This window comes from Humulus lupulus, chromosome 9 (genome assembly GCF_963169125.1).
Source record: "Humulus lupulus chromosome 9, drHumLupu1.1, whole genome shotgun sequence".
NCBI classification, from domain to species: Eukaryota; Viridiplantae; Streptophyta; class Magnoliopsida; order Rosales; family Cannabaceae; genus Humulus; species Humulus lupulus.
The window spans coordinates 75,340,551-75,412,639 of record NC_084801.1 but is presented as its reverse complement, the minus strand read 5'-3'; positions in this window follow the sequence as shown (position 1 = coordinate 75,412,639).

The window sequence follows — 72,089 nt, the reverse complement described above, 5'->3', positions numbered from 1 at the left end:
AAATATCTGGACTCCGTTCTGAGTATTCTTTTACTCACATAGTAGACAGGATGTTGGACCCAACCTTCTTCGCAGGGGCTTGGATAAAATTGGAGACAACCATGTATAGGAGCAGGGGCTTTCCTTCTATGGGCTTGGATAAAATTGGAGGATTAGCCATGTGCACCTTTAGCTGCTGGAATACCTACTCACATTCTTCCGTCCACTCGAACCTTTGGCCTCCTCGGAGGGTGTTGAAGAAAGGGATACACTTATCAATCAACCTCGAGATAAAATGGCTTATGGTAGCTATCCTTGTCATCAGGATTTGCACATCCTTATGCTTCCTCAGGGATGGCTTTTTGGTTAGGGCTCTGATCTTTTCGGGATTTGCCTTTGTTTTCTGGGCACTGACTATGAAGCCTAGGAAGTTCCTAGAGGCAACTCCAAAGGTGAACTTTTGGGGATTCAACTTCATCCCAAATCGGTGGTGGACCGAGAATACTTCCGCCAGTTCTTTCACATGGTCAGAGGCTGTCCTAGACTTCACCAGCATGCCATCCACGTATACTTCCATGTTCCTACCAAGCTAGTTTTTGGACATCCAATTCACCAGTCTTTGATACGTTGCACCAAATTCTTGAGACCAAAGGGCATCACTTTATAGCATTAGAAAACTTTGCCTTTTTGGAAACTAATGTTCTCTTGGTTAGTGACATGCATCGAAATCTGCTTGTACCTTGAGTACGTATCCATAAAGGACAAGAGCTCGTACCCGGAGGTGGCCTCGACCATTTGATTGATATTAGGAAATGGATAACAATCCTTGGGAATGCCTTGTTAAGGTCGGAGAAGACTATAGATGACCTCCAGATGCCATTTGGCTTAGGCACCAAGACCGAGTTTGACAACCATTTGGGGTATTGGGCTTCTTTGATGAAACGGTTGGTGAGAAGCATGTTGACTTCTGCCTTTATGGCCTCTGCCCAAGTCATGTCATTTGTCCTCCATTTCTGTTGTATTGGGGCAATGTTAGGATCAATATTCAAGGCGTGGCATATTATGTTTGGGTCAATGCCCATCATGTGTGAGTGTAACCAGGCGAAGGCATCCTGGTTCTCCGGAAGGAAACCCACCAGGGGTTCTCGGACTTCCGCCTTGAGATTTTTCCAACCTTGGTTTTCCTGTCAGGACTGGAGGTGTCAAACCTTGGTTTTCTGCCTTGAGATTTTTCCAACCTTGGTTTTCCTATCGAGCCTCCTCCATGGGCTCGATAGCACTTTCTTCATGGACTCTAGGGTCCAACTCATTGGACTCCCTTTTCTCTGTGACACGTTGGACCTCCATTTCCTCAGGAGAAGGCTGCTCGGGGGTTGCTGCCTCCTAAATCACCATCATTGGATGTTTGAGTGACACATTGTAGCACTGGTAGGCCTACTTTTAATCTCCGCAGACTGTGCCTATTCCCGCCTTGGAGGGGAACTGTAACGCCCTACTTCCTTAGAGCCGTTACTAAGTGAGTTTTTAAGACAAAACAGTGCAATGAACTCGCTAACCGAGGTTTTGAAACAAAAGTGTGACTAATAAAAGTTAAGGCTGTAATCTTTGAAAATACGTTGACTTAATAAAACCTCTAGTATTAAACAATTGGGATCCCAAATTAAGGTTTGAAAACTATTTACATCTTGAAATAAGTTTACAGTTGATCAGTTCTAAAAATCATAGATTATTACAGCCATTTTCAAATAAACCCCCAACCAAAGCAGTCGGGCAGGCCAAACATGTACGCGTCGCATCACGCTCTCCGTACTCATGGTTGGTTGACTCAGTCATTGCCCTTACCTGCAACACGGAGCACCCGTGAGCTGAAGCCCAGCAAGAAAACTCATGCAGAACATAACATATGCAATTTATACAGTTTATCATAACAGATAATCCACATATAAACAAGTCAACCATTAGACTAAGCAAACACGGCCATGCCGCCCCCGAAGCCTTACCGAAGCCTGGGGTCTCGGTCCTCACCGTAGGGATATCACCCGTATCCCCTGGGTCCTACCCTGACCATAAGCATCCCATGTGCTAGGTGTTACTTCCGGCCCCGCTGCCGTTCTCAGCCTTGCCGCCCTCGGCCATAGCCGTTCAATTCACTATAATCATATATAGCATAAATCAAACAACATTCAAACAAATATCAATTCATTTAAATCTGCACCCTAACATGTAATGCAATATAGGGCCGTGCCCTGCAATCATCTCATCATGCAACATGCAATATAGGGCCGTGCCCCGCAATCACACTATGGGCCCATGCCTCATCCTACGGGTGTTATAGTTTTCTTACTTGTATTCCGAGCCTCCTGATGCACTAAAGCCGCGAGCACGGTCCTCTAGCATGAGCCTCTCCAATAACCTAGTCACAACACACAAGAAATATCCCTCAACACTAATCAAATAAAAAACCGCTTCCCGGGACCAATCCCACACTCTCGGGACTCCCAAATCCCTACAACAATCCATCGGAAATATCCCCCGAACCCCCGGAGCAAAAGCTCAAAAGTGCAACTTTTGGTGCCCTGAAAATGGCCTAGCGCCGCGGCGCTGCCCTATAGCGCCGTGGCGCCCAACAAGACAGAAAGCCACCCTCGCCTGGACACAGCCTCGCGCCGCGGCGCCCAAGAACAGGGCCGCGGCGCCCCATCGCGAACCCAGAAAAACTGGGTTTTTCCCCTGCATTTCATCATCCAAAACACTCCCAAACTCACACCTAAGCCCCAAAATCAATTCAAAACCCCACATAGACCATTTAACAACTCAGAAACATCATCAAAGAAATCCAAACACACAATCAAATCCCCAAAACCCACATCTTTGATTTTCAACTTTAGAAAATATAAAACCCAAAAACCAAACTTAAACCATGCTTAAATTCCTCAAACCATAACAGAAACAAGCCTTAAATGTGTATAAAATCCTTACCTCAAAAGTTGAATCCAACCCTAAGCTTCCTTCATCTCCTAAGTCTCCAATTCAGCTCCTCCACTCATCTTCTTCTTCTTCATGCCCTAGCTCTTCCTTCTCTTTTCTCTTCTCTTCAAACTCTATCAAGACCAACAATGACTAAGTCCAAACCGTGTACCCCTATAACACAGCTCAAATTTGTCTATTACCCTTGCCAAATGACCACTTTACCCCTCCTTGCTTATCCTTTCCTAACTAAACCTCAAGGGCTTACTTGTCATTTCCTATCCATTACAATTCTACCATTTTACCATCAAAACCTGTTACTCTCTATGGTTACTAACAGTCACACAAGTTACCAAATTACCAGTCACCAAAATCTCTCAAGGACTAAGTTACAAAATCCCCGAATTACCCCTAGGCTCCTCCCGAGCCGGGTATAAAATCCCGTTGTGACATTTGAGTTAACTAGCTCTCTAGGACCGTCTCGGCACGTGCATCACAATAATAACACCACACCCACGTGGTACAAATCTCATAAAACAATATCACATATCAATACAGCAATGCCCAAACATGGCCAAAATTACAGTTATGCCCTTCTAACACGAACCGGGCCTACATGCATACTAATATACAGAGTCATGCATCTCAGATAATCAAATAGTCATATAACATGCTTTAAATCATAACCATGCATTAAACTCATAACAGCATACATAAATTCCATTATGCCCTCCAGGCACACTAATCAAGGCCCTTAAGCCTTATTAGCGATTTTGGGTCGTTACAGGAACTTCATGCACACGTGGCGTATTGAGGTGACGGCTTCGAACTCCACCAAGGTTGGATGTCCCAGAATGGCAATATAAGCAGAGGAGCAGTCTACAACCACAAACGTGCAATATTTGAAGGCCTGGCGTGGCACTTCTCTAAGTGTCACTAGCAGCTTAACCTGCCCCATTGGGAAGAGGACTTCCCTCGAGAACCCATAAAGGTTGGAGGTGCAAGGGGACATGCCACTAGCAATCAGACTAATCTTCTCAAGGGCTTACTTGAAAAGGATGTTCATAGAACTCTTGTTGTCCACCAGGATCTAAGCCACCATTTTGTTGGAGATCTGGCTCTCGACCACTAAATGATCGTGTTGGGTAAAATGCACCCTCCGAGTAGCGTCCTTGGAGAATGTGACAACTTGATCTGTCATTCGGGACATTTCTGCTAGGAGGTGGACCAGTGCCAACACTTCATTGCCGTGGTTTAGGGCCTGCACATAACGATTTTTTGAGCTCCTAGACGTGCCCTTAGGTGGGGTCCTCCGGAGATAGTCCCTACTCTCCTGTTCACTGGGGGAGGTCCATGGGCTATCTGATGCTGCCGGGTCATGGGCACTTGGGCCAGGGGCTGAGGAACCACCTGCTGAGGTGGAAATCCTACGACCAGAGCCTTAGCTAGGTGTGCGCCGACCCTAGCATATTGGTGGAGGTGCCCCAGTTTGATGAGACTTTCAATCTCATCTCTAAGTTTCCTGCACTCGTTGGTGTGATTCCCCACATAATTGTGGAATAAAAAAAACATAGTGGAATCTCTTTTCTCTCGATCCCTTTGCACAGGTTTCTAGTAGTGGACCTACTGCTCACTGGCCAAGAAAATATTCTCCCAAGTATCCACTAGGTCTATCTACTCAGAGTATTGTGGAGCGTACTTCTCATCGGGAGCTGCTCCAAATATCTTGGGCTTCATGTCCTTGCCTTTTCCCCTGCGTTTGCTTCCGCTGGGAGTCTCGCTGGGTGTCGTGGACTGGGCTAGAGTTGTACTTCTAGCATTGAATGTAGGTTAAAAAGTACTGTAACTAGTGGGAGCTACTCCATAGCTTGTTGGGGTGACACTAAAACCAGCATTTGGCATGGTGCTGAAGCTAGCTGGTTGAACAGTAGGGCTGAAATATGGAGCGCTCATAACACTCGTTTGGGCTAGAGTGTATGGTGAGTACTGGGTTACCAGAGCCATGACGTTTGGGAACAATGGAGCGGGGAAAGGGACTGGTCCTCCGAATGCTCCAATATGGGCATCCTCCTAGTTCATGTACTCTTAGGCTTGACGTATGAAGTCGTCGAGCTTGTGGCATCATCTTCACTGGAGGTCATCCTATAGTGGGGAACCTAATTGGATGCTAGCTTGTAGGGCCATCGGCTATAGGCCATCATCGACCTTCTTGGTCCTGGCTGCTTCTTCCTTAAAGCGTTTGATGTAGGCTTTAAGGGTCTCAAGCGGTCCTTGATTTTTGTTGGCCAAAGCATTGACCTCAAAATTCACCTTCCGTGCAGATATGAATTGTCTTCGGAAGGAGGAGGAGAATTGGTTCAAGGTGTGAATGGATCCTGGTTTGTGCGTCTTGAACCATTCATCTGTTGATCTTATCAAGGTCAACAGGAAGATACGAAATTTGGCATCCTCAGAGACGTGGTGGACTAATATCAATCTATTAAACTTTGAGAGATGGTCGGTGGGATTCGTGCCTCCACTGTATGAATTTATGTTTGGCATTTTGAAGCCTAAAGGTAGTGGGGCTTCAACATTGTGGGGAGAACAAGGCTCCCAATATTCATCCTCTGAGTATGAGCCATGACCTTGTCTCCAGGTCATCTTCAGCATTATCCTTTCCAAAATCTCCAATTCTGCGCGGAGAGGGTCGCAATTTTGATTAGCACTGTATGTTAGGTGTTCTCTCGTATGAGCATTAAGATCATCTTGGAGGTGTGGTTCTTATTGTCTCCCAAGATTGTCCTTGAGAGTTGCCCTGCCCTTGTGGGTGTTCAAGTCATCTTGCAAGTCAGGTTGTGCTTTGTGGCAATCACAGTCTTCGGGATATCCTACTTCTATTTCCCCTTGGGGTCAATATATTCGTTATTGATCAAGACACTGATTCCATGTCCTCGGTGACCATTGGATAGGTTTTCTGTGAGGCTGGCGAGGTGTCGACGGGACACCACCTCTAAGCCTAACGCGATCAATCGCAGCATACTTAGGCATAACGCCCTGGGCTTCGTGGACGCTAGCGGCTTTGCGGTGGTATTGGGTTCTACACCCTTGGCTATCATTGGCCCATCTCGGAACCTGAACAAGATTGGTAGCCCGACGAGTTCTCTTTTACCCATGCACCAGATTTTCACTGACTTCGCCTTTACCATGATCCTGTGGTGCAGGTGAAGCTCCAGCTCCAGCTGGGTGCGCAGGGGACGCCAGCTGGCGGATCTTACGCCCTATCAGTGGGGTGCTTGGGAAGCACACCCACTGGCTCATCAGGCGGCGCTCCAGCTGGGTGCATAGGTGGCATGCCACCTGGTTTCCTAAGTGGTACCTCGCCATGAGGGTCCACTCACATTCCTTGGGCTGCCAATGTAGCCCTCATGGCATTAACCATCTTCTGTAGGGCAGCAATATCCCCCTTCTGGGCATCGATTTTCTGTTGTTGGGTGGGGACTTGGTCTCTGAAATCCACCACGTCTGGTAGTTTCTTCGCGTTCATGGGCTGAGGATATTAATCCTTGTAAAAATTGCCATCTTCGCCGTCGTAGTCGACGTTTTTGTCGTAATCCTCCTGGGCCACCTTCGGATACTTTGGTCGAGGTGGTCGGCTAGGTTCTCCTCCCTCAGCTCCAATAGGAGGAATAGCGTTGTCTGGAGCATTTCTTCTGTTGGTCACCATGATTGAATCTTTGAAGCATTCTTCATAACTCTCAATGAAAGCACCAAAATGTTGAATGCATTTTTTGCTATCAACTAATAAAACAAGAACTTAAAGAAATGCATGTAAATGACACATATTTTATGTGGTTCAGGTTATAAAACAAGTCTAGTCCACGAGGCTTTAATATTAGAGTTCTTGAAGCTTGAGATGACAAGCTTTAATTGAGGTTTTCTCAGGCAGTGTATATGTTGCTCTGAGTACAAAAGTGAGATCAAATGTCTAAAGGCCAAAAGTTCCTTATAATGGACGCCCTAGCCCTATTTATAGTGGCTGGGGAAATTAATTCCCATAATGGAGATTTATTACAGATATTCCCAATCATTAGGGAGTTTAATGCTAATTAACAACTTCGGGTACCCTAATTAAGGGGTGGGCTCAGACATATCACACGGGGCCCAATTCGTAGGTTGCAGCCCACTTCTTTACAGGAGACACACCCCTTGACACTGAAAGTGTTGGATTAGCTTATACAGTTACTTTATTTATTTTCATGTATATCTAATATTAAAAAAATTAACATGAGATAGCCTAAAACATGTTTCTAAAATTGAATTCAAAGAGAAACAAAGAATAGAATACTTACAGTATACGCAGCGGAATTTAAGAGTCCTTTCTTCCGTTTCTCTAACTCATGTATCCTCTCTGTCGCTGAGTATTACCAAGAAACTGAACCGATCTTCTATTTTCTTCACATTCTTCCAATGTATCCTTAGAACCACCTATATTAGTGTGGGCAATTCTCAACACATGAGATAGATATAGAGAGAAGAAGAGAAAATAACAAAGAGGCTTAGAAAAGGACTTGTGTTTAGAGAGAATCTAAAATTATCAGAAAATCTGACTTGTGACTTATGTTTTGACTTCTCTCTAAGCACTCCTTTTATAGACTCAATTAGGCTATATAATTTAATTAAAAAATAAATAAAATAATGGCCATTTTAAAGCCCTAGGTCGAAAATATCATGGGCTATAGGCTCGTGAAATTTCCCATTTGATTATAAGCCCATTGGACTTAAAATCAAGGCATGTATTATTTTCTATTGATTTAATTAATTAAATAATTATTTAAATCCTTTATCAAATTAATTATTTATAATTTGAACCTTGATTTAAACTTATTTATTAATTTAGATACCAATTTATCTTAATTAAATTAATAAATTTGCCATAATTTCTCTTTTCTTCTCAAAATTACACAACTTTGTGAAACTATCCAAAATTGACCTAGTCAACTTTGATAATTCTAATTGATGATTAAATAAATTAATTGAGACTATCTAGATGATTTTATCCAAGGTACAATGGGGACCATGGGCCTATGAAATCAAGCTCCAATAAGTTATCATAAATCTAACAAATAAATTTACTAACTTAATAATTCCTCGTGACTCCACTATAGACTCAGAATTGAACTCTTGAATTCATAGAACGCTCTATAAAAAATATAGATACGCTATTAATTATCCATTGTTACAACCATAATTGTCACTCAATCCTCTATAGACGGTCTACAATGAGAAAGGACTAAAATACCGTTTTACCCCTCATTGTATTTTATCCTTAAAACACTTAGTTCCTTGTAAATGATATTTCAGTAAACTAATTTAATTACTGAAATGAGATCTCTATCATTTAACACCTTGAACCAAACTAAAAGGAAACCATCGTTTCACTTCTTCATTAGAAGCTATAGATGTTCATATCTATGATTAACACTCCCACTCAATTATACTACCGAGTTCCCAAGATGTAAGTATGGGCTAGTCCGTAGGGTAAGCTAGTAACGAACAAGTCAAAGAACTCAAATAATAAAATCAGTTAGAATATTAACCACTCAGAATTGAGATTGAATTGACCTATGGTCAACTATATGATATGACTAGAATAGATAATAACGGTATGTTTACTTATCTTATCAACTGTCAATATCGGTCCTGTCCGATGTAACAAATACATCCGATCTTATCTACTTTGTTAATGTTCTGGAAAGAACATAACACTCTAATGTGTAAGTAGATCATATCGTAGATTGGCAAGTCAGTGTAAATCCGATGCATTGACTAATCTTAGGACTAACTTATTTTGAACATATAATCATATTTATATTCCACTGTGATTATGTCACTATAAATAAGATTAGCTATATGCTCGGGATTTAATAGAAGTTTATATTAAAAAAATAATCATGAAAAAAAAACTTGTGAGCAAAGTGATTGACCAAGTCAAAAAATGATTTTTATTCTTTTATTGATAATAAAATGAGATTACAAAGAATTTGGGTTTTAATTAGGGCATAAAACCCCAACAGAAAGAACTCGACTACACGTTTCTCATGTTAGGTGGCGCATTGGACATGCCAATTTTCGAGTGTACGAGTTCGAAACCATTACTCGAGGTACAAAAAGATGTTAGATGGCTGCTTGTGGTACAAAGCTGCTATGACTGACATCTGGCGTTCCCTCCAGGTCGCGAGGACAAACTTCTAGGCCTGAAGGACTAACTGATCAATAAGACGGGAGGACCAAAACTGCTATCCTTGGGACTTGGCTTAACTTGAAGACATCCATGCTTGGAATTGGATAATAACGCGTTGGGAGGAATCTATGCTCCGAGGAGCTCTAGGCGAGCTTTACAAGACTTCATTCGCTCCCGATGAGCCAAATGTATTCTCTAATGATTGTCGCGTGTCCAATGAGGAAATCACAGACAACATCCTTAATTTTTTTTTATAAAATTTAAAGTGAAAGGCACTACATCTATATTGATAATTTGATATTGTGAGTAGTATTTATATATACTGTAATTTTTTTAATAATCATTTTTTAACTTTTTTTTAGTTATCAATCTATACACACCTACAATATTTTTTGTTTCTTTCTTTCATGGATTTATACTTTTTTGGATCATGTCTTTTGCTTAATTATTTGTTTGGATCCTGTATTTAGATAAATTATTTTTTGGACACTGTATTTTGATAAAAATTTCAAATAGACCCCAAAACTCAATTTTGATGAAAAAAAGCTAAATATAACAACACAACTATTTGACAAAATAGTTATGTTTAAATCTGACTTGTTAGTTTAGTAAATTATTTGTGATTTTAGTTCAAAAAACTTTGATCAAAATCAAGTTTATATGTCTATTTGAATCATTATTAAAAACATGGGATCTAAAAAGTAATTTGTCAAAACACAAGGTCCAAATAAATAATGTGACAAAACACATGGTCTAGAAAGTATAAACTCTTCTTTCTTTCACTTTTAATAATATCATCTCCTTTTTTTTAATGTCTTCTTTTATGATTATTATTATTATTATTATCATTAATATTTTGTTTTTTTATATTTAGTTATATTTTTTGAAAAATTAATAATAAAAGAAGACATCAAGTAAAAAAAAAAGACAATCTATCAAAAAAGTAAATGAAATTTGTTATCCAAAAAACAGGCACGAATGACGTGGCAAGTGATTCCCGGACACGTGGCTGACACTTGGCGGAATTCTGCTAGGGTATCGACCAGATAAGATATTACAAGCAAAAGGCAGCTGAAGCTTACCTGCGACCAGTATGGTCGCAGGTTTCGCATGCCTCATGATATTTTTATAAAGATCTTTATCAATCTCGAAATTGACTCCCATGATTTCCTGAGTATCCGATTATTTAGGAAAGAATATCTGTAACAAATTAATGTAATCCCCCTTGAGCCTATAAATAGAGAAAGATAGATCAAGGAAGGGACTTTTGGCTTTCGAATTATTGGAGACTAGAGTAATTCTTTTTGATATATTGTCTTGTTCTTCAGAGGTTGGTGAAACTCATTGAACCCTAGTTCATTGATCACTCCTTTGAATCTTATATCAATAACAATTCAAGTGGACGTAGGTTATTACCAGATTCTGGGGCTGAACCACTATACACTTTGGTGTTCCTTATTGTTTTCGTCCTCATATTCTTTACAACGTGTTTGCAACATTAAGCAAATTTGACTCCGTGTCAGTTGGCCAAAATCAGGCTCAACATTCTGGTGCTTTCATTGAGAGCTTGCTACATTATCGTTACAAGATCAATGGCGAAAACTACCAGGAAAACTGGACAGGCGGCCGGCGATGCACCATCTAACCCGCCTCCTCCTCCTCCCAACGTGGCTGAGGATGAGCCACATTTGGAATTTGATGAGGAAGAAATGGACGACACGACGCTGAAAAGTACCCGAGGGGTATTGCAGGAGGAGCTGGCCAATCTGAGGGTCGGCCAAGAAAGTGCTGCCGAAATCATGGCGCGACAGCAACAAGAAATTGAATGGCAGCGCTTGGAGCTGAGTGAAAGGCAGGCAGAGATGGACCGTCGCCAAAGGGAGGCCATGGCAGCCCTCGAGGCAGCCTTACAATTGGCTAGGAATCAGGCTGCAATTGCCTCGCAGCCTGATCAACCCGCAAATGGGCCACCCCATAGGGGTCCCAATCCTAGCCCGCCTATCCAACCCTCGAGCCCCCAATGGCCCGAGCAGCCACCGGCGCCTCAGGACGATGTCCCGATAGGAGACCCTGAAGTGCAGCCTCTATCCCAAACTGGTCGTGGCAATTCCCTGCAGCAGAGGCAGAATAGGACCGGGCAGCAGCCTCGTAGTCCTAGACGCCATAGGGGCGACGAGCCAAACCTTCCGAGCAGAGGACAACATCCTCCTGGTAACAGGAGGAACTCAGAGTTAGGCTCTACGGTCTGAGGCCCCCCACGGCATGGTAATGCACGGGGACCTAACGACCAACGCAGACCACCCTCTAATACTCGGGAGGTTCCAGCCCAGGAAGGCAATCGAGAGAACAATCGATCCCACCATAGCCAATCAAGATTCAGAGATGGCCATGGTTATAATGAGGCCGACTCAGGCAGAGGGAATGTCGGTCGGAGGAATCAGGAAAGAGGTGGAGGCAGGAGCGAACCACCTCAAGATGACCAACCCGACAGACGGGACGCTGGGGGGCAGCCTAGACAAAATTACGTCTTCAACCGGCTCGGAGCTAGCGAGTAGCGGAGGAGAGATGAGGACTTAAGAGATGTACTCAACGATCGCCGCGAGTGGCACGACGAGTACGTCCCCCCAGCGCCAGAGGCCACGATGATTCCTAGCGCTGTGCAGGCCCAGATAGATGCCCTCAACCAGGCAGTGCAGCAGGTGGTCGGGGGAAGAACATCTTACATCGACCACGACAGGAGGAAAGGCACTCATTTCGTCCAAAGGATAGCTATCGCAGAAACTCCTAGCAAGTTTAAAATGCCTACGCTTCCGAACTTTGATGGGTATGGTGACTCGGTATCTCACATCAACAAGTTTGAGATACAAATGGACATTCAGAAAGTGTCCGACAACGCTCGGTGCAGGATCATCCCTGCAACACTTTCTGATGCCGTACAGGAGTGGTTTTTTAAATTCCCTCCTGCAAGTATAGTTTCCTGGGAAATGTTCGTAAAGGAGTTTTACAGACAGTTCTACGCGGGTCGTGTGCACCCAACAGAGGCAAACCAGATGGTTGAAATACACCAGCAAGATGGAGAACCACTAAAAGACTACGTCCAGCGTTTCATGCAAGCAGCTGCTGGAGCAAAGATAGTGGGAGACGAAGGAAAAATGATGGCCATAACCGCAGGGGTTAAGCGCCGCACGCCTCTCTGGGAAAGCCTCCGAAAACATGGGGTTAGAACTACCCAGGAATTCTTGGCTCGGGCTGATTGCTACATCAATCTCGAAGATGCCATCGCCGACGAAGAAAAGCCCCCAAGCAAGGACAAGGGGACCGCCGAGACTGCCAAAGCTGCCAATGGGTCCAAGCCCAACGGCAATGGCAAAGGCAACGGGAATGGCAACGGCAATGACAAGAATGGGGGGGAAACGGCCGCACAATGAGCCTTCCACCTCTGACAATAAACGAGCCAAGGGTAATCGTTATGAACCACGGTTCACTAACTATACTGCCCTAGTTAAGTCTCGGAGAGAAGTTTATCAGGCCATGAGTTCCAGCATGCCTTATAAGAAGCCTGCCCCCATTCGAAAGGATATTTCGAAAAGAGAGTCTACCAAGTTCTGTCGTTATCATAATGACTACGGACATGATACCAACGAATGCAACCAGGTGAAGGATGAGATCGAGTTCCTTATTAGATAAGGACATTTGAGAAGATATATATGGGCCTCGGGAAGTTCCCAACGAGAAGGTCCAGGTGGCAACGAGCAAGCGCCCACACGCCAACGCTTGCCACCTTTGCAGCCTGACCCCGTGACTGGCACATTGTTAACCATCTGTGGAGGCCCGCACCTCACGGGAAACAGCGGAAAGGCCAGAGAACGATATGCTCGGACTCTGCGCCATGACCAGGACATCGAGATGATGACTGTGGATGACTGCGCGCCAATAAAGGCTCAATCCGAAGAGGGCGAAATAACCTTCTTTGATAGCGATGCCCAACATGTCCGGTTCCCACATTCCGATCCGCTGGCCGTGGATATCCAAATGGCCAACATGATGGTGAAGAGAGTGTTGGTTGATACAGGAAGTTCGGTGAACATCATGTATAAATCTTCACTGGAACGCATGAAGTTATCCGTTAAGGACTTGGAGCACTGCAACCAAACAATATACGGCTTCTTTGGTGAGGGACTCGCCCTTGCAGGGTCAATTAGACTACCAGTGACGGCAGGTATAGCGTCTGCTACCAGGACATTACTCGCTACTTTTATAGTAGTCGATTGTCCCTCGGCGTACAATGCCGTCATTGGGAGGCCTATACTGGTTGATATACGGGCCGTCACCTCTATGTGGCACTTGGCCATGAAATTCCCAATAGACACAGGGGTAGGATGCGTGTTGGGAAACCAGAGGGAGGCTAGGGAGTGCTACAATGCCTCAATCACAAAGGCAAAGAAGGGAATGTCAAAGAGCACTCCCCCAGATAGGTTGCAGATGGAAATTGATACACAAGCACAATCCAATGATGAATTCACCAAATAGGGTGTTGCCCAAAGTGAGGATAGAGATTTAGATCCTCACTTTGGGGATTTTGAAGAAAACGTCGGACCCGTCGAGGACCTGGAAGAGGTCCTACTTGACGAGAAAGACCCGACCAGAGTCGTGAGGGTCAGGAAAAACCTAGAACCAACCACGAAGCATGCACTGGTGGAGTTTTTGTGGAAGAACCAGGAATTCTTTGCCTGGTTGCACAAAGACATGGCTGGGATAGACCCTGCAGTTATCAGCCATGTCCTGAACATAGACAAGAGTTTTCCACCCGTGCAACAAAAAAGAAGGCTGCTCGATAAGGAACGGCCGAGAGCCTTAAAAGAAGAAGTTGAGAGATTAAAGAAGAATGGGTTCAGCAGGGTGGCGTTTTATCCATCGTGGGTCTCCAATCCAGTGTTGGTTCCCAAGCCTAATGGCAAATGGCGACCCTGTGTGGATTTCACAGACCTCAATAAAGCCTGCCCGAAGGATTGCTTCCCACTCCCAAGGATCGACCAATTGGTCGATGCTACAGCAGGACACGCGATCCTCTCTTTCATGGATGCATACTCAGGCTACAATCAGATCAGCATGCATCCCCCTGACGAGGATCACACCAGCTTTCGGACCAATACGGGATTATACTGTTATAAAGTAATGCCCTTCGGACTGAAAAACGCAGGTGCGACTTACCAGCAGTTGGTTAACCACATGTTTAAAGAATTAATCATAGTAAACATGGAAGTATACGTGGACGACATGCTGGTAAAGTCGAAAAGGCGGAAGGACATGTGAAAGATTTGCAAGAGTGTTTCAATGTATTGAACAAGTACCAGATGAAACTAAATCCACTCAAATGTTCCTTCGGAGTTGGATCAGGGAAGTTTTTGGGGTTCATTGTTAATTCAAGAGGAATCGAGGCCAACCCCGACAAGATAAAAGCCTTGATCGACATGAAATTTCCAGAGAAGATCAAAGATGTACAAAGTCTAACTGGGAGGACTGCAACCCTAAGTAGATTTATTTCAAAGTCAACGGTCAAGTGCGTCCTTTTCTTCAATTTGCTTAGGGGCAATAAGAAATTTGAATGGACAGGAGACTGCGAGCAAGCTTTTCAGGCCTTGAAAGCCCATATGGTACAACCTCCCATTTTATCAAAGCCTATTGAAGGAGAAACTTTGTTCATCTACCTGGCGATCACTGAAGTCGCTGCTAGTGCGGTACTAGTACGAAAGGAAGAAGGCGTACAAAAAGCGATTTACTATGTGAGCAAAAGGCTGATTGGAGCAGAGCTTAGGTATCCTCCCATCGAGAGGTTAGCATACTGTTTAATCTTGGCCTCAAGGAAGCTACGCCCTTACATCCAAGCCCATCCCATTACAGTCTTAACTGACCAGCCCCTTCGGCAAGTCCTCCAAAAACCAGAGACGGCTGGGCATTTATTAAAATGGGCAGTCAAATTGGGGCAGTTCGATATTACATATTCACCGCGAGCAGCAGTAAAAGGACAAGTCTTGGCTGATCTTATTGCAGAGTTCACCGAACTCTCGGACAGCGAGCAGTGCGAACAGCCTAGTGAGCCTGAGCCTCAAGATGAAGCTCCTTCGTGGAAGTTATTCACAGATGGGTCGTCAAACGAATCTCATGCAGGAGTAGGAGTGATCTTGATAATGGCAGAAGGGCATCAATTTCACTGTGCCATTAGGTTCGACTTCACCGCGTCAAATAATGAAGCAGAATATGAAGCACTCCTCGCTGGATTAAGAATGGCAAAAGACATGAATATAAAGGTGTTGGATATTTACAGTGATTCATAGCTGGTAGTGAATCAAGTTATAGGGGAATATCAAGCGCGAGGCCTGAAAATGGTGGCCTACTTGAACAAGACAAAAGATCTATTGGCCTAGTTCAAGAAGTATACCCTCCAGCAAATTCCCCGGGATCAGAATTCGAACGCAGATGCCTTAGCCAAACTCACGAGCACGAAAGATGCTGATACTTTGAACATTGTGCCAGTAGAAAGATTGAGTGAGCCAAGCATACGAGATATTGAAGCCAGTATGGAAATACGAATGGAAGATACATGGATGGCGCCTTACTTGGAGTATCTGACAAATGATGTACTACCAACAGATAGAAACAAGGCCAGAACTCTTCAAAGGCAGGCTGCTGGGTATATACTGGTCGATATCATTCTATACTGAAGGGGATATTCCATGCCACTGCTCAAATGTATTACACCAGAGAAAGCTAAGGAGCTAATGAAGGAAGTACACGAAGGCTTCTGTAGGGATCACGCTTGGGGGCAAAGTTTGGCGAAAAAGATTCTAAGGCAGGGTTATTTCTAGCCAACTATGAACGAAGATTCAATGGAGTTTGTACGAAAGTGCGATAAGTGTCAAAGATTTTCCAAAATCCCACGCGCATCTCCAAACGAGTTAAAACAGATGAAGAGTCCTTGGCCTTTTGCAGTATGGGGAATAGACTTGATTGGATCCCTGCCAACGGGAAAAGGCGCAGTGAAGTACGCAGTTGTAGCAGTTGACTACTTCACCAAATGGGCCGAAGCTGAGCCACTCGCTACCATCATGACCAAGAAAGTTCTTAACTTTGTCATCAAGAACATCGTCTGCCGATATGGTTTGCCTTGAAAGATTGTCTCAGACAACGAAACCCAATTTGACAGTGACTTATTCACCGACTTCTGCGAAAGGCACGGGATTATCAAAAGCTTTTCTTCAGTCGTACATCCACAAGAAAATGGGCAGGTCGAAGCAGTGAATAAAATGCTTAAGGACACCCTGAAGAAAAGACTTGAAGACGCTAAAGGAGCATGGCCTGAACAGCTGCCTGAAGTCCTCTGGTCGTATAGAACTTCTCATCGAACAGCGACGGGTCACACCCTATTTTCCTTGGCATACGGGTATGAAGCTATGTTACCTGTTGAGTTAGATCCCCCCTCACATCGACGCATTACATACGACCAGGGCCATAACAGCCAACTAATGATGGAGTCCCTAGACTTAATTGAAGAAATACGAGAAAAAGCTCAACTCCGAGTTGCTGCGTACCAGCAAAAGGTCGCCCGGTACTTTAACTCAAAGGTGAAATAAAGGAAATTCAACGTCGGTGACCTGGTGCTACGACGAGTTTTCTTAAATACCCGCGACCCCACTGTTGGAGTACTCGGACCTAACTGGGAAGGACCTTACCAGATTGAAGAAGTCCTTCATCCGGGCACCTACAAACTTGCATGCTTAAATGGAGATCTCGTTCCATGCTATTGGAACGGTGAACACCTGCGCAAGTACTACCAATAAACAATCCTTTTTAAAGGACTGGCTTGTATTAATTTTTACTTTTTACAAGTTTCAAAAAAGGGTTAGCCACGTTGTTGGCTAATAGCTTATAAATGTAAGATCTTTTCTAAGATCACTCGTAAAGACATGATTAGTCCATTTTTAATACGAGATTATAAGGGACTGGGTGCAGCCAGTCATTCTTGCCAACCTTTGTAAATTTATTTTACAAGTATTTGTTCATTACGTGTGTTGTTTTGCTGTATTATAAGTGTTACGTTTCCTACCGAGCAGCAATGTTCGTACAGGTCGTGGTCAAGGCAAGTGACCAAGGACCTAAAGCTCCTCGATCACTTGGGGGGCATATAAGGTACAATGAGAGAAAAGCATACCAAGAGGTATGTAAACACATGAACAAAATGAGTGAAACATGCTACGGTACTTAGAGTATTTTTCAAAATTTATATTTTGTTAAGTCAAGCCAAAGTACTATGCTAAGTTCGGTCATGCGAACAGATGTTATAATAAAAAAGAAAATATTATAATATCATAAGGCGTTCTTTTACACCAAAAGCATCACTGCTTGGATGTAATTGTTTAAAGTAAAAGGAAAAGCTTACTGCCCGTGCAACAAATTTAAAAGTAAAAATTGTCTTTACAACACGACCCGTGGGTCGTGTAAGTGAAGAAAAATAAAAAGAGAAAAATAAGTTTAAGGAGCAGGAGGATCTTGCTCAACATTTTGGTTGCCTGCATCATCAGCGATTCCTACTTCCTCTTCGACCGCGGCCGGCTGGATGCTTGGGGAAGTGGGGATCCTTGCTCTTTCTTCTTCTTCAGCCAATCGAGCAGTGCAGCGGGCCAGCTCAGCGTTCCTGGCATCCTCTGGAAGGTAGTTAAAGTTGGCACCCCATTTGTGTTTCCAAAAATCGTAGAAACACCGAAGCGTCGCATTCTTATACCTTTCCAGATCTTTGGCATTGGTGAGCTTCAGCTGCTCTACTTGGCTCTCAAGAACAACTATGGCCTTGCCCTTATCTAGGAGCTCCTCCTTGAGCCTCTTGCATTCACGATATTGGACTCGGCTGGAATCCTGGTATTCATCCCTCTGCTTCTTCATGGCTGCCTTAGAAGCTTCAGCCTCCGCCAGCTTTGCCACCGCAGCATCCTTCTGTTGGGTGACCACCTCCAACTCCCCAGCATGCCTGGCTTCTGCAGCCTAAATCTCCTCATTGGCCTTCACCTGGTACCTCTCAATGGCCTTTGCTCGAGCCTGGTCGATGGTAGCCTAGGCACGGGTGCGAGCAGCCGTTGCAGTCAGCATGCCCTATGGTCAAAGGATAAAGTTAGAATCTATTACAAGGAAAAAAAACGAAAGCCAAATAGATAAAAAATGCTTACACTGACAATTTCGTTTAGAGCCCTGTTCAGGATTTGATCGACCCCCATATTCTCCGCCTCAGCCATCGTCTCCTTGCAGCAGTCGTACCTCACGATGTATGCAAGGCGATCCTTTGCTGCTCGCAAGGTGCGGTGTGAAAGTTTGGCCCCAGGAACTTCAGCTGGCTGGGACTGTCTTTCGTGGCTGCAAGTGTGGGATTCGTAGTAGCAGGCGGGGTTTCCTTTTCAACAGAAGCCGAAGGCTGAGCAGAAGCTTGCCCAGTTGGCACATCCTTGGAAGGATCTTCTGTTCGACCCTTCTTGGCAGGAGGTCCTTGGCTCGATTCGCCATTATGCCTCCTGGACGTCTTTTGCTGAACCAGGGGGACTTCTACCTCCTCTTCAGTCTGGTACAAATCAAAGACGTTGGGAGTGGCCATCTCTACGTACAAAGAAAAATATGCAAATGATAAGATAAAGGCGGATGAAAACTCTTGATAAAACAGAAAAGAGGTCACAAAGTTTAATACCCGAGCTACAACTATTGGTTGCTATACTACTGACTCTATTAGTCATACACTCACTATCTGGCACGAAGAAGTCTGGCCCTAGATTTGGAGTATACGTAAAATTGCCATCCCCGTCAAACAAGTGACAGGGAATTGGCAAGCTATTTAAAAGCGAAATAACAGTACCATTTTCATCGGAGGATTCATCCAGGTCTATGACAGACTCTGTTTCCTTTTGTTTCCCCTTGCTTTGGGGCGCAGAAGGCCTCTCTGCTGAAGGGGCGCCAGTGGGTTCCCTGATCGTAACCCCTGTTGGCCTCCTTCGGGGAGGAGACATCGGGGGTTGCTACTCGGGATCCCCCTCGGCCGTGGCATCTGCTACCATAGGTCTTCTTGTTTCATGGTGAGGAGCCAGGAGGCCAGATAGGCTCAGATTTTAATCAGTAACCAGGGACTTGACGCTTTTTTCTGCATCTGCCATCCTGGCCAGTGCGTTGGACCTCAACACCATGTCTGGTGTTGGGTTTGGACGTAACCATGGTCCTGAAAGGCATAGTATACTTTAGAAAAATGCAGAAGAGTTTGCTAAGGAAAAGTATCGACCAGTAAAAGTAGCATTTACCTCCTCGAGCGAAGGCCAGGTTGTTGGCGGTCATGTCTGGCATGAGGAAGTACTCCCTACTGTACTGCCCCATGTTGGAGATATGGGTAATGTCACTCAGGAAAGTTCGGCTAATTTCCTGGTGACGGAGATGGAAGAAGCCCGTCCCGTCTTGTTGAGGGTTGGACTTAAGGTCGAAGAGAAAATTGACCTCATGAGGGGTAGGTTCTGGCCATTTTTTAAGTTTATACAGAATATAGAGTGCGGCCAGCATTCTGTATCCATTTGGAGTAATTTGAAAGGGGGCGGCACCAAAATAGTTGGCCACCCCCTGATAGAAGGGATGTAGAGGAAGGATAGCCCCCGCCTCTATGTGATATCTGGACCAAGCACTATATACACCCCCGGGAAGGTTAGCCCTTTGGTCCGCAGTTGGAATTTTGAGATTAACCCCTATAAGAGGATACTTCCTGGGATAGTTGGCAAGCATCTGAGGAGTCACTTGGCTGGTCGGGGAGAGATACCACTCGACATCAGGAAGATTTTGATGCCGAGGGCGGGCCCTGACTTGGATACGAGGGTCAGGGGAGGCATTTTCTCGACCACTGGTCGAGGGAGCCCTAGCCTGTGAATCACGCTGGGCAGGAGAGTTTGGGCTATTTTTGGAGTCAGGACTTTTCTTGCCTAAGGACTTAGAGCAGGCCATTTGAGGTGGTGATGGACGAGGTCTAGGAGAAGATCGTGAAAACAGAATCTCGTGAACTCGATCGATCGGTTGTTCTTCACCTTCGAGCAGCTGGGCAAGAAGATCGTCGTCGATGGGCCGTTCACCTCCCCACAAATCTGGCATTAAAGTCTGCAAACAGAAGAATGGGGAGGTGAGGATGAAGAATTTTGAAAGTTTTTTCTTTTAATAACGCTGGTCGAGTATAAAAGTTAAGCTTTTATACAGCAGTGTTCTAACAAAAAACTAAACTTTTTCACGCGAACAGTTTCAGAAATAGATCAAAAGTGAAAGCGAAAAGTTTTTTGAAAAAGCTTTTTCAACTCCTCTTAGGGCGGGAAAAACCTAGTTTTTCAGCTAGCATAAAAATCGAATTTTCACTTCGGTTTTACGTCCTAAGACCATTATCTTAACTATCAAACTAACTCGTAACCCCTTAGTAACCGAGAAATATCACACAACATTCAGTTTCACCTATTAAACCCCCCTACTGACATGCATCTCAACCCAGAAATGAATGAACCCAACAATCGATCTACAAAAGCATGCACAACAAAAATATAAAGCGTAAGAATCTAGAAACTTACCAGGACGAAGATCGTGGAAATTTGAGAAACTTTTCGGGCGTAAAAAGGCTCACGGACTGAATCTTGGGACGCCGAAGGACGATATTTAGAGGGAAACAGGAGTTCTGGTGTTAGGGTTTCTTTAAAGAGTGATGGCTTGCGTAAAATGAAAGAAAGACTTTGAAGAGGCTATATATATATATTTTTGTCCGAAAGCATTAAAAGGAAGTAATCATCAGCTTCCCCTTTTTCGAAGTATGGGGAAGAGTGATAACCGTCGAAACGTTACTTGGGAAGCGAAAAGCCGTGATTAGACAAGGGTAGGCTGCTTTTTACAAGAACACACGAAGGGTTCGGACAGGTATGGTAGGGTAACCGAAGGGTCGTTTCCTCAAAAGTTTATTTATTGCTCATAATAAATAAACTTGGGGGGCAAATGTTATCCAAAAAACAGGCACGAATGACGTGGCAAGTGATTCCCGGACACGTGGCTGACACTTGGCGGAATTCTGCTAGGGTATCGACCAGATAAGATATTACAAGCAAAAGGCAGCTGAAGCTTACCTGCGACCAATATGGTCGCAGGTTTCGCATGCCTCATGATATTTTTATAAAGATCTTTATCAATCTCGAAATTGACTCCCATGATTTCCTGAGTATCCGATTATTTAGGAAAGAATATCTGTAACAAATTAATGTAATCCCCCTTGAGCCTATAAATAGAGAAAGATAGATCAAGGAAGGGACTTTTGGCTTTCGAATTATTGGAGACTAGAGTAATTCTTTTTGATATATTGTCTTGTTCTTCAGAGGTTGGTGAAACTCATTGAACCCTAGTTCTTTGATCACTCCTTTGAATCTTATATCAATAACAATTCAAGTGGACGTAGGTTATTACCAGATTCTGGGGCTGAACCACTATAAACTTTGGTGTTCCTTATTGTTTTCGTCCTCATATTCTTTACAACGTGTTTGTCCACATTAAGCAAATTTGACTCCGTGTCAGTTGGCCAAAATCAGGGTCAACAAAATTATTATAGGGTCTACAGTAGGGTACACTTTTTGTTGTATCGGTATAGTATGTTCCTGTGCCTCCTAAAATTCAGCACGAGTCTTTTATTTAGCTTGTGTACAACTGACGAGTAAAGAACTATAATAAATGATCCATAAGTCCGTATTTTCTCCATTAAGGCAGCACGGTTCCCCAGGTCAATAGCATGAGCTGGGGAATGCAAAGCAATAAGCACGAGCTTGTAATGTTTATAAGGCATAGCATTCGTGATACGAGCTCATGATGTATTTAGCTCGGGGTACGCTAGAGACCTGACGTATCCTTGGATCTTTAGAAACCCGAATACGTTATATAGACGTGCATGGTCAGACATAGCATGTCCGCGGATCCCTGAAAACCAGACATGTAATATAATTGGGCATGATCAGGTATGGCATGTCTGATTATCTCTGAGGATTCATGATCAGTTTTACCTAATGATCAGACCATACCTTAGGATAAATTGTAATATTTATAATTAGTGTGGTACAGGTGATACTGGGGGTTAAGGCACGTAATGACCCCAAGGCCTATCCAGGGATTTTCTCTATAAATACTAAGATCTTGGATAGGGAAGTTGGGTTTTTCTATAATGTAAAAACTCTGTCAAAATTTAGAGAGAAAAACAGTGATAATATAGACTCGTGGACTAAGTGGATTTTAACCCCCGAACCACGTAAAAAAGAGGAGTGTTCTTGAGAGTTCTTTTCTGGTGCTCTTGAGTATCATTTTCTTATTGCGGTTTATCATTAAACACTAATTCATCCCAGCTATTTTCATAATTTACTGTTGGTGAAAACCTGCGTCAACAATTTGGTGCTTTCATTGAGAGCTACAGATTAGAGCTTTCATCAAAATCCCAATCAAAGTTCATCATGGTGGTCACTCGATCGAGGCACAGTAATGAAGTGGAACAACTTGGTGGGCAGGAGGCTCACCAGACTACTGTTTCCGATGAGCATAGCCCTGAAGTCCAACAACGATCGGGAAAACAACCGATGGGCCACGACAACATTGGGAGTTTGACATCATTGCCATTGAATCCGAACCCGGATTACTTGACTGCGGTAGAACTGGAAAACATGCAGTTAAGAAGCCATTTGGCCAAAGCAAACAAGAAAATCGAGGAGGTTTTGGCTCGACTACCCCCTCTTGCAACCGACGTTAATGTCGGAAAGAGGCATGGTGGGTCTCATAAGTCCCGCCGGGATGGCCGATCCAAACCAAGTCGATTGGTTAGGACCTCGACCCCAAGTTCTGCGCCCATGGCACAAGATCACCAAGATGTTCAGCCTAATGGCCCTCCCAGGGGTCATCAGGAAGTCAGCCGGTCGATTAGGACCTCGACCTCAAGTTCAATACCACCGTCGTATGTGCTTGGAAACGTCCATGGTAACCCACGGTGAAGGTCTGGGGCAAACTCACGAAGACAACATGTTCCAGCCAATCCTCCTGCGTCAGCATGACTCGGTGTAGGTGGTTGTGGATAGGTATACCAAGTCTGCCCACTTTTTACCTGTCAAGACAACTTATACTGTAGAGCAGTGTGCTGAGTTATATGTGAAGGAAATTGTTCGACTTCACGGGGCTCCGAGGTTGATAGTATCCGACAGGGACCCCACCTTCACCTCCAAGTTTTTGGAGAGTCTGTAGAAGGCTATGGGCACACAATTACAGTTTAATACTGCTTATCATCCTCAGACAGATGGACAGTCTGAGAGGACAATTCAGATACTAGAGGACATGTTGCGAGCCTGTGTGCTAAACTTTGGGGGATCATGGAGTAAGTATCTCCCTTTGATTGAGTTCTTGTACAACAACAGTTATCAGGCGACTATCGGAGTGGCTTCGTATGAGATGTTATATGGGAGGAAGTGCAGATCACCTATTCATTGGGATGAGACGGGTGAGAGGAGGAACTTAGGTCCTGAGATGGTTCAGAGGACCAATGAGGCAGTTGAGAAGATTAGAGCTCGAATGCTCGCCTCCCAGAGTCGCCAGAAGGGTTACTCAGACTTGAGTCGCAGAAGCATAGACTTTCTGGTCGGTGACCATGTGTTTCTTAGGGTTTCACCTTTGAGGGGAGTGAAACGGTTTGGTGTTCGGGGCAAGCTGAGCCCTAGGTTTATTGGCCCCTTCGAGGTTCTGGAACGAGTTGGAGAGGTAGCTTACAGATTGGCGATGCCTCCAGCCCTATCAGGGGTTCATGATGTGTTTCACGTATCCATGCTCCGGAAGTATGTATCAGATACGACGCACGTTCTGAGATATGAGAATTTGGATCTGGATCAGGATTTGTCTTATGAGGAGAAGCCTGTTCAGATTTTTGACCGAAAGGACAAAGTCTTGCGGATCAAGAACATCACCTTGGTGAAAGTGTTGTGGAGGAACAACAAAGTTGAGGAGGCGACATGGGAACTTGAATCAGAGATACAGGAGCGGTATCCCGAATTGTTGAGGTAATTTCAAGGATGAAATCTCTGTAAGGAGGGGAATTTGCTAACAACCCAAATTTACTAATAAGGCTTGGGGCCTTGATTAGCGTGCCCAGAGGGCAATAAGTGATTCATTGTTATTGTGTGTGAATTTGGTGTAAGTGTATAATTAGAAATGCATGTTTAGGTGAATTATATATGCATGTGGGACCTGTTTGGTTATTAGGGGCATATTTGCAATTTTAGCCCGATGAGGGCATAAATGTGATAATTGTTATAATTGTGATATATCTGTGTAGCACGATCCGAGACAGCCCCTGGGAGCTGTTAGCTAGAAAGTCACAACGGGGTTGAATATCTAACTCGGGACGAGTCGTGGGGTATTTCGGTTATTAGATGTTTTATGGGGTTACCGGGTTGTGGAAATAAATATTTGGAGATATATTTGAGGTTAGAGTGTTTAGGAGGGAGTATTGGGGAAAATTCCCATTTTGCCCTCGGGGATGTTTTTGGCACCCCGAGACTTGAGGTAACCTTAGGAACTTGACTTTAATAAAACAAAACTAATAGAAGCCTTTAGAAAAGAAGGAACCGACCCTCCCTTCTGTCTCTCTTGCTCTTGGAGTTTATCCTTTGGAAGCTTTGGAAAATCTTGGTGAATCTATTCAAAGACTAAGGAAATTCAGTTGGGATTTTGGGAGCTAGAGGCTTGGAGCTTAGAGAACTGATTTGGGGATTCACTTTAGCTTAAGGAAAGCTTTAATCTCAATGAATTGTTTTGAGTAGCTGCTGGTTTTCTTAGAGCTTGCATGTGTGTTGGGTGATGGATCATTCTTGAGATTTAACGAGGTTTAGAGCTAATTCTTTGTTAGGTTTTGTTACTGAAAGCATAGTATAGCTTCTGTGAATGATGGTTTGGATTGTTGGTTTGATTTTGGGGTTAATTGAATTGGTTTTCATGGTAAAAATGGAGGATTTTTCTGGGTTCGAAGGGTTGGGCCGCGACATTGTTATTGTTGAGCTGCGACCCTCTAAAGCAGAATGATGGCTTGGAAGAAGGGCAGGCCGCGGCATGCCCTAGACAGGGTCGCAGCGCGCCTGCTCTATTTTGGAGTGGCTCTCGGGTTTGGGGGCGGGCCGCGGCATGGCCACATGGGGCCACGACTCTTAGTGCAATTTTGGGCTTTAAAGTGGGTTTAGGCTTGGGAACTCAAAGGTTACGGCTCGGGATGGATTTTATCACCCGGATTGATAGAATTCAAGGTCCCGGAGATTAGAGTTATGGCTCGAAGTTATTTAATGGAATAGAACTTGATGGATGAATCTTGTTAATGCGTTGTGACTAGGATTTCAGCAACGCTCAGCCTAGAGGACTGTGCACGGGACATCGGTGCTTGGAAGGCTCATGACACAGGTAAGAAAACTGCTGTACCTGTAGAGCTTGTGTTGCAGGGCACGACCCTATATGAATGTGTTGCAGGGCATAGCCCTTTAATTGAGTTTATTCATGTTTACGTATTTGCCTTATTATGCTATGTGTGCATAAATGTGAATGAATGGCAAGAGCCGGGAATGACGAGGGCCGGGAATGGCGAAGGCCAAGATCGGCAAGGCTGGGAACGACAAGGGGCTGGGAACGACATTAAGCATGTGAAGTGCAAGGATGAGTGCGGTAAGGGGCTGGGAGCAACATTTAGCACGCAGAGTGCAAGTTGCCAGGGCGAGTCCCTAAAGGATACCTGGGATATCCTCACTGTGTGGACTGCGAACCCAGAGCCTAGTAAAGCACTTGGGACGCCATGGCCGTATGTGGTTAGCCTGATGATGGTTTATTTATATGTTAAATGTTTGATATGCATATGTTATCTGCTTGTGAGGGTTTTCTTGCTAGGCTTCGGCTCACAGGTGCTCTGTGGTGCAGGTAAGGGCAAGGGAAAAGTTGACCAACCATGAGTACGGAGAGCGTGAGGCAGTGCGTACATGTTTGGCCTGCCTGGCTACCACGGCCAGGGTAGTTTTTGGAGATGATTGTACTAAACCTAAATTTTTTTGCTTAGCCAACTCTGATTGTGTTTTTAAGTTGTAAATATTTCAAAATAGTAGTTTGGGATCCCAAATGAATAACACTTTATGATTTTCAGTAAATGGAATGAAATTCTAAAGTTTATGACTCTGTTTATAGTTTAATTTCCCTTTTTGCCTTAAAACCTCGATTAACGAGTTAATTGCACATTTTAAACTCACTCAGTAACAACTCTAAGGGAGTAGGGCGTTACAACTTGGTATCAGAGCGAGCCAAGGTTTATGGTTTCTGGAGATTGACCGAACATGTACGCTCACTATCAGTGACAAGCTCAACTTAGGGTTGGTTGGTAATGATTGACTATTATGCTGAATATGTTATTAAATGCCCTAGTTGCCAGCCTATTTCATATAGAGCACGATGAATGCGTTAACATATGCATGATGTCAGGGCATGGCCTGTTGTGTGTTATGTGCTATTTTTATGTTACGGGGACCGATGTTTATGGTTGGTTGATGTGATTGGGAGGTGGTTTTGGATGTTGTTATCATGCGTGATGAGCGGGGTCGTTGATTGCAGGCATATTTGTTGAGATGCCTCGACATCATCGAGACTCCACGGTAGTAGGGTCGAGGATGACAATTAGGGTCAGGAACCTCCACCTGCCCCACACAATTGGCAACAAATGTTTGCCGAAATGGAAGCAAGATTGCAATGAACAGAGGAAGAGCTTCAACAGTTGAGGCAGCAGGCCCCTCCACAGGTCACCGGGTGCCAGTTCAGTAAGTTGTGGCGCCAGTGCCGGTTCAACCATTTGTGGAGAACAGGTGGGAACCTTTATATGAGAGGTTCAGAAAACAACATCCTCCCACCTTTGAGAGTGGATCAGACCCATTGCGGGCAGAACAGTGGATGAATATGATTTCCTCGATTATGGATTTTATGAGTGTTGAGGGAAACGAGAGGATAGCTTGTGCTAGCTACATGTTCAGAGAGGATGCTTACATCTGGTGGGATGTGGTAGTTCAGAGAAGGAATGTGACTGTTATGACTTGGGAAGAGTTAAGAAACTTCTTCAACAAGAAATGCTACAGTGTAGCAGTTCGAGCTGCGAAGGTTGATGGGTTCATCAACCTGACTCAGAACCGGTTGTCAGTTATTGAGTATGATTTGAGATTTGACCAATTGGAGAAGTTTGCGCCAGATTTAGTGCCGACGGATGCGGCAAGAAGGGACAGATTTTTTTGGGGATTGAACGTTATGATCGCCCGTGATGTGAAGATCACTTTGGATCCAGACACTACTACCTATGCTCAGGTTGTAGATAAGGCCCTGACAGCTGAGGGGGTCGAGGACCAGATTTGGAGAGAGAGCGCTGTTAGGCGCAATGCCAGGAGGATGGTGTGTCCTTTTATTGGATCCAGTCGGAGTAGTGGCTCCAGTGAGTAGAAGAGGAAGGCCCCAGATTCTTTTGTTCCTCCTAGCTCGGATAGGAGGGCACAGGGCGCTTTTGGCAGCCGTTAGGGCGGAGGTGACAACTGGAGGAGCTTTCCAATATGTCCTTGGTGCAGACAACAACACCAAGGTGAGTGCAAGATTAGAGCCTGCTTTTTCTGTGGGAGTGCCAATCATCTGAAGAAGGACTGCCCAAAAGTGAAGAAAGATTAGCCGAAGCAGAGCGACAGTCTCGTTCCTTCCAGGGTGTTTACTTTGGCACGGACTGAGGCGGAGGCTAGCCCCTTGGTTATGATATGTCAGATTGCTAGTGCTGGTTCTTCTTATACTGCATTGTTTGATTCAGGAGCTACTCATTCATTTGTGTCTGCTAGAGTGATAGATCAGCTGTGTAGACCTAGTGTGCTGTATGCTAGGGGTTGTCAGACTTTGTTGCCAACTGGGGAACTGGTAGTCTCTAGGAGATGGATTAGAGCTTTACCAATAGTGGTAGATGGTAGGGAATTGTTTGTTGATCCGATTGAGCTTGCGATGGATGACTTCGATATGATCCTAGGGATGGATTGGCTATCGAAGTATGAGGCGACGCTTGACTGTAAGCGTAGGATGGTGACTTTTGAACCAGAAGGGGAGGTACCCTTTGTATTTGTGGGGACAGCTAGTGGACCGCGAGTACCTATGATTTCAGCACTGAAGGCTAGAGACTTGAGGAGGGAGGTTTCATAGGATTCCTAGTGAATGTTTTGGATACCTCTAGGATTGTGTAGGTTGGACCGGGTGAGACCAGATTGGTATGTGAGTTTCCAGATTTATTTCCAGCAGATCTTCCAGGGCTGCCGCCGCAGTGGGAGATTGATTTTGTTATAGATTTGGTATCGGGGACAGAGATTAGAGTTATGGCTTGAAGTTATTTAATGGATTAGAACTTGATGGATGATTCTTGTTAATGCGTTGCGACTAGGATTTCAGCGTGGCTCGGACTAGAGGACTGTGCTCGGGACATCAGTGCTTGGAAGGCTCGGGACACAGGTAAGAAAACTATTGTACCCGTAGATCTTGTGTTCCAGGGCATGACCCTATATGAATGTGCTGCACGACATAGCCCTTTAATTGAGTTTATTCATGTTTAAGCATTTTCCTTATTATGATATGTGTGCATACATGTGAATGAACGACAAGAGCCGGGAACAGCGAGGGCCGGGAATGGCGAAGGCCAGGAACGACAAAGGCCGAGATCAACAATGCCAGGAACAACAAGGGGCTGGGAATGACATTAAGCACGTGAAGTGCAAGGCTGAGTGCGGCAAGGGGCCGGGAGCAGCGTTTAGCATGTGGAGTGCGATTTGCTAGGGCGAGACCCTAAAGGATACCTGGGATATCCTCACAGTATGGACTGCGAACCCAGGTCCTGGTAAAGCGCTTGGGACGGCATGGCCATATGTGGTTAGACTGATGGTGGTTTATTTATATGTTAAATGTTTGATAAGCAAATGTTATCTGATTGTGAGGGTTTTCTTGCTAGGCTTCGCCTCACGGGTGCTCTGTGGTGCAGGTAAGGGCAAGGGAAAAGTCGACCAACCATGAATACGGAGAGCGTGAGGCGGCGCGTACATGTTTGGCCTGCCTGGCTGCCACGGCCAGGGGTAGTTTTGGGAGATGATTGTACTAAACCTAAATTTTGTCGCTTAGCCAACTCTGATTGTGTTTTAAGTTTTAAATATTTCTAAACAGTATTTTGGGAACCCAAATGAGTAACGCTTTATGATTTTCTATAAATGGAATTAATTTCTAAAGTTTATGACTCTGTTTATAGTTTAATTACACTTTTGCCTTAAAACATCGATTAGCGAGTTAATTGCACGTTTTAAACTCACTTAGTACGGCTCTAAGGGAGTAGGGAGTTACACAGCCCAAAAATAGTCAAGGAATCAAAGACCAAACCCTCGAAAGGTTAGCCCAGATGGAGGAGCTGATGAAAAGACTCCTATCAGAATAGGAAATAGATGAATATGATTTAGGGGATGAGCTCGAGCTTTTCGCCCCAAACATTGCGGCAACCACATACCCACCAGGTTTCAGGATGCCCCATTTATCAAAATTTGATGGAGATGGAGATCCGTCTGGCCACTTGGGAATGTTCAACACCCTGATGATGGCCCACAACATTGGATCCGAGCTAAGGTGCCTAATATTCCCTTCGACTTTGATTGGGCCGGCTAGGCAATGGTTCAAACAGTAAAAAAACACTCTATTAGCTTGTGGAAGAATTTCTTTGCAGATTTCAAGAGAGCTTTCAGGGCTTCTCAGGCAGCTCGGATTAAGGCCAATTCCTTGGAAAATGTAAAATAGCAGCCCAAAGAACCTTTAAAAGCATGCTTGAGTAGGTTTGCCAACGTTGCCGCGCGAGCTAGAGACGCCGACGAGAGTTCTAAACTCATGGCAATGAGGACGGGGATCCTTGTGGGAGGCGACCTATGGCAGGAACTACAAAGAAAGGGAGTGAACACTATGGATGAGTTCCTAAACTGAGCTCAAATGTGGATTAATCTAGAAGAGGTTCGAGCTTCTGTTGCAGGAGGCAGCCAAGCCCTTGTTCAATCTGCTGTAGTGGCAATAAATGTGGCTGGTGCTACAGCTCAAACCATTGGCCAGAATAACCGAGGTAGTAAACGAAAGGGAAATGGTGAGGGCGGCCAGAGCAGGCTAAAGAAAAACAAGTCCATGGAGAAGGTTAAACCGATCTATGCAACTTATTCTGACCTCACGGATACTAGAGAGTGCATCTTCTTGGCGAATTCTGCCCGCCTTTCGTGGAAGAAGCCGGAACTGTTAAAGAATCAAAGGGCGAAGAGAGATCCCTCGAAATTTTTTCGATTCCACAATGATATTTGTCATAATACTGACGACTACAGACAATTAAAGGACGAGATCGAGACTCTCGTCAGGGCAGGACCTTTGGCTTAGTACGCCTGGAATCAAGGAACTCCCAGACAGCCCACTGGACAAAACATTCCATCAACTCTGGAGGCTCCAATGAATCAAAATGGAGATCAGGTGAATCAAGACAACCCTCCTCCGATCATGGGAGGAGATATAGCAACCATTTCTGGAGGTCCTCACCTGGCAGGCACGAGCAGAGGTTCCCAGAAGAGGTATATCAACAAGCTAAAATCCCACAACGGAGTGGAGATTGTCCCGGAGCAACGAATATCGAAGTACCAATGGTTAGAAAAGCAACCGATCATTTTTACGGAAGAAGATGCTAGCCATGTCCAGTTCCCACAGAACGACCCTTTAGTCGTAACGGTTCAGCTCGCAAACCAAAGAGTTAGGAGGATACTAGGAGATAATGGAAGTTCTGTGAATCTACTGTTTAGGTCCACCTTAGAAAAAATGGGGTTGTCTGTAACTGACCTAAAGGAAACTTCCATGATTCTATATGGTTTTTCCGGTGATGGATCAGCAGCCATTAGAACAGTCGAGCTAGTGGTGACATTGGGTGAAGGTCCACGAATTGTCTCCAAACTCCTTGAGTTTGTGGTCATCGATTGTCCAACGGCCTATAATGCGATCTTGGGTCGACCTGTGTTGATGACGTTTGAAGCCATAACCTCTATCTGCCACCTAGCAATCAAATTCCCCTCTTCTGTGGGAATATGCACTATCAAAGGCGTTGAACTTGCTGCCAGGGAATGCTATAGCATTTCCATGAAGGGAAAATCCTAACCCGGGCAGCAAACAATGGTCATACATGATGAAGGCGAGGAGTCCCAGGAAGTTGAAGTTGCTTCTGGAACAGAAGAACCTCAGGAAACCAAGGATAGAGGAACCGCCCCAAGTGATGATATTGACCCACGAACGGGTGAGGATAGATCAGATCTTCAAGCTATCGAAGAGATCGAGGAGGTAAATTTAGATCCCAAGGACACTTCGAGAGTCGTTAAGATTGGGAAAAATCTTGACGATGAGAGAAAAACAGAGCTGATAAATTTTTTGCAAGAGAATCTAGAAGACTTCGCCTGGTCTCATGAAGACATGGTGGGAATAAGCCCGAGTGTGATCATGCACACCCTAAACATGGATAAAAGTGTATCTTCAAAATCCAAAAAAATAACAAAGACGTTTAGGAACAGCCCGAGTTGAGGCATTGGAGGAAGAAGTAGCTCGATTATTAAAGTGCAAGTTCATTTGTGAAGCAAAATATCTGATCTGGGTCGCGAATCCTGCCTTGGTCTCGAAGCCAAATGAAAAGTGGTGGACCTGCATCGATTTCTTCAAACTAAACAAAGCTTGTCCTAAGGATTGTTTTCCATTGCCGAGAATCGATCAGTTGGTAGATACCATTGCGAGGCACGAGCTCATTTCCTTCCTGGATGCATATTCTGGATATAACCAGATCGCGATGAATCCTGCAGACCAGCAGCATACTAGCTTTATGACTCCAACAAATGTATACTGTTACAAAGTTATGCCCTTCGGATTAAAGAATGCTGGGGCTACCTACCAACGATTAGTTAACAAAATGTTCGTTGGCCAGATCGGAAAAAACATGGAAGTGTATGTCAACGATATTCTATTCAAATCCAAGACTGCCAACAACAATGTATCGGTAACGCCCTACTTTACCAAGTGAGTTTTAAACGTGCAATTAACTCGCTAATCGAGGTTTTAAGACAAAAGTGTAGCTAAACCATAAACAAAGTCACATAATTTAAAATTATATCCATCATTGAAGAGTATTAAGTGTTTAACATTTGGGATCCCAAAATACTGTTTAGACATATTTACAACTCAAAGAAATATAACTAAAGTCGGCTATACAACAAAATTTAGGTCCAAAACATAGAAGTTAGCAAAATTGAAAATTCGATGGATTCCGTAGAAGCTCGAGATAGCACTAAACCTAACAAGGACTAAGTTTGAAATATTTAAAATTCCGGATATAACTGGATCCAAGGCCTGATACTTAATAGGTATGATATAAATCAACACATTAATTTTGGATATAACCAAATTCAAAATATCTATCCCGATTTAAAAGTCGATTCCTAAGATTTTGAGTGTGCAAGTCTAGAAAAGCATAAACATGAGCGACAATCAAGGAAAAGACAAATAGATAAAAAGGTAGATATATGTGTTGACGCGGTTCTTCGGCAACAGATAATTAAGAGAAGAAGAGAAAGAGATTAGTACTTAAAAGTAGAACCGTCACAGATATGAAATCTTTGTGAAAAGAACTACATGACCCTAAACACGTTTTTAAGTGGTTCGAAGGTTAAAATCCTTCTACTCCACTAGTCAATATTATTGATCTTTTCTGGGTAATTGGCTTACAAAATATATAGTTCTTACAAGACTATTTTTTCCAACCCCTATCAACTCCCAGGGTCTCCATATTTATAGGAGAAGGCACCTGGAAATTGGTAGGGAGGTCATCCCGTGACCTTTCCATTTGTCATATCAAGTCTGTGATATGCATGATTAATTCCTAAACCTGACACACAAGTGTGGTCTAATCAGTATGGAAGGAGACAATGGGCCGCACGGCCCAACCCGTCCGTGGATGTCTGAATACGCACGTTCCTGCTGCGTGTCCGAGAAGTCAGGGGGATATCGGACACGTGATGGAAGGATTATGCACGTTTATCTTGCGTGTTGACTTCCCATAGGGTCAGAGCTTCCTGAGAAGCTCGCTGCCGGAGCAATCCATAACCCGAGCTGATCCGTCAGTGGTCGCCGGAAGTTGTTCCCAGCTCCTGGTGCAACAAGAGGGAGATGGAAACAGGACCCCCTCGAGCTAGAAAGGGCCCGTCCTGAAAATAAAGCCTCTGGCCTGTGGGAGCCTCGGGCTAAATCATGTTTAGTCCGAGGCTCGTCCTGCTAAACAGCCCCTGGGAAAACCAGGGCGTACATCTGTCCCCCAAGCTCCTGTTCGTGGTCCATGACGTCAGATATGGGAGACCACAGTAGGGGCTTTTAGACTTCTCCCACAACCCTTCGCATTCCATGCTTTTCGCATGCGTCTGATACGTGGAACGCCGTGGGTGGTGACGGTACACTCTACGAGAACCGCATTAAATGGCCTAGCCTACTGTCCAGCCGTCGTTTCACATTTCGAGTGGAGGGTCTCCCAGGAGCCTTTTACACGTGATCCTCCCTTGTATAAAAAGGGGGTGGTCATCCCACGCACGGGCCACCTTACCATTCAGAACCTCTCAAATTTCCTTCTTTTCTCTCTGACCTTCCGAAGAACGAAACCCTCATTTCCATTGCTCTCATCTTCTCCGTTCACGAAGCTTAAGCGTGCGAGTTCCTTCAAGGCCTTGGAGACCACTGTGCCAACGAAGCTCCTACCAGTGCAGCAACCTCGCTCACCATCCAACCATATACTGTAAGTCTTTTTTCCCTGTTTATTTTTGAAAGCATGCCACTGTAGCCTAGGTAAATTTTTTTTTACTGTAGCCACATGCAGAGGTTTTCTAGGTCGCGCGGATATGGAGGGTGATGGCCCTTCTTAGATTAGGGCACACTTGCCATGGGACATCGCCTTAGAAGATGGGTTCCATGATTCTCTCTTAGGAACAATTTCTGGGTAGGATCCTTAGGAATTTTGGGTGCAAAAACCGGGCAGCTTAGGGAATACGCCTTAAAAGCGGTTTTGCCACACCTTGCCTGTTGAAACTTTCCCCCCAAGGCAATTTTTTACTCTGAGCCATCTGACACACGAATTCCGAGTAATCTGGGATCTGTTGAGGGCATAGGCGCGTGTTCCTTGGAACGCGTGGCACCACTCTCCACGGGCTGGGCTTACCCCAGCTCGTGTACTTAATACTTGCTTCACTCTCCTGCTTGGGTCGCCTTTTCTAAAGTGTTTTCTTTTGTTCGATAGGCGACCAGATGGCTCCAAAGAGAAATCTGCCACAGAAGAATGTGGGAAGTTCGGCCTCCCAGAAGGATAAAGGAAAGGCGGTGGTGACCAGCTCGCCAATTCCTCACTTTGGGCCGGCGGTGGAGAAGCAGGCCGAGGTGGCTCCTGACGCGTTTTTCGAGGCGGAGAGAATCGTCTCGAAGATAACCAGCCAGGCAAAGATCACCAAAATCTTCCTTAACCACAACATTCCTCTGGGGAAGACCTCCGTGATCGCCCAACCTGCTGCGGATGGGGAGAGGAGTTGCACGCCGCTCGACGAGTCGTTCGCGGCCTGGAGCGGGGAACACTTCAAGGCAGGGTCCTTCCTCCCCCTGGATCAGTATTTTGCTGACTTTCTGAACTATGTGGGGTTGGCCCCATTTTGCTGGCGGGACTGAGGTATTTGTTCCAAAAGCATGAGTGGGAGGTCCCCACTCCTGCTGATATTCTATATTTCTTCTGCCTCAAAGCCAGCCTGGACCAGCGGGGGCGAGGCGACGGGTTCTATTACTTAACCCGCTTCCCTACCACAGCAGCAGTGATCGAGCTGCCGAGCCATCCAAATGACTTCAAAGACCAGTTTTTTATGTCTACTGGGTTCCGAAACTGCGATCATCACTATTTCAACCGCCCTCGTAAGTAATCCTCAATTTAGCTCGCCTTTTAACGGTTATCTTATTTTAGCTCGTCCCTTATTCCAATCTTGATTTCAACCAACCTTGCAGCCATCTACTCGAGGACCGAAAAGTCTGTGACCCTCGGGGGTCAATACGATACACTGGCGAACCTGCCCCCCAGTGAGAAAGACTACCGCGTGCTCGTGACGGATGAGGCGATGGTTTTCTGCAAGCTGATTTTCCCAAATCAGACTTTGAATTTGAAAAGGCCCCGGGGGCCTCCCCCAGCCCGCGACAACAGGCCGATCGTCGCAGAGGAGGTCGCAGATGACGAAGGCGAGGAAGAAGGTGAGGAAGTTCCTCTGGTGAGGAACAGGAAGAGGAGCTTGGAGGTCGCCCAGGGGATGAGCGAGGAGAGGGCCTAATCTGGAGCAGCCGCGGGTCCTTCTGGTCAAGGTAACCCTTACTTATTTAAGAACGTAGATAGGGCCACTGCAGACCCCCGGCTGGTTAGGTTCAACCCTAGGCAGCTCGTCCATCATCACCCAAGGAATCTGGACCTGGACACGCTCCTGCTCCACTGCGTTGACCAGCTCGTGCTGGACAACCAAGATAGTCGGCCCAAGGGTACCGTAGTAGTAGATAATACCCTAGCCTTTAGGTCGGCCATTTTTGAGGAGTACGGGACCAATTTACGCACGTGGCCTGCGCTCCAGAGGGGCATCTATGCTTCGGGGATTAGGCAGTACGTAGAAGAGTCCAGCCCCGATTAAGAACCGGACCTAGAACCTTCGCCAGTTCGTGAGATAATCGTCCTAGGCTCTTCCAGCTCGGGGGGTAGGGCTCCCTTAGTATTTGCTTTCTTATTGCCTTTGGACCTTTTGTATTTATTTCTGTATGATTGCTAATAACCGTGTTTTTGCTCTTGGCAGAAGAGATGTCTCAGCCCAGGAATAGTATGCGGGGCGTTGTGTTCGGTGGGAATCCCCCAGCGGGGCCGAGGTTAAAGAGGCTTCGCGAGTCCAAGAGCTCGGCCGGGGCCTCCACCAAATCCCCAGCTACGGAGAAGGAGAGAGACCCGCCATCCCAGGTCGCGGGGGCGAACCTCCCTGTCGCCAGGACAGGACTCATGCACCCGCCACCCCAGCGATCTCCACTGGCCGCCCAGGACGGGGTAATAGAGGTCGGGAATCTGGCCGCGGCAGCCCCGGACGTGCGTATCCCGGTCGACCCCCGGGCTCTGGAGAAGATGCCCGAAGCATTCCGGGGTATGGTGTATGAGTCGGCCAGCTGTGCCGTCAGCCACTATTACAATATCAGGGAGAAGGAGCTCCGGGCCATCGAAACAACAAGCCCGGTCCGAGTTATAGAATCTGCTATGGACATGACTTTAACGGTAAAGTGCCCCCTTCTTCTAAGGCTTTGACACTCACACGCCGCCTTTTTCCTTCCAGTTTGCTAATTTATCATTCTTTTCTTGCAGGGCATGGATGCCACCTATAGAGGCATCGTTAGGACCAAGGCCCAGCTCGAGGGTTTGGAAGCAGATCGCCAGACCGACCTCCAGGAGTCTCAGGAGGCGAGAGACGCTCTGGCGGCCTCTAAAGCCGAGCTAGAGAAGGTCCGCTCGGAGAACCAAGAGCTTAAACGCTCCATGGCCGCATCCGAGCTAGAGAAGCTTTGCTCCGACAACCTAGAGCTTAAAAACTCCCTGGCCGCATCGCGGGCAGACCTTGAGGTGGCGAAGGCCGAAGTCCAGGCCTCCCAAGCCGCCCTGAAAGACGAGCGGGTCGTGTCGGAGCAGTCCTTACAGGACCTATTCTATCACTGCTGGTCCCACAATCCGGACGCGGACTTCTCCTTCATGCCGCCGGACCTCTGGGCATTCCTGTTGCCGCGGCTTCAAGCCCGCCTGAATAAGGAGGCTCCACCTTCGGAGACTGGAGAGGCTTCTGCCGCGGCGAAACAGGGCGAGACCGCGACCTCCAAAGGGCCAGCTGATGGGGCTTAGGATGCTCCTCGTTTACGTACTTTGAACACTTTTTTATTGTAATTCTCTTTTTGTGTGGGGCGTTTCCGCCTCGAGACATTTTTCTCAGCCAGCTTTATATACATATTTGCATGCATTTGGTCCCAATTTATCTTTTTATTTTTATGACTTAGTTCAAGTTAACATTATTCGTGTCCCGGGCTCTCTAAAGAAGATCCGCGTTCAACAAATTTTAGTTAACTTTTAAGTTTTATGACCTGGTTAAGACCAGGAACTTATTTTGAAAAAACTCAGATCGTGTCAACTTTTATCCGTATCCCGGGCTCTTTGAAGAAGAACCACGGTTAACAAATTTTAGTTAACTTCTAATTTTTCCGACTTGGTTAAGACCAGGAACTTATTTTGAAAAAACTGAGATCGCTTTAACTTTTATCCGTATCCCGGGCTCTTTTAAAGAAGAACCACGGTCAACAAATTTTTGTTAACTTCTAAGTTTTATGACCCGGTTAAGACCAGGAACTTATTTTGAAAAAATTGAGATCGCGTTAACTTTTATCCGTATCCCGGGCTCTTTTAAAGAAGAACCACGGTCAACAAGTTTTTGTTAACTTCTAAGTTTTATGACCCGGTTAAGACCAGGAACTTATTTTGAAAAAACTTAGATCGCGTTAACTTTTATCTGTATCCCGGGCTCTTTTAAAGAAGAACTACGGTCAACAAATTTTTGTTAACTTCTAAGTTTTATGACCCGGTTAAGACCAGGAACTTATTTTGAAAAAATCTTAAATCGCGTTAACTTTTATCCGTATCCCGGGCTCTTTTAACGAAGAACCACGGTCAACAAATTTTTGTTAACTTCTAAGTTTTATGACCCGGTTAAGACCAGGATAGGACTTAGTTTGTGATGACTCTTATCCATAGATAAAAATTAACACCTAAGTCGTTAAGGAGACCTGGATATATCCAGGTACCATATGCCCCCCAAGTAACTGGGAAAGGGCCTTTCGTTGTTACTTTAAAATTACACTTGCAAATAACGAGAGACATTTGATTTTTATTTATACATGGAAGGTGACCTTCTAGGTCTTACAAATGTTTATTGATAATATTTCTTTAGGTGGATTGCATTCCAAGTCCGCGGGACCGCCCCTCCACCAAGTCGAGCTAATTTATAAGTTCCTTCTTTGATGACTTCGATGACCTGGTATGGTCCTTCCCAACTTGGTCCCAAAACCCCATCTTTGGGATCTTTCCCGGCCAGGAAAACTCTCCTCAAGACCAAATCACCGACGCTAAAGGCACGTCTTTTGACCTTAGTGTTGAAGTAGCGAGTGATTTTCTGTTGATAATGGGCGAGCTGGAGTTGTGAATCCTCTCGCCTTTCATCCATCAAGTCTAAGGAGTGGCATAGGAGCTCGTGGTTCTTGTCTTGTTCGTAGGACCGGACCCTGTGCGACAGGACCTTCACCTCCACGGGGAGGACCGCTTCACTTCCAAAGGTTAGGGAGAAAGGAGTGTGACCCGTGGGAGTCCGATGTGAGGTCCTATAGGCCCACAGAACTTGGGGGAGCTGTTCTGGCCAGATCCCCTTTGCCTCATCTAGCCTCTTCTTGAGGCTTGCCTTCAGAGTTTTATTGACAGCTTCGACCTGGCCGTTCGCCTGGGGATAGGCCACGGATGAGAAGCTTTTCACAATTCCGTGCTTTTCGCAAAATTCGGTGAATAGGTCGCTGTCAAATTGAGTGCCATTGTCGGAGAAGATCTTTTTGGGTAGGCCGAATCGACAAACGATGCTTTTAACCACGAAGTCTAGCACCTTTTTCGATGTTATTGTCGCCAACGGCTCTGCTTCGGCCCACTTTGTGAAGTAGTCAATGGCTACCACGGCGTAATGGACCCCGCCCTTTCCGGTGGGCAGGGCGCCTATTAGATCTATGCCCCAAATGGCGAAGGGCCAGAGAGACGATATCATTTTTAGCTCGGTCGGGGGCGCTCGGGCAACCGCGGCGAACCGCTGACATTTGTCGCACTTTTTTACATATGAGATCGAGTCTTTGGACAGAGTCGGCCAGTAAAAACCCTGCCGAAGGATCTTCAAGGCCAGGCTTTGCCCCCCAGTGTGATCTCCACAGAATCCGTCATGAACTTCCTGCAGGATGGCCTTCGCTTCACTTGGAAGAACGCACCGGAGGAGAGGTAATGAATGCCCACGTCGGTACAACACCCCCTTGACTAGCGTATATCTCGGAGCTTGATAAAGGACTCGCCGTGCGTCGTTGCGCCCTTCGGGTAACTTGCCCTCGACGAGGTACTCAACAATGGGAGTCATCCAGGTCGGCCTGATGTCAATCATCTCAATATCTGCTCGATCTCCGTCTATGCTTGGTTTGTCCAAGAACTCAATTGGCACCAACCCCAGGGTTTCTGCCTCCCCCGAGGTGGCGAGCTTGGCGAGAGCATCTGCATTGGCGTTCTGCTCCTGAGGTATCTGCTCGATCGACCCTTGCCGAAACGTAGACAGTTCGGATTTTACCTTAGCCAAATAGGAGGCCATCTTGGGATCCCGCGCCTGATACTCGCCTAGGACCTGATTCACCACGAGCTGGGAGTCGCTGAAGCATTGGACAGAGCTTGCCTTTAGCTCGCTAGCTATCCTAAGTCCGGCTAACAAGGCCTCGTACTCTGCCTCGTTGTTGGACGCCTTGAACCCGAACCTCAGCGCCGAATGGAATCTATGCCCCTCTGGGGATATCAGAATGATTCCGGCCCCAGAGCCGTTCTCGTTAGATGAGCCATCAACGAAGATCCTCCACGATGAACCTGAGGAGGTGAGCTGATGTGAATCTTCCGATTGGATCTCATGGAATCCCGCGCATTCTGCCACGAAGTCGGCCAAGGCTTGACTTTTTATGGTAGTTCGGGGAGTATAGAAAATCTCGAACTGACTGAGTTCGACCGCCCACTTTAGCAAGCGTGCCGAGGCTTCAGGCTTTTGCAAAACCTGCCTTAGAGGCTGATCGGTCATGACGTGTACAGAGTGGGATTGGAAGTATGGCCTGAGTTTTCGCGAGGCCGTGATTAGGAAGAACGCCAGTTTTTCCATCAACGGGTACCTTGACTCAGCTCCGAGGAGTCTCTTGCTGATGTAATAAACCGGTTTCTGAGCCTGGTCCTCTTCTCGCACCAGAACGGCACTAGCTGCGTCCTCAGTCACGGCCATGTAGAGGAAAAGAGGTTCTCCTACCCTGGGATTTGATAGCACAGGTGGTTCAGCTAGGTGCGTTTTTAGGTCGAGGAATGCGCCCTCGCATTCTACTGTCCATTCGAACTTCTTGTTTCCGCGGAGCAGGTTGTAGAAAGGCAGGCACTTGTCGGTCGATTTGGAAATGAACCGGTTCAGTGCTGCCACCCTTCCTGTGAGGCCTTGGACATCTTTCCGCGACCTGGGGGATGGAAGCTCGAGCAGTGACCTGATCTTGTCGGGATTTGCCTCGATTCCTCGGGTATTGACTATGAAACCCAAGAACTTCCCCGATGCAACACCGAAAGTGCATTTCTGAGGATTGAGCCTCATGCCATATTCTCGCAGTATGTTAAAACATTCTTCCAGGTCGGCAACGTGGTCGGTGGCAGTCTTTGACTTGACAAGCATATCATCGACGTACACTTCCATGTTTTTCCCGATCTGATCCGCGAACATTCTATTTACCAGCCTTTGGTAGGTAGCCCCGGCATTCTTAAGACCGAACGGCATGACCTTATAGCAATAGACATTAGTCGGGGTCATAAAGCTGGTATGATCCTGGTCTGCTGGATTCATCGCGATCTGATTGTAGCCCGAGTATGCGTCCATGAAGGACATGAGCTCGTGCCCCGCCATGGCATCCACCAGTTGATCGATCCTTGGCAATGGAAAGCAATCCTTGGGGCAGGCTTTATTCAGGTCGGAAAAGTCGATACAGGTCCGCCACTTCCCATTGGGCTTCAGAACTAACACGGGGTTGGCAACCCAAATGGGAAATCTGGCTTCGCGGATAAAGCCACATTTTTTGAGCCGGGCCACTTCTTCTTCAAGGGCTTCGGCTCGGGTTGTCCCTAAACGCCTCTGCTTTTGAGACTTTGCAGGGACGCTTTTGTCTAGGTGGAGCGTGTGCATGATTACGCTCGGACTGATCCCTATCATGTCCTCGTGCGACCATGCGAATACGTCCAGGTTCTTTTTCAGAAACGCAGTCAGTTCCGCCTTTCTTCTATCGCAGAGGTTCTTTCCGAGCTTAACCGTCCGTGATGGATTTTGTTCATCGACGCCTACCTCCTTGAGATCTTCAATAGCTTGGAGCTCGGACCTGTCCTCGCCTACTCGGGGGTCAATGTCCTCGCTTAAGGCGAGCTTTTCATCTTTGGAAACCCGAGGTTTTTCAATCTCAGGGGCCGCCTTGGGTCCCTGCGATTCCTCTTCATCCTGAATGGCCATCGCCACCTGCCCGGGTTTAGATTTTCCCTTCATGGAAATGCTGTAGCATTCCCTGGCAGCGAGCTGATCGCCCTTGACAGTGCAGACCCCTGTTGAAGTAGGGAACTTCATGGCGAGGTGCCGGACGGACGTGATAGCTTCGAAAGCAACGAGCGTTGGTCGGCCCAAAATTGCATTGTAGGCAGCGGAGCAGTCAATGACTACGAATTCGAGCAGTTTGGACACTGTTCGGAACTCGTCGCCTAGGGTGATCACCAGCTCGATCGTTCCTATCGCTGCTGACCCTTCTCCTGAAAAACCATATAGCATCATCGAGGTTGCCTTCAGCTCGGAGACGGTCAGACCCATTTTTTCTAAGGTGGATCGGAATAGGAGATTCACCGAGCTCCCATTGTCCACTAACACCCTCCTTACTCTCCGGTTGGCGAGCTGGACTGCTACGACCAAGGGATCGTTATGAGGGAATTGGACATGGCCCGCGTCTTCCTCCGTGAAAGTGACTGGTTGTTTCTCTAATCTTTGTTGTTTTGATTGACGCTGTTCCGGGACGAACTCCCCTCCATTGTGGGCCTTCAACTCATTTATGTACCTCTTCTGGGCGCCTCTGCTCGTGCCAGCCATGTGTGGCCCTCCAGAGATGGTGGAAATCTCTCCCTCGACCACGGGGGGAGGGACGTCCTGATCTACTCGAGGTCCAGGTTGACTGGCTGGGATCTCCGGAGCGGGTCGACCTGTCGGGACCCTGTTCCGCGAGTATTGCGCCAACGGACCTGCTCGGATGAGAGTCTCGATTTCATCTTTGAGGTGCCTGCAGTCGTCGGTATTGTGCACGACGTCGTTATGAAAACGGCAGAATTTGGAAGCGTCTCTCTTTCCCTTAGGGTGCTTTATTGGCTCCGGTCTTTTCCAGGGGACTCGCGTAGCGTTGGCCAGGAAAATATTCTCTCTGGTTTGGGTGAGCTCGGTATACGTTGTGAACACGGGCTTGAATTTATCCACGGACTTATTCTTCTTTTGACCGTGCTGGACGTTTTCACCATTCCCTTTTCTTTTGCCGCCACCGGGCTGGTTGCTCTGCGTGACGTCGGGAGTCGCTACTACATTCTCTGTTCCCGCCCCAGCGGGCTTCTCGAGGACCTGGCTGGTCCCCGCGGCTGAAGCTTCAGCTTCCTCCAAGTTTATCCATTCTTGGGCTCTGTTAAGGAATTCACTAACTGAGCTGACCCCCCTCCTTTGAATATCCTTCCACAGATCTCCGCCTACTAGGATCCCGGTCCTCATAGCCATGAGTTTGGAGCTGTCGTCGGCGTCTCTGGCTCGAGCAGCGACATTTGCAAATCTGCTCAAGTAGGCTTTTAGCGTTTCTCCAGGTTGCTGTCTCACGTTAGCTAGGGAGTCGGCCTGGACCCTGGCGGCCTGAGAGGCGCGGAATGCCCTCTTGAAGTCAACCGAAAAGGTCTTCCAGGAGCTGATTGACTGCCTTTTACTTTGTTTGAACCACTGCCTGGCAGGTCCAGTTAGGGTGGAAGGAAAGATCAAGCAACGAAGCTCTGGCCCGATGTTATGAGCCATCATTAGGGTGTTGAACATCCCTAAGTGGTCAGATGGGTCTCCATCCCCGTTGAACTTTGACAAGTGAGGCATACGAAAGCCAGAAGGGTATGCCGTTGCTGCTATGTTGGGGGTGAAGAGCTCCATCTCATCCCCTAAATCATATTCGTCTTTTTCTTTCTCCGACAGGAGCTTCTTCATCAGCTCCTCCATTTGAGTTAAGCGCTCTAGGGTTTTGTCCTGAGATCCTGGGTTATTCCGGGGCTGTTCAATAGCTCCGGACCCGTTGTACATATTAGGCGGGTTATTGCCCCTCCTATCTGCAGATAGGTCATTTGGGGCATTCCCGCCATTACGTACTTCGGATCGGACCCCAACTGAGCGGGCCTGGCTACCATCCCTAACTGGACCCTCTCTGTGAGAGTTGAGGTGATCTCGAAGGTCGCCTCCATGGGAATTATGGTGACTTTGTGCTGAACTTAGTCGCTGTCGCAGGTCTCCTCCCGAAAGATCACTCCGTGCACTACCGGTCCAGTGACTCCTGCTGGACAGGCTCGATGTGCGTCTTTGGCGGCTCCGACCTGCTCCTTCCCCCGGCGCCCTGCTGCGCCGGGAAGGCCCGGCCGATGGCGGGTCTCTCCTACTATTTCCGTAGGTCGGGATGTCTCGGACGGTCTAAGGAGACGGATATCTGATGGGAGAAGGAGGATGCCTGACCGGAGAGGCGATCCTAGTACCGTCTGGACGGACTAAATTTGGTGGGGGCCTCTCGGCCCTGCCAGCTTGATGGTTTCGCGCTGGGCGATCTGGACGAGGAACCGGACGTTCTTCGGGGACGGGCTGACGTCTCCGGATCCCCTCGGCCCTCCTTTGGGAATTTCCCCTATCTCTTCTGGGCATCCTCGAGGAAGGCTGAGAGCTAGGGGTTGATGTCCTAACCGAACGGCTGTACTGCTGCTGTTCGGTCTGAGGCATTTCCCTGAAGTTCGCCTCTTGATGGCGTGATGAAGGGGTGGAGTTGGCTGCAGGGTGTCTATCCGAACGGCTATGCCTGGATCGGTTACTCCGGCGAGACTTAGGAGCCTCGCCTTGCCTCTCTCCAACGTTACCGTTGGTGGTGAGAGGGGGTAGTCGACTCAGAATATCCTGGATTTGCTGACCAGCTGCTGCTAGCTGGCTCCTCAGCTGAGCATTCTCCATCTCCACCGCAGTATAATAACATGGATTCGGATTAGGCGGCCGGGGCGCCGAACTACCAGTGTCGTCTTGGCCGGCCGGCTGCTTTCCTGGCCTTTGCTGGACTTCAGGAACCTGCTCCTCGGGGAGGGCAACATGGCGGGCCTCCTGCCCATCATGCTGTTCTGTCTCGTTGCCATGTTTGGATCGAGTGGTCACCATAGTTGTATGTTTGTGGTAGTACTAATTGGACTTGCTCTCAATGAAAGCACCAAACTGTTGACGCGGTTCTTCGGCAACAGAAAATTAAGAGAAGAAGAGAAAGAGATTAGTACTTAAAAGTAGAACCGTCGCAGATATGAAATCTTTGTGAAAAGAACTAGATGACCCTAAACACGTTTTTAAGTGGTTCGAAGGTTAAAATCCTTCTACTCCACTAGTCAATATTATTGATCTTTTCTGGGTAATTGGCTTACAAAATATATAGTTCTTACAAGACTATTTTTTCCAACCCCTATCAACTCCCAGGGTCTCCATATTTATAGGAGAAGGCACCTGGAAATTGGTAGGGAGGTCATCCCGTGACCTTTCCATTTGTCATATCAAGTCTATGATATTCATGATTAATTCCTAAACCTGACACACAAGTGTGGTTTAATCAGTATGGAAGGAGACAATGGGCCGCACGGCCCAACCCGTCCGTGGGTGTCTGAATACGCACGTTCCTGCTGCGTGTCCGAGAAGTCAGGGGGATATCGGACACGTGATGGCAGGATTATGCAAGTTTATCTTGCGTGTTGACTTCCCATAGGGTCAGAGCTTCCTGAGAAGCTCGCTGCCGGAGCAATCCATAACCCGAGCTGATCCGTCAGTGGTCGCCGGATGTTGTTCCCAGCTCCTGGTGCAACAAGAGGGAGCTGGAAACAGGACCCCCTCGAGCTAGAAAGGGCCCGTCCTGAAAATAAAGCCTCTGGCCTGTGGGAGCCTCGGGCTAAATCATGTTTAGTCCGAGGCTCGTCCTGCTAAACAGCCCCTGGGAAAACCAGGGCGTACAATATGAATCAAAAGAAATTGTCTCGAGGAAAAATAACCTCAAACTAGGCCAAATGGCGAATGTTTACAAAAAAGAAAAAGAAAATTAAGCCCCTCCACGGCGCTCTAAGGATGTAACCTCTTCAGTCTCCTGCTCGCCCGCGGTGGAAGCATCCCCGGTCTCAGACTGCTCTTGTAGGATCCGAGCTTTGAATTCTCGAGGTATGGATCCCAAACTTTAAAAGCCAGGAAGGAGAAGTTATCATCCTAGTTGAAGGCCCAGCGGTGATACAATATGCTCTCCATGGAGCACAGCGAGGCTACCTTCTCTTCTTTAATAGAAACCTCGGCCTCCAGCTGGTTAGCTTTGGCCTCAGCAACCTCGACTTGAAGAGCGGCCAAGGCAACCTTTGTAGCCTACTCGCTTTCTTGAGACAATGCAAGGGCAGCCTTGGAATCGAGCTCGCCTTTTTGAGCAGTTGCAAGGGATGCTTTGGCAGCTCGCTCATTTTCCTGAGCAGCAGTCAAGGCGGACTAGGCAGCCTAGAGCTCGACCTGAAGCACCTCATTCCTAGCCCTAGCCCGAGCTATACTGCAGTGTTGAGCCAGGACTGATTGCAAAAAATAAGGAAACAAGTTAGACGCATACTGGGGTAAAATAAAAAGAAAAATAATATATATATGTTCAACTGAGGAAAACTATCTTACCGTGAAGGTCATCCCCAAGGTAGACTCCAGGGCGTTCTCTAGGCTATTCTTTTCTATTGTCCTCAGATCCCTCGGGTTGGCTTTGTATATATGCTCCACCACGTGGTTCGCCTTCTCATAGAGAGTCCCCCAAAAGGTATCGGGGATCTTCTCCATGTCATGAGGGTTAACTGGGATGCGCATGGTGGTGGTGGGGACAATTCGAGTTGTGGGGTCAGCTTTTACTATCTGATCCTGAGCAGGAACTGGTGAAAATTGAGGAGGCGAAGGGGCACCCCTTTTCTCCATCGTGACAGCAGTCGGAGCTGCCGAGCTCGTGCCTTTCCCATTAGCCGGGGATTTGGAGGTAGTCCTTGTCGCAGGGGGCATTTTCTTTGCTGTGAACCGGGGTTTCTTTATGGCAGGTCTCGAGCTGGTTTTTCCCTCTTGGAGAATCGTGCGGATATCGGGATGTTCTGGTTGTGCCATTTCTTCACATGAAAAGAAGGAGAAGGAAGTAAGTATAGATGTAAAGTCATCAGTTTACATAAAATGTGTATACATATACAGTATAATAAAAAGCCCTACCCTCCGGGCTAGGGGATGAGTCAATTGTCACGACCTCCAGCCTTGGAACTGCTGGAGGAGAGGTGGAGTCTAAGTCTACAATTTCTTGAATTAGGGGAGGTTCAGGCTCAGGTTCTATCTCAGGGCAGGACTCCTCTATGTACTGGCTGAGTCCAGGGGCAAGGGTACCCTGGAGTAGAGAGGGCCACGACCTGAGATTGGTCCCATATTCTTCAAAAAAGGCCGACCTAAAGGATAGGGTATTGTCTACGACAACGGTCCCTTTAGGGTAGCCCATGTCATGGCGTAACAGTAAGTGGTACACACACTGGAGCAGGGTTATATTACAATCTAGATCGCTAGGGTCGCGATGGATGAGCTAGTTTGGATTAAACCTAACTAACCTAAGGTTAGCGACAACCCTATCTAAATCCCTATAGGGGTATGGGTTACCTTGGTTGGTGGGGCCGGCTGCTGCCCCCAATGAAACTCGCTCTAACTTAAGGTCCCAAGCAGCCTCAGGAGCCCCCCTCTTCCGCACGAGAGGTATTTCGTCTTCTTCATGCTCCTCGCCTTCGGTGGCCTCGGTATCCCCTTCATGGGTAGGTGGGAGCTCGCGGACCACCAGGAGGTTAGCCCATGTTCTTTTCAAACCCAGAGTCTGGCCTTCAACAATTAACTTACACGCCAACATCGTGTCATCGGTCACGAGCTGGCGGTAGTCCTTATCACTAGGAAGAAGCCTAGATAACGTATCATATTGACCCACGAGGGTCGCAGATTTGACAGTCCTCGCGAATATGGCAGTACAAAAATACTACTCAATTAGTATATACACAAGAATTAGATCCAGATACAAAGAGAATGATTTCACGAGATAAGAAAGAAAATGAGACTTATGAGGACGATTGAAGTATCAGTGTTCGCAGTTACGGAACCCATTCAACATAAAGAATCGATCTTTATAGTCATTGGGATGGCTGGGGAGCTCAATGACCGAGGTCGAGTTTGGGAATCGAGTCAAGTAATAGAACCCATCACATCGCCCTCGTTGTTCCAGGCTGGCCTTGAGGCAGAAAAAATAAAAGATGTCAGCTCGAGTGGGCACCTCACACTGATCCAGAGGAAGGAAGGCCCCCGCCTTCAAATGCTCGTCACTCCAGGCCGCGAAGTCATCATGGAGAGGCACGCAGCTCCTTTCCCCTTCAGACAGAGGTCAGGCTATGAGGACCCCGGACCCGACCTCGATGTTATGGGAGAACATTATCTTGTTGACCCTTCCTTGGGTCGTGATCTTGGAGACAATTGTCTCTTCCTCGAAGAACGCATGAGGACCAACCACAACCTCCTTCTCCTGCATGGGGCTAAAATGAGGACTAGGAGATTCGAAGGCGATCTCTTTTCCCTTGTGGATTCGTCAGGACGAGGAGTCAGCTACACTCTTCTTGGGTACGCTCTTCTTGGGTGCCATTAGATTGCCTAGCGAACAAGAACGATGAATCACTTACTAGGTGACCTAATATTTTATAAAGATAAAGGAAAGGAAGCACGAAGGGAATTGGTGCTTTTGATGCCCGAGCTGAGTTAATCTCAGCCCATTGCGTGACGCCACATGCTACCTACGCTACGTGCCTAGTTTTTTACCAACAACCCCTGGTATTTAGGGATCCGTGTGTCAGAAAATTCGACCACTATTTTCCTTGGGGGCGGTTTAGAGAAAAGCCACCCAGAGAAAAAAAAAAAACGTGTTCCCTAAGCAATCTGATTATTTTAACCCTAACCTTTCATCTTCTATGCACCGAATGGGTAATTTCTAAAGTTGTCAAAGTTTACCCAAATCTACCTAGAAAATATCCTATGTCGTGAATATCATAATTTTAGGAAAAGTTCCAAATCTTCTGTGTAAACCTAAAGTTGAAACATATGTGCTAAAAATCAAGAAGACACCCAATATTGACTACAGCGAAGCATGAAAGAGCATGGTAAATAAAATTTAGAAATCTATAAAGAAAGAGCCCATGAAAAGTGATCGGACTTACAGTATGATCGTCGATAGAAGAGGTGTATTTCATAAGGATTGGAAGACTCACTCCTGAACAGCTGAAAGGATGGGTCTCTGAAAGATTTTGGGAACAAAGGGTTTTGAGGTTTTTTCTTTCTTTTCTTTGAGAAGGAAAGAGGTTTGAAAACATAGAAGATAGAAGATGGGGAAATTTTTTGAATGAAAGGTGGTAAACTGTGGAATTGACCTGTCCCTTTTTATACATAAATGGCATAAAAAATGTGAACCATCCGATCTGACTAGTTCAAGATCCGAGGGTAGTGTTTTGAAAGGCGAAACGACGGTAAAAAGTTGGCCAAACCATTATTGCAGTCCTCGAAACCCGAACAAACGCCAATCATAGTGTTCCACGTGTCAAATACTCGAGTAGTGGGCAAGCCTGGATAATCGCGACAAAGTTTAAAAGTCCCAACCGTGTAAGTCAGAAGGTGATGTCATAAAACACGAGCAGGAGCTTAGGGGGCAAATGTGCCTCCTAAAATTCAGCACGAGTCTTATATTTAGATTGTGTACAGCTGGCGAGTAAGGAACTGTAATAAATGATCCATAAGTCTGTATTTTCTCCATTAAGGCAGCACGGTTCCCCAGGTTAATAGCACGAGCTGGGGAATGCAAAGCAATAAGCACGAGCTTGTAATGTTTATAAGGCATCGCATCCATGACACGAGCTCACAATGTATTCCGCTCGAGGTACGCTAGAGACCTGACGTATCCTTGGATCTTTAGAAACCCGGATACGTTATATAGATGTGCATGGTCAGACATAGCATGTCCGCGGATCCCTGAAAACCCGGACACGTAATATAATCATGCATGGTCAGGCATGACATGCCCAATTATCTCTGAGGATTCATGATCAGTTTTATCTAATGATCAGACCATACCTTAGGATAAATTGTATTATTTATAATTAGTGTGGTACAGGTGATACTGGGGGGTAAGTCACATGATGACCCCAAGGCCTATCCAGGGATTTTCTATATAAATACTAAGATCTTGGATAGGGAAGTTGCATTTTTCTGTACTGCAAAAACTCTGTAAAAATTTAGAGAGAAAAACAGTAATAATATAGACTCGTGGACTAGGTGGATTTTAACCCCCCAACCACGTAAAAAAGACGAGTGGTCTTTAGAGTTCTTTTCTGGTGCTCTTGAGTATCATTTTCTTATTGTGGTTTATCATTAAGCACTAATTCATCCTAGCTATTTTCATAATTCACTGTTGGTGAAAAATTGTGTCAACAGTTCCAATTTCACATACGTAAATAAGTCATGACCAAATGTTTTTACATGTTGATATTTGTTGTGTACGTTTTTTTAGAAATTTTGAATAATTCTGTGTGCTCTAAATAAGATTGATTTTTTTTTTTCATGTGGTGATTCGAAATATTATGAATTATATTTTTGGCTTACTAAATTATTCAAAAAATTTCGAAAATATACAAGAGGGTTGTCGTAACTATAATGAACACATTCATGTTTAAAAAATTGAGTCATGGCTTATTCACATATTTGAAAACTGTATCGTATCGTACAATAGGGTATAAAACCTACCCTACCACAAAATCTCCCATTATTATTATTATTATTATTATTATTATTATATATATATATATATAAAAAGGAAATGGTATCTAAAATAAATAAAACAATGTGAATAAAAATTCGCAAAAAGAAAATATATATATATAATAAAACATTGTAAATAATAATGAAAGCAAGCTTTGTAGAAATAAAAAACAAAACAATAATTTAAAAAAATTAAAAAGTTGCTAAAAATATCCATAAAAGAAACAAAATATGGAAAAAATGGAAATGATAGTTAAAAAAAATGTTGCAAAAAATGTAGAGAAAAGGACAATAAAAAAATACACAGTATGAAAACTATGGTAAATAATAATAATGCTCACAAACATTTCAAAAAATATAAAAAATAATGCTCACAATATATTAAATATAGAGGAGTAGAAAGTGTTATTGTTTGTGGTATGGGGTCCAATATTTTTTATCCCAATTGCGCTATGCTGATGAAACATAATTTTGTTTTGTTTTAGCGAAATGACCTATTTTTTAAAATTATTTTGCACTCTAACCTAGTTTTAATAATTTTTTCAAAAATTGTCTCTTATAATTTAGACATCTAGTCGAAAATTTAGATAGGTGGTCGAAAAATTCAAACATCTGGTCGAAAAATTTAGACAACTTGTCGAATTTTAGAGACCATTTTGCAAAAAAATATTAAAAGTAAGGCAGAGTGTAAAATCACTTAAAAAAAGATGTCATTTTCACCAATTTCTCTAATAATAAAGTATTTGTTTACCTAAAAAAGATTCTCATGATGACGTGGCAAAATAAATATGCACGTGGGGTGCACGTGACTATTCAAGTGGGTACGTTCTGTTCGACCATCGACCAGAAGAGGATTTACTCAGCAGAAGGCATATTTGATAGGCGACCAGGCTGGTCGCAGTATTTCAGATATCTTTTAAAGATTTGTAATCTCGCATTTATGTAATAATTGTAATTTCCATTATTGTTTGAGATACACTTATATTAAACGTAATCAAGGCCCACCGGCCCCGATAGAACTCTTTGGGCCTATAAATAAGACTCAAAGGGGCTCAAGGGAGGGGACTTTTGAATCTTGAAAGAGAGAATTATAATGTTTTTATTTGCCAAATTTGTGGTCATCTCCAAACTTGTGAAACTCATGAACCCTAGTTCATTGATCACATGTTTTGGAGTTCTACATTAATAAGAATACTAAATGGATGTAGGTCATTTCCATCTTTGGGGCTGAACCACTATAAATCTTGGTGTCATTTATCTTTTTGGCTTGATTTCATCTAATTTATGTCATTTTACTTGACTCCGTGTCGTTGACCGAATCGAGGGTCAACATTTTGGTGCTTTTATTGAGAGCCGAACTCAAGACTTCAAGGAAGATCAAATGGAGAAAACAACTAGGAAAACTGGGCAAACCTCTGGAAATGCGCCAACCCAACCTCCTCCACAAAATGTGGTTGAGGATGAGCCGCAAGTAGAATTGGAAGAGGAGGAAATTGATTCTGAAACTTTGAGGATGACTCTGATTGTGTTGCAAAAGGAATTAGCCAATCTGAGGGCTAATCAAGAAAATGTGGTTGAAACAATTGTGTTGCAGCAGAGGAAGATTGATAGGCAATGCCAAGAGTTGAATGAGCGGCAAGCTGACATGGACCGCTGGCCTGAAAGCAGCCATCCAGTTGGCAAGGGGACAACCTGCACTTGCCTCCCAACTGGATCAGCCACCTAGTACGCACCCACAAAAAGGTCCACAATCAAATCATCCCCAACATCACCATAATCTGCCACAACTGGCGAACCCGCAGAGGCCAGAACAATCCCTTGCTGCTCAGTAGGAGAAGCCGTTCCAGGATCCTGGGCAGCAGCCACCCTCTCATGCTGGTCAAATTAATCCCCAAAAGCAAAGGCAGAATAGGTCCGGGCAACGTCCTAGAATCCCTATATGCCAGACGGCTGAGGAGCAAAACCCTCAAAGCAGAGGACAACGTCCTTCAGTGAGTAGAAGGCAGGTGGAATCAGGCTCTGCGGTCAGGGGTCCCCCACGACATAATAATGCTTGAGGACCTACTAATCAATGCAAGCCTCCACCCACCTATTGGGACATTCCAGCAGGGAGAGAGGGAAATAGTGCGAACAACAATCGCACCGTCATCAGTCAAAATTTAAAGATGGCCATGATTATAACGAGGCGGATTCTGGCAGAAGGAATGCTAGAAGGCGGAAAGAAGAGAGGGATGAAGAGTAGAACCCTCCACCAAGGGAGAACTAGCCGATGAGCCAAAATGATGGGGGGCAACCTAAACAGCCAAATGTCTTTGATCAAATGGGCACGAGCAAGCAAAGATGTAGAGAGGAAGAACTGAGGGACGTCCTCAATCATAAAAGGGAAAAACACGATGAGTATTTCCCCCAGCTCCGGTTGCTCCAACAGTACCCGATGCCATGCAGGCCTAGCTCAATGCTTTAAATCAGGTCGTCCAGCAATTAGTTGGGAACCGGATTTTCCATATTGAGTTTGATCAGAGAAAGGGCACACCATTTGTGAAAAGAATCGCGATGGCTGAGAGTTCGAGAAAATCCAAAATGCTTGTCTTGCCCAACTACACTGGATTAGAAGATCCTGTATCTCACGTGAACAAATTCGAGATACAGATGGACATCCAAAAGGTGTCAGACGATGCTCGGTGCATAATTTTTCCTGCCACTTTATCCGAGACTGCCCAAGAGTGGTTTTTCTAGTTCCCTCTGCTAGTATAGTCTCATGGGAAATGTTCATAAAGAAGTTTTACAGGAAATTCTATGTCGGTCAGGTACATCCCACCGAGGCTAATCAGCTGGTCGAGATACGCCAGAAAGAAGGAGAGACCCCTAAGGGGTATGTTTAGTGGTTCATGCGAGCAGCTGCTGGGGCCAAGACGGTTGGAGATGAAGATAAGATGATGGCACTTAGAGTTGGGGTAAGGCTCCACTCATCCCTTTAGAGCAGTTTGCGAAAGAATGGGGTAAAGAGTACCCAGGAATTTTTGGACCAAGCAGACTGGTACATCAAGCTCGAGGAGGCCATTGCCAACAAAGGGAAGTCTCTCACGGAAGACCAGGGTCCAAAAGGATCTCTCGCCAAAGCCACCAATGAGTCCAGAAAGACCAATGGCAACGATAAAAATAGTGGAAAGAATGGGGGGAAAAGGGTGAACCACGAGTCGACAACATCTGAGAACAAGCACCCAAAAAGTAATAGATACGAGTCGAGGTTCACTAATTACACAACCCTGGTCGATAGCCGAGCAGAGGTATATCAGGCCAATGACACTACTATTCCCTTCAGGCGACCAGCCCCAATCGGGAAAGATATCTCTAAACGGGATACTACTAAGTTTTTTCATTCTCATAACGACTATGGACATGACACAAACGAATGAAACCAGTTTAAGGATGAGATTGAGTTCCTTATTAGACAAGGATATCTGAGGAGGTATGTGTGAGCAGCTGGAGGTTCTCAGCGAGAGGCTCAAGGAGGCAACGAGCAGGCACCTGTACGCCAACGCTCACCTCCTTTACAGCCAGCTCCAGTTGCTTGTACATTGCTGACCATCTGCAGAGGACCAACATAGCAGGAGATAGTGGGAAGGCGAGGGAGAGATACGCCTGAACCTATGTCACGGGCAGGATATTAAAATGCTAAACATAGAGGAGCGAACTCCCAAAAAAGCTCAAACAGAGGAAGAATCGATAACATCTCTCTGAGCTTGACGCACAACATGTTCGATTTTCTCATTCAGATCCTTTGGTCATGGACGTCCAGATTTCCAATATGATGGTTAAGCAGGTGTTGGTAGATACAGGAAGCTCAGTCAACATTTTGTATAAATCTTCACTAGAGAGGATGAAATTGTCAGTGCAAGATTTGGAACAATGCAACCAAACCATTTATGGTTTTTCCTTTGAAGGGCTCGACCCAACTAGGTCGATTAGGCTCCCAGTCACAACAGGAACTGCACTTGCGAACAGGACATTACTACTTACTTTTATAGTAGTTGATTGTCCTTATGCATATAATGTTGTGATTGGAAGGCCTATTCTAGTCGACCTGCGAGCCATAACCTCAGTCTAGCACTTGGCCATGAAATTTCCAACTGACACATGGATAGGGTGTGTGTTGGGAAACCAGCGAGAAGCACGAGAATTTTATAATTCCTCGATCACCAAGGAAAAAAGGGGCGGATCGGGGGAAAAAGCCAAGAAAAGGTTGTTGTCAGTAAATGAAGCACAAGCCCAATCAGGTGAACAGGTCACCAAATAGGGTGTTGCCCAAAGTGAGGATAGAGACTTAGATCCTCACTTTGGAGATTTTGAAGAAAATGTTGGACCAGTGGAAGACCTCGAGGAGGTCCAACTAGAAGAAGCAGATCCGACAATGGTTGTGAAAGTCGGTAAAATCTTAGAGACAACAACAAAAAACAAACTGGTGGAATTTTTGAAGGAGAACCAGGAGGTGTTTGCCTGGTCGCATAAAGATATTGTTGGGATAGACCCAGTGGTAATCAGCCATGTCTTAAATATAGACAAAAATTTCCACCAGTACAACAAAAAAGAAGGCTCCTCGACAAAGACAGATCAAAGGCCCTAAGAGAGGAAGTTGAAAAGCTGAAGGAAAATGAATTCATTAGGGTAGCATTTTATCCATCTTGGTTCTCTAGTCCCGTACTGATTCCCAAGCCAAATGGCAAGTGGAGGACGTGTGTGGATTTCACAGACCTTAATAAAACCTACCCAAAGGATTGTTTCCCACTCCTAAGGATAGAGCAGTTGGTCGATGCGACATCAGGACACGAGATTTTATCATTCATGGATGCATACTCTCTATACAATCAGACCAGTATTCATCCACCTGATGAGGATCACACTAGCTTTCGAACATATACAGGGCTATAATGCTGCAAAGTAATGCCCTTCGGTTTGAAAAATGCTTGTGCGACTTACCAGCGTCTGGTCAACCATATGTTCAAATAACCGACTGGTAGATGACATGTTGGTTAAGTCAAATAAAGCTAAAGAACACATCGAGGACCTTCGAAGATGCTTCAACATCTTGAACAAATATCAGATGAAGCTAAACCCCCTCAAGTGTTTGTTTGGTGTTGGATCAGGGAAATTTTTGGGATTCTTAGTGAACTCGCAAGGAATTGAGGCTAATCCCAAAAAAATTCAGGCACTAATCGAGATGAAGTCTCCTTTCAAGAATAAAGATGTTCAAAGCCTAATTGGGAGGATTGCTGCCCTTAGTAGATTCATATCCAAGTCGACGGACAAGTGTGTCCCATTTTCAATATACTCAGGGGGAACAAGAAATTTGAATGGACAGAAGAGTGCGAACATGATTTTCAGGCTCTAAAGACCCACATGTCGCAACCACCAATCTTGTCCAAGTCGTTCGAAAAGGAAGCTCTGTTCATCTATTTGGCAGTCACAAAATATGCTGCTAGTGCTGTTTTAATCAGAGAAGAAGACAACATTCAGAAAGCAGTGTATTATGTGAGCAAGAGGTTAGTGGGAGTAGAGTTGCAGTATCCACCCATTGAAAAGTTAGCTTGTTGCTTGATTCTGGCCTCAAGGAAGCTGCGACCTTACTTTTAGGCTCACCCCATCGTGGTGCTCACCGACCAGCCATTAAGGAAAGTCTTCCAGAAACCAGAAGTCGCTGGTCGGTTATTAAAATGGGCAGTCAAACTAGGACAGTTTGACATTTCTTATTCTCCACGAGTAGCTGTGAAAGGATAGGCTCTAGCAGACTTTGTCTCAGAATTCACCGGGATCCCAATTAGTGAGCCGATGGAAGAGACTGGAAGTTAAATTCAAGTTCCTTCCTAGAAATTGTTCATAGATGGCTCTTCCAACGAGCATAATGCAGGATCAGGTCTGATATTATTTACACCAGAAGGACATCGGTTCCATTGTGCAATCTAGTTTGACTTTACGACATCCAATAATGAAGCTGAATACAAAGCTCTGCTCGTAGGATTAAGGCTAGCCAAGGACATGGATATAAAATCACTAGAAACTTATAGTGATTCCCAGCTAGTGGTTAATCTGATTATGGGAGAATATCAGGCTAAGGGTCTCAAAATGGTTGCTTATTTGAACAAAGCAAAGGACTTATTGGAACAGTTTGAAAGGTATACTCTCCAACAAGTGCCCCGCGATCAGAATTCGAATGTTGATGCCTTAGCCAAGTTAGCAAGTGCGAAGGATGCTGACACCTTTAACATAACACCAATTGAACATTTGTCGGCACCAAGCATTCAAGCAGAAGTGTCTTCACTGGTGATTCAAGCGACAAACACATGGATGACACCAATCATTAGATTCCTTGAGTAGGGATTGCTGCTAGCAGAAAGAACCAAAGCAAGGAGTCTCTTGAGGCAGTTGGCTCGATTCATTCTGGTCGACGAAATTTTATATAGAAGAGGGCACTCAATGCCTTTGTTACGGTGTGTCTCTAAGGAGAAAGCTAAGGAACTAATGCAAGAAGTCCATGAAGGTTTTTGTTGAGATCACGCTGGGGGGCAGAGTTTGTCAAAAAAGATCTTAAGGCAAGGGTATTTCTGGCCTACCATGAATGAGACTCTACTGATTTTGTTCGGAAATGTGACAAGTGCCAAAGATTCTCCAAAATACCACGAGCAACGCCTAATGAGCTCAAATAGATTCATTTGATCGGGTCTTTACCCACAGGAAAAGGGAATGTCAAATATGCAGTAGTTGTTGTTGACTACTTTACAAAGTGGGCTGAAGCTGAGTCGCTAGCAACCATAACAACCAAGATAGTTTTGGATTTTGTGGTCAAGAATATCGTGTGTCGATGTGGGTTACCAAGGAAAATTGTCTCAGATAATGACACACAATTTGACAGTGATCTTTTTACTGATTTCTGCGAGAGGCATGGGATTATAAAAAGTTTTTCATCAGTAGCTCATCTGCAAGCAAACGGATAAGTTGAGGCTGTCAACAAGACTCTGGAGGACACCCTGAAGAAAAGGCTTAATGAAGCAAAAGGGGCATGGCCATAACAGTTACCAGAAGTCCTTTGGTAGTATAGAACATCCCATCGGACAACAACAGTCCATACTCCATTTTCCTTAGCCTATGGGTATGAGGCCATGTTGCTTGTTGAGCTCAAACCCCCATCACATAGAAGGCTAACATACAATCAAGGCACTAATGATCAATTATTGATGGAGTCCTTGGACTTGGTCGATGAGAGGTACGAGCAAGCTCTACTTCGAGTAGCAGCTTACCAGCAGAAGGTCGCTCGGTATTTTAACTCTAAAGTACGTGAAAGAATGTTTAACGTGGGAGATTTGGTACTTAGAAGAGTTTTTCTCAACACTCGCGACCAAGTTGCCGGAGTGCTTGGACCAAACTGGGAAGGTCCGTATCAAATTGAAGAAGTTCTTCAACCAGACACATATAAACTTGCTTGCTTAAACGGAGATCTCATTCCTCGCTATTTGAATGGAGAACACTTGCGCAACATTCCTTTTTACAAGTTTATGAACAAGGGCTAGTTAGTTATATGGCTAGTCGCATACAATTGTAAGATCAATTTTTGATCACTCGTACAGACACAATTTTGTCCATTTATTATGAGAAATAAAAGGAAATGTGCGCATCTAATTATTCTTGCCAATTATTGTATTTATTACAAGTATTTTCTCATTACGTGTGTTCTTTTGCTATATTATTGTTTTATTATAAGTACACGAGCAGTAATGTTCGAACAGGACTTGGTCATGGCAAGTGAATGAGAACCCTAAGCTCCTCGCTCACTTGGGGGCATATAAGATACCAAGCAAGCAAAGCATATCAACATGTATATGTAAACACATGAGCAACATAAGGGAAAGCATACTACAGTACTATGCTAAGTTTTGTAAAATCAGAACAAAGTGTTATGCTAAGTTCAGTCATACGGACATATGTTATAATAATCATAAATATTATAATACCAAAATGAAATGTTTTACACCGCAAGCCGTTACTGCTCGGATGTAATTAACAAATTAAAAGAAAAGCTGCCTTGAGCAGCAAAATTGTCTTAGCATTACGAACCGTAGTTCGTATGTCCCAGTTACAAATAAAAATATATAATAATAAATTAATCATTGAGCAGCAGGAGGATCTGGTTGGGACTATTGGTTGACGGTGGTCCCCGCATCATCTTCAACAACCTCGGTGCCTGTCACCAAGGAGATTTCAAGGGACTCCTGAGCTTTCTGTTCCTCTGCTAGATGAGCATCACACTTTGCCAGTTCGTCCTTCTTTACCTGCTCGGGGAGATAATTAAAATTTGCATCTGGATTGTTCTTCCAGAATAAGTAAAAGTAGTTAAAAGTTGCTCCCTTGAACTTCTCCAAATTGCGAGAGTTCGTTTCCTCGAGTAGTTTGGTTCGCTCCTCCAGCTCGGCGGTTTCCTTCCAGCTGATCACAAGGTCCTCTTGAAGTTTTGATGCTCCATTGTAGTTAATCTCTGAAGCCTCCTTAAAATTCTCCTTGACTGTAGAAATTTTGACCACGGATTCTTGGCATCTCCTCAGCTCCTCGCTCAGGTCATCAACCCTAGCCTCGGCGGCCTTAAGATCTTCAGCAACTTTAGCCTCGACCGTCTTCACCTCTTCGGCATGTTTGGCCTTGACCCCCTTCAGCTCCTCGACATATCTGGCCTCGACTGCCTTGATTTCCTCAGCAAATCTAGCCTCAGTCTCCTCGGCTTGGCGCCAGCTGTGTCCTATGGTGAGGATACCATGCGAACAGGAAAAGAAAAGTAAACCAGTGAGGAGTTGTTAAAGAAGGTGTTGTTCGATTAAAAAGGAAAAAGAAGAAACACACTTATGCTGAGGACTTCAGATAGTCCACGACTGATGACCTGGCTGTTCACTAGTGGAGGAAGATGCGAGAAGGCTTCTTGGCTGCGACGATGCTTTCAAAGCCTTTTTAACTTCTCATAAGTAGCATTGAAGGAACTACTCAGTGAGTCGTTGGTCGAGGGTCTCCTCCCTGGTTCGTGGGGGAGGCTACTGCGAGGAGAAGGAGGTGTCATATTCCTGGAAGGAGTGGGTGCTGGGGGAGGCGTTGGAGGATCCTCTGTTCAGGCTTTTTTCTTAGAGGGATCGCTGCTGCTCTCCCCTTGGTGTCTCTTGCTCGCCTTCTTTTTGGTCGCAGGAGCTTCAGCGTTGGTGTATATGTCGAAGGCTTCCTCAGAGGTCATGACGGCAATATAAAAACAATCGATTAGACAATATAATTTAGAAGAGCAAGGACATAATGATAAAGGGAAATTCTAAGTAATATTCCGGAGCTATTACTACTGGTCGATACATTATTTATAGAACTACTACTACACTCACTCTCTGGCTCGAAGAAGTTTGAGTTAAAGTTATTGGTCATAAATTTAAAGTTTCCATCCCTGTCAAATAAATGACAGGGGATAGGTAGGCTATATAAGAGTGAGAAATCTATACTATTTTCGTCGGAGGATTCGAGTATAGGGTCACTGTACTCCGGAAGTTTTTGCTTGCCTCTCCCGTGTTGGGAAGGGACAACAGCAACCCGAGGCTTGCTGAAGGGTTCCCGAATGGTCATTCCTATAGCCTGACATCTCGGGGGTTGTGACACATCCTGTTGCTGCTCAGGGATTTCCATTCCAGTTTCACTCCCCGAGGTGGACTCCCTCACTTCTTGGTGAGGTACCAAAAGGCCGACCAACCTCAGATTGCTTTTAGTGACCAGCTCTTTGACACTCTTCTCAATATTTGTCATGCTGGCCAGGGATGCGACCCTCATCTCCATCTCTAGAGTGGATTCTGGTCAATACCATGGACTTAGACACAACATCAATGTTCTAAGGATGGTGAAGAAAAAACTAGCAGAAAATAAACGACCAGTGATTGAGAGATTTACCTGCTCAGGTGAAGGCCAGGTTGTCAGCGACCAGGTCTATCGTAAGGAAGTACTTTCCTATGTTGGATTTGTAGGTGACGTCACTCAGAAATATGCGAGTAGATTCCTGGTGACAGAAATGGAAAAACCCCGTGATGTTTTGGTGGGGGTAGAACTTGAGATCGAATAGGTAGTTGATCTTGTGCGGTGTGGGCACATGCCACTTCTTATGGTTGTAAAGGATATAGAGTGCATATAGTACTCTATATCCGTTGGGAGTAATTTGGAAGGGGGTGACCTCAAAGTAATTGGCCACCCCTTGAAAAAATTTGTGCAGGGGCAAGATTTCCCCTGCCTCGACGTGGAACCTCGACCAAGTGCTGAAGGCGCCTCCAGGCACATTTTCCCATTGGTTGGAGATAGGTTTGATTAAGGTAACCCCAGGAAGTCCGTAATTCTTGAGGTACCTTGTCACTGTCCTAGCCGAAATGACACTACGAGGCGCCACATACCAGTCAACTTCTGGTCGAAGGTCGTCGCGAGGCCGGGCTTTGGGTTGAATTTCTTGTAGTGGAATATTTATGGGCTAAGGATCACTTGAAGGACCCTCGTTGTTAGTTGCTGGTCGGTTAGAAGGAGAATTTGTGGTTTTCTTTTTCCTACAGGCTATGTGTTTAACACGACCCATGTGTTGCTGGCGGTCTAGGTGGCTGGTCGTGGGGTTTTGTTGTTAAGGTGGAAAGTTAAAGAAAGGAAGTGGAAGTTGCTCTTGATCTTCGAACAGCAACGCGAGAAGATTGTTGTCTATTGGCCTCTCACCTCCCCAAGGATCGTGCATGAATATCAGAGAAGAGAAAAGGGGAAATGAGAATCTACGACAAATAGATAGAAGAAGAGGAACTGAAAGGATAACGTTGCTCGTATATAAAAGTTAAGTTTTTATACGACCAGCAACATCCTAACATAAGCACTAAAAACATGCGAACAGTTTGGAAAAATAGATCAAAAAGTGGAAGTGAAAAGTTTCGACTCCGAAAAAAGGCGGGAAGAACCTAGTTTTTCTGAAAACAGTAAAATCTTGATTTTGGGCCCTAAAACAATATTCCTATTTATGACACTGATTTCTAAGCCTCACCTAATGTTTTTTTTACTGCCTAAAATACCTAGTCTATCATGTTTTTGCGTACAAACCCGATCACCCATAATTTTTTCTCAAGAACGTATAGAAACTCAAACCAAAAAACTTGTGAAACTTATTCTAGAATATATAGCAGAGAAGACGAGTTCAAAAACTTACTTGAATTGTAGATTGCAAAGGAGTCGAGAATGTTGTCGCTCCAAACTGATCGAACACGTCTCAGATCAGCGAATTTTTCTGGGATCTATTGGGATATTTTTTGAGTTCTTGAGGAGAGAAGGATTTGGTAAAAAAGTAAAAAGTGGGAAAAGTAACTTATTTATACTGATCATGGTGCAGTTAAAGAGGTAATGATGGAGGTAAGTTTTCGATGCATGGGAAATCGCATTAGCCATCAAACTATTTTTGGGAAACTGTAACAGTCATGATTGTTTACTTTTTCAAAAAGGTGCTGACAGATGTGACATGTCAGACAAAACACTGGTCAAGTAAGTTTATTATATGCTGGTCACAGTAAAATAAACTTGGGGGGCAAATGTTTACCTAAAAATGATTCGTCTGATGATGTGGCAAAATAAATATGCACGTCTAGTGCAGTGACTATTCAAGTGGGTACGTTCTGTTCGACCATTGACCAGAAGAGGATTTACTCAGCAGAAGGCATATTTCATAGGCGACTAGGCTGGTCACAGTATTTCAGATATATTTTATAGATTTGTAATCTTGCAATTATGTAATAATTGTAATTTCCATTATTGTTTGAGATACTCTTATATTAAATGTAATCAAGGCCCACCAACCTCGAAGGAACTCTTTGAGCCTATAAATAAGACTCAAAGGGGATCAAGAGAGGGGACTTTTGAATCTTGACAAGAGAGGGGTTTTTATCTGCCAAATTTGTATTAATCTCCAAACTTGTGAAAGTCGTGAACCTTAGTTTATTGATCACAAGTTTTAGAGTTCTACATTAATAAGAATATTAAGTGGACGTAGGTCATTACCATCACTGGGGCCGAACCACTACAAATCTTGGTGTCATTTATCTTTTTGGCTTTATTTCATCTTATTTTTGTCCTTTTACTTGACTCCGTGTGTTGACCGAATCGAGGGTCAACAGTATTATTGCAGGTTTCAAAATTTTGTGTGGGCGGGATTCCAAGGTTAGTTTGGAAATTTTGAGCAAAAGAGAGACAATGAGAGACTTATTTTGGTGGCAGAAAGCAGATGCGATACCGAAACTGTGGTCTGTTGACTGCTTCATTCCTCTGCTCTTGACTCTTTCCTTAGCTTATCACATTTCTTTTGTGTTTTTCATTTTTAATTATAAACTAAAGTTATATAAGCAATTAGCATACTCATCTCATATGTCTATTTTTATATTTTTTTAATTAATTCTAAGGACATTGTCTATTTTGAGCAATAAAAATATTTTAAATGATTATTTTTTTTATTAAATAGTATTTGATTGGAAGTATAAATAATGATTAAAGAAAACAAATAAGCTTTATAGAAGATATCATAGTTAAGAAAGCTTTCATGTTATCATTGTTTTTTTTTACCTTCACACAAAGAGTATGTGTTGATGACCTTTTTTGCTATCAACTTAATGATTATAATTTTGAAGAAATGCAATAAAGAACCCAAATTTTTTACGTGGTTCATGTTATAAAACAACCTGAGTCCATGAGGCTTTTAGTATTAGGGTATGTGAAGTTTGGTTTGGCAAGCTTCAATGGAGTTCAAGCAGCATTTACGCAATGCTTTGAAAACAAAAATTGTGAACCCTTTTATAATGGTGCCCTAGCCCTATTTATAGAGGCTGAAAGTAATTAAATCTCTTATTAAGGAGTTAATACCAGAATATTCTCACAAAACTGGGATTAAATGCCTAATTAAAATACATTTATGTGATAAAGGTGGCAGTGGGCCCATTCGGATCACATGGGGCCAAATTTGTAGGTCGTAGCCCACTCTTTTATGGGGAACATGCCCTTTACATGGTCAGAATGCGGTGCATGTATCCTATGTCAGATGACACCTTGTGTAACAACCCAAATTTGCTAATAAGGCTTAAGGGCCTTGATTAGCGTGCCTGGAGGGCATAACGGGATGTATGCGTGAATTTAATGATTAAGACGCATGATTATGATTTTAAGCATGTTATATGGCTATTTGAGTACTTGAGATGCATGATTATGTGTATTATGATATGTGATAATTCTAGCCCGTTGAGGGCATAAGTGTGATAATTATGTGATGTGATTTGTACCACGTGGGTGTGGTGATATTAATGCGATGCACGTGCCGAGACGGTCCTAGAGAGCTAGATAACTCAAAATTCACAACGGGATTTTATACCCGGCTCGGGAGGAGCCTAGGGGTATTTTGGGGATTTTGTAATTTAGTTCTTGTGAGATATTGGTAACTGGTGGTTTGGTAACTTGTGTAGCTGTTAGTAACCATAGAGAGTAACAAGTTTGGTTAAAGGAAGTGGTAGAATTGTAAGGAAGTAGGAATGACAAAAAGGGCCTTGAGGTTTAGTTGGAATGGGAAATAGATGAAAGGGTGAAGTGGTCATTAGGCAAGGAATTGGATTACTTTAGCTGAAGGAAAGGGGGGTCACGTATAAGACTTGGTGGGGAATTGATTTATGCTGAAATGTGAGGAAAAGATAGAAGAAAAGAGAAGAAGAGGGAAGCTGAAGTTGGGAGACCTAGGAGGGGAGCTTTGATGGTTCAAGGCAACTAAATTGAGCATAAATCAAGATTACTCAGAGGTAAGGGTTTGTCTATAATTTGTGTAAGTTTCAAGTTTAGATTTTAGAGAATAAGCATGAATTGAAAGAAGATAGTGGCTGGTTTTGGCATGAATTCAGAATTGGGATGATCAAGAGGAAGGTGACTTGAAGCTAGAGTTGAGGAGAATTCAAGCTGGGTTCTTGACTGAGGTAAGAGTTTATTAGGTTTAATTTTCGTAACTGGTGTGGTTTAAGGTTTTAGAGGCTTGATTTATAGTTTTGGAATCCATGGTATGAGTTTTATGAATTTGAAACTCAAGATAGGATTTTGGGGTGTGTTTGTGTGATTGGGGTTGTTTGTGATGTTTATAGGTTGTTAAAAGGGGTTCATTTGGGGTTCTGAATTGATTTTGAGGCTTAGTTATAAGTTTGGGTCGATTTGGAGTGTTATGGGTTCGGGAAAACGCAGGGGAAAAACCCAGAATTCTGGGCTCGCGATGGAGTGCCGCGGCGCTGCTCTAGCGCGCCGCGGCGCAAGGCTGTTTCTGGGAATGATGGGGTTTCGGACTTACTGGGCGCCGCGACCCTACAGGGCTGCGCCGCGGCGCTAGGCCAATTTCAGGATGTTGGAATTTGCAATTTTGAGCCTTTGCTCCGAGGGTTCGGGGGATATATCCGGTGCATTGTTTTAGGGTTTTGGGGCATTCCGAGAGCGTGGGATTGGTTCCGGGAAGTAGTTTTGGATTGGTTAGTGATAAAGGATGTTTTGTTTGTGTTGTGACTAGGTCTTTGGTGAGGCTCGGGATAGAGGACCGTGCTCGCGGCGTTGGGGCATCGGAAGCTCGGCATACAGGTAAGAAAGCTGCACCTGAGTATGTTGTTAGGTTGGGACTAAGTGTTCCCTATGTTTGTATGCATTATTATGTGAATGTGATTAACCATGTGGACACGATGGGAATAAGAGCTCCCTACATTTGTATATCATGTCGTGAGATGGTGTTATTATGCCATGGGACATGCGATTATCGGCCTAAGGGTGTCGAAATCATTATATGCGCACTGGGGCGTGGCTCAGCCACTGGGAGCTGAGGCAGCTTATTTATCACTGAGCTCGGTTAAGCTGGCCGGAGTCAGTGAGTATTACACTGGGGGCGGCCCTAATGAGCCGAAGACAGTGTGTTAAATAGAGGGTGCGACTAAGGGCGCCAACCCTGATTGTTATTTGATGGATATGACAACTTACTGTTTGTGAATGTGAGTATTGTGTTAGGGATATAGTTAGTTGACTGTCTGGATGACAACTGTTATTACTACTTGAGTAAGTGTTATGAATTGATGAATTTCTGGTTATGCATTGTGGAATAATTGGTTATTGATGTTAATCTTACTATGTTATTATGCTTTCTTGCTGGGCCCTGGCTCACGGGTGCTACGTGGTGCAGGTAAAGGCAAGGGTAGGCTGAATCAACCATGAGTTGGAGAGCTCTGGGGGCGAGGTGTACATTGTCAGCTGCTCGGCCGCCACAGTCGACACATTGTACAGGACGGAAACCTAAAATGTAAATTTTGCCATTAGAGTGGCTTGAACTATTTGTAACTTCTAGAATTTGTTGTAATTAAGACATCTAAACCCTATTTCGAGTCTCCATGTATTAAATCGTCATTTTTAATGAAAATAGCCCGTTTGTAACCCAAAATCGTTTTATTCCTACTCTGATAATGGTATAGAGTTTACACTTTGTCTGAATGACTTGATTAGCAAGTCTTGCACTATTTTAAACACACAGTGTAACGGTCTTGGTTATCCAGGGCGTTACACCTTGGGACACACCAATCGCTGAGTGTACAACCTTGACACCACTACTCGAGGCACGAAAAGCTGTCAGGTAGCCGCTTGCAGTCCAAAGTCGATGGGACTAACATCTAGCACTCCTTCCGTGTTCCGAGGAGAAACTCCTTAGGTTTGGAGGACTAACCAACCCATCAAATGGGAGGACCCTGACGTAGGTCTTCGGGGCGTGGCCTAACTTGAAGACATTCTCGCTAGATGGAGAAAACTGCATCCGAAGGAGCCTACACTCCGAGGAGCTCTAGGCAAGCCCGACAGGACTTCATTAGCCCCCGATAGCTCTAATTACTCCTCGAACAACTACCATGTGTCCACAGATGAAATCACGAACAACATTTTCCCCCCAAGTCTTCACTTGTCCTTGGTTAGTGGAGACTTAAACTGATGAGTTATTTCAAAGGTTCTCGGGGGATGACGCTCTGGCTTCCCATGACATCGCACCCCAGAAAGGTAATGCCACGTGCTGACTCCCCATTGTTGGGTCCATCAATCGGTGCAATTAATGAGGAGTCCACTCCACGCCCAAAACGTCCATTACATACTGAAGTGTCCCTTCTCCCCATACCCAAGGCTCTATTTTCCCATGCTAATGATCGTGATCCATGCCTTGGCCACCTTGACCATTGGATCACACTTGAGTACCTACCCTGTAGAAGATCAATGACTAGGGGAGATTACTGTCTCTTTAAGTTTTTGAGTATAAAACTTGAAATTCCCCCTAGCCTCAACATTATTGGCATTTGAAATGTCCTCAACAACCAGAGCCCTTCACTCTTGCCCTTTCCCTCCCAAACCATAAAAAGAAAACACCATCTTCATTCTCTCATCGACGACCTGGGTGGCTGGAGAGAATTAGAATATCTCTACATCAATGACATAAAGTATTTCCTTGTCCCGACGCATTACAAAACTTATCAGAGATTCACCTCGAGTAAGTCTCTACCTTTTATCTTACTGTGTTTGAGATTTTTGTGACACTTTGTATTCATGCTTATGTTGTGGTTGTCTCTAGGAGTTACAAGTCCTCTTGGTATTTTTTCTGGCCTTTTAAACCCATTTTGGTGTTAAAAAATACCGAAACGGGTCACTTGGGCCTATTTACACTTTTTCTGTGTTTCTGGACATTCGACAAGAATCTGGAAAATTTTCATATTCAGACGAAGTTCACAATTCTGGTGGTTCTTTCTGGCATCAAATTTTGGTTCTGAGGACACCCCAATTCCTTAGAATTTTTCTTCTCCTCCACCCCTCGAGCAATTGTCTTAGAAATCCTTGTTTTGGCCTATTTTTCTTCTGGTCAGGACGCTAACTGCTTGATTTTATCTATTTAAGAAGTTCGAAGAGCTACACCAACTCCACCAGCAGGGCTTTTATCACTCCGATCAAGAAATTATTGACATGGCCTGAGAAGCATGATGGGTAACAGAAGAAAGGAGAGAACTACTCTAGAGCAGGGCCGAGCCCTAGTGGTCAGAGAGCAAGCTCATCCAGCGTAGTGAACATTTCGAGGTGGTGCCTCAGAGGAGGAGGTAAACAAGGGGTCTCTGGCTAGGACTCATCCTTACACAGTTGATGACTTCGAAGCCAAGAACATCTCCAACAAATTGAGGCATCGGGGGGCACTGAACAAGATCATCTCCAACTATAGGAATGGTGATGAAATTCTAATATGCCTACCCAGAGAGTCAGAAAGGGCACACCAGAGCGTGAATGGCCTCGCAGCCTCGAGCACTTCACATCTGCAAGCAGGGGGAACCCTTCCCTTACACCAGTACTACGTCGACTTCCTCAAATTTATTGGCATAGCCCCCTTCCAGCTGACCCCGAAAGGGTACTGGGTGTTGGCTAGACTATACATCCTGTACCGCAAATAGAATTGACATGTGCCTTCTTTTGCCGAATTCTTGTACGTATACAACTTTCGAGCATGCCCACGGAAGACGAAGTTTGATGGGTCTTACACCCTTATGAAGCACACCTATCTAGGGTTGGTGTACAAGGCTCTGTGCAACAACAAGAGCATGGCAAGGGACCACAAAGATCACTTCTTTTTCACAAGTGGTTTCCCCATGTAGACCAACCCTACTCTTCTCCTGGACTTTACCATGGTTGGTAAGTGTTTTAACCTTTGCTTTGGGTTAGTTCTTCTATGCTTGTCCTTCCCTACTTAGACATTCTTCTATTGATAGGCCCTTCCTGCCGCACTCTACTTGTCATAGCCTACGACAGGCTCCAGAAGATGAAGAGTCTTCCAAACTCGGAGATGGAGCTCAGTTGTCTTGTCACGAAGGCTCATCTACACTAGTTTAGCCTCCTCCAGAAGAGCCAACACATTGTCCTCTTGGAACTCTCCTCCTATCGGAACTCGAAGAAGTTCAGACATGAAGCTGCCCTTCATACGGAGTACGTGGATAGACTAGCACTTGCCCAGTTCACCCGATAGATGCAAGAAGAACACGTCAAAAATGTTCTCACCATCCGAGCCATCTTGGAGGCTGAAGAGGACAAAGAGCATGAGAAAGAGCGCCAAGCGAGGGTGGAGTCCTCATCCTTTGATAAAGGTAAAACTCATATTGTCTTGTACCATGCTAAGTACGTAGGAGAAGAGGTAAGTCCTAAGCATGTGTGGGTCTCACCCTCGCTCCTCCGAAGTGAACAGGCCTCAGGGCATCTATAACGTCCAAAATTTACTGTTAAGGCTATGTGCATGGAGGGCATAATGGGATATACATGTTGAATTAATTGAATAAATGTGTGACTACTTGGCATACATGATTTATATGATAATGTGGATTTAAATGCATGTTTATGTGTATTGAATATGCATGTGGGCCCGTTCTTGATAATAAGGGCATATTTGTAGTATTGGCTTATTGCAGGCATAAATGCAATTATATATGTGTGAATGATTGAGACCACATTATTATTGGGATATATTAGCAATATTCAGCTCGAGGCGATCCTAGTGAGCGAATTAGCAGAATAGTCACAACGGGGTCCAATACCCAGCTCTAGGCGAGCCTAGGGGTATTTCAGAGACTTAGTGTGTATTTGGGATTTATTGGCTAACAAGTAATTATTTGGTGATCAATTAAGCATGTTGGAAATAGTTGGGAGTTTATAGGGCTACTTGAGGTTTAGCAAAAAAATGGTAGAAAAGACGATTTTTCCCTTGGTTGTGTTAGAAAGGCTAACGATGAATTTAAGGGCATTTTTGTCTTTTGCGTTAAGGGATAAACTTAAGAAAAACATTAGGAAGTGGCCAGAACCTCTCTTTCTCTGTCTGTCTGTCTGTCTCTCTCTCTTTTATATGGTTTTCTTTCTCTCTCTCTCTCTTTCAATTTTGGTGCACTTGAAGACCTTGGTGAGACTCTTGGGGAATTGATGCAGCAGGTGGGAATTTGAAGCTTGAGGGCTGAGGATTGAAGCTAGGAATAAGTAAAGCAAGTCAAGGGGAGTCAAAATTTACAGTTAAGGTCAGATTTTTAGCTCTGGTTTTGGTGTGTTTCTGCTATAACATAGCTAGGTTGAGTTGTTCAGTTGATGGTTGGATTATATATTGGGTTAACCACTGGGCTTGGTCTTTTGGGTTGTTTGTGATGTTTATAAGGTGTTATTGGCAGTTGTAGTCTCAGTTATTGCTTTAGAACATGTTTAGGTTGATTTCTATGGCTTTGAATTGGGGAGAAAACATTGAAAAGCCCTAGGATTTTTGGGTTCACGGGGGCGCGACGCGAACTAGTTCATGGGCAACGCATCCTTAAAGGGGCCAGTTGTGGCCTGCCTACCTTTGGGTCTTGAGGGCTGGCGCCTCTAACTTGGGGGCGCGCCGTGACCCTTGGGGATAGGTCACAACACACCTAGGCAGCCTTAGCCAAATTTGGCTGTTGGGGCTCGACGAATTAAACCAAAGCGCTTGGGATGATTTCTAATACCCAGTTTAGTAAGATTCGAAGTCCCGAAGTCTAGTAATTTATACCAAAGCTTTTAATTGGTTTAGGATTTTAATGGTTATCCATTATCGCATTGTGACTAGGTTATACCGCAAGGGCTCAGGATTAGGGATCGTGCTTGAGGCTGCCATATGCTAGCTGCTTGAGATTTAAAGTAAGAAAACTGCTCCAAAGTTGTGAATGGGACATAAAGCCCTGTTAACGAATATAATATGAATATGAACATATTTGTAGCTAAGAATATCTGGATGGGCACGCTTGTATACACTGCCATTGATTACTTGCTATGCAATATGAATTTGTGATTATATATCTGTTTGCAGGCTGGCTTAAGGGTGCCAGGGGCTGATAGCAAGTGTGTAGAACGCAACCCGACCTAAGGGTGTCGAGGTCGGCTAAGAGACCACAGGACTCAGCCTAAGGGCGTCGGGCTTAGAGATTATACCATAAATAGAAGTGTGGTTCACACTAAATCATTTCTATTAATTGATGAGTTTTGTTTACGTATTTGACTAAGTTGAATATTACTGATGGTTGGTTACATAAATTCTATTGTTAATTGAATCAGATGATTTATGTTTATTGTGTTTATATTATTGCCTAGTTGTGCATGCTGGTTTAAGCTTTCTTGCTGAGCCTTGGCTCACGGGTGCTACATGGGACAGGTAGGGGAAAGGGATAGCTAGACCAACACTGAGTTGGAGAGCTTCAGGGGCGGTGAGTACATATGAAGCCTGCTCGATCGCCACTGTCACAATAGCTTTGGAAGAACTAGGGTTAAACCTTGTTTTGCCGCTTAGGACTGCTAAGTTGTATTCTATTGGTCATTTACAAATCTGTAAACTGATTTTGGGATCACGTGTGTAAACTTAATATTTTAATGAAAAATAACCATTTTTTGACCAAATCTTTAATACTTGACCTTGACTTAGTCATTAATTACACATTTAACTTCAAATGACTTGATTAGCAAGTTAAGCACTATTTTAAACACACAATGTAACAGTTTTGGATAACCAGGGCGTTGCAACTTGGTATCAGAGCGGTCTAGGTTTAAGGGTTCCTGAAGACTGGCTGGGCATGTACACTCTCTGCTAAAGATAAGCTCGACTTGCGGTTTGGTATCTATTGACATGATTATGTGGTTAATTATTTAAATTAAACCTATGTGCCCTATCTGCATGCTAGTATAGAGAGCGTGATGTGTATGAATGTATTTGGTGGAAATAGGATTCGATAATTGACGCATGAACATTGTAGATTTGTGTTTTGATATGCATATTGTGTGTCGGGTTATTATGATTGTTTGGCGTTGCCCATGGGATAATTCTTGATATGAATATCAGGGCTGAGAGGTTAAGTCATTGACTGGGGACAGATTTAGGAATTTTGTATCGAAGGTAGTCAATTGGACCTGGTATCGTTAGTATGGGGGGGGGGGGGTTGCAGATGATAGTCGTTGTTGGAACCCTCCACCTGCCCCTAGAATTCGAAGCAGATGTTTGCTGGTATGTAAGCAAGATTGCTAGATCAGGATGATGAGATTAGATGGTTGAGACAGCAGGTTCTGCCGGGGAACGCTGCTTCGTATATCTTGACAGTATTGGCACCAGTGTTGGTTCAATCTAAGCGTGGAAACAGATGAGAATTATCGTATGAAAGACTCCAGAAACATTATCCTCCATTTTTCGAGGAAGGTTTGGATTTACGCAGAGCTGAACAGGGGATGGGCATGATCAGCCCCACCCTTGATTATATAGGAGTGGTAGGCAATGACAGGGTTCTTCTTGCAACGTATTTCTACAGGAAGATGCCCGAATGTGGTGGGATGTAGTATCCCAGATTCAGAATGTTGTCATGAGGGTTTTGGAGGAATTCAGAAAATTGTGCGATTATAGATACTACTGTGACGCAGTTCAAACTGCGAAGACCAATGGGTTTATGAACTCAGTTTAGGATGGTAAGCTAGTGACAAGGTATGTCACTGAATGTGATGGGCTGGTTAGATCTGCTTTTGATTTGATACCAACGTATGTGGTCCGGAAGGAACAATTCATGTAAGGTTTGAAACTTGGGATGGCCCAGAGCGTTAGGATCACTCAAGTGCCTGAGACTTCT